The 72,089-nt window shown below is 40.6% G+C and overlaps 1 pseudogene; it reads right to left on the reverse strand.

Annotated features, from left to right (window-relative positions):
• Positions 1–33,726: 33,726 nt before the first annotated feature.
• On the reverse strand, positions 33,727–33,826 carry LOC122101030 (annotated as a pseudogene).
• Between the last annotated feature and the right edge of the window lie 38,263 nt (positions 33,827–72,089).

The raw sequence follows: 72,089 nt of genomic DNA on the forward strand, positions 1-72,089 counted from the left end.
GCCAGCATAGAAAAAGAAAATAACTTTGTTTTAAAGTATTCTACTTCAAAGAAACAAAGACATGAGGTTTTAAAATGTCTTATGCATGGATATTTAACTCCTGAGATGATTCTCTTGTTGCAAAAGTCAGTTATCCATTCCTTTAATCTGGTCCTGAGTTCACCATAGCAATGAGGATTCCAAAAAGCAGGTTCCAGTGAATATGATAAGCAAAAGGAGCCTCTTCTCAAACCAGTGCTATAAGGATGGTCCCAAAGAAATATGTGGGTTTTCTGTTTGCTTCTTCATTTGTTTAGTTTTTTTTTTCTTTTTTTTAATTTAATTTTATTTGTGAACATACTGTACAGAGGGGTTACAATTACATGGGCAGGATAATGCGTACATTTCTTACCAAGCATTGCAGCCTCCTCCTTTGGTTTACCCTTCACATCCCTTCCCAGCCTCCCCCGTCCCCCCCAATCCCAATCCTTCCCCTTCCCCCCCCCCCCCCCGCACCGACGTTGTAATGCTCGTTTTGGACATGTCAACTTGTACTTCTCATTGTTGCAACAGGTCCACCTGTATCCTTAAACAACTGGTTTTTCCCCATCTCCTCCACAAGTTATACTGACATCAAATATAGTGAAAGCAGGGGTTATACTGTGGGGGAGGGCCATACAAAGCAATAAAGAGATAATCTTATAAATGCATTAGAAACACATGCATGAAAGAAAAAAACATTAAAATACATATCTAAGGGTTCATTTTCCTGACATCACATTATCTGACCTTTTCCGCTTGACTCATACATATACTAGATATTGCAAATAAGGGAAACCATGGGACCTATGTTTCTTTGGGCCTGGCTTACTTCACTTAATATAATTTTTTCCAAGTTTTTCCATTTCCTAACAAATGGGGCAATGTCATTCGTTCTGATGGAGGCATAGAATTCCATTGTGTATATATACCACATTTTCTTGATCCATTCATCTACTGAGGGGAATCTGGGTAGGTTCCATATCTTAGCTATGGTAAATAATAGAGACCCGGAAACACAACAAATCAAAGAAAGGTTGGACAAATGGGATTGCATAAAGTTGCAGAGCTTCTGCAGGGCAAATGACATAGCTAGCAAGATCAATAGAAAGCCCACGGATTGGGAGAAGATCTTTACTAGCCATACAACGGACAAGGGTCTCATATCTAAAATATACTTGGAACTCAAAAAATTAACCCCCCCAAAAACAAATCCTCAAAGAAACAACTGCCCAATAAATAAGTGGGCGAAAGACTTAAAGAGAAACTTCTCTGAAGAAGAAAGAAGGATGGCCAATAGACACATGAAGAAATGTTCAACATCCCTAGCCATAAAAGAAATGCAAATCAAAACAACATTGAGATATCACTTCACCCCAGTTAGAACGGCAAAAATCAAGAACTCTAACATTTGTTTAGTTTTTCCTTGATGTGGGGCTGGAACTCAGAGGCTGGACCCTGTCCCTGAACAGTTGTCTTTCTTGTTACCTGCCCTCAAATCTAGTACACTATTGCTTGAGCTAAAACCCCACGTCTGGCTTTTTTGGTGTTTAATTAGAGATAACAATGTGACAGACTCCCCTGCCTGAGTTGACTTTGAACTGAGAAAACCAAGTGACATCAACTGTATGAACTTCTCTTTTGAAACAAGAAATATTAGAAGAAGTTTATTTATAAAGCTAATATTTGGTAATTTTTAAAATAAGAGAATATATCCATCAAAGAAGCCATAACCTAAATAACTCAACTAAAGTAGGTGCACTGAATCATTTCAGAATTATTTTTTATGCATAGGAAGATTAATATTGACTTCGTAGTTCCTTTTGGGGAAACTGAAAGTCATATTTGCACTTGTTTTGTTTGTCGTGGGGCTTGAACTCTGCGCCTGGGCACTGTCCCTCAGCTCTTCATCTCAAGTTGAGCACTCTACCACTGTAGCTACAGAACCACTTCCGGGTTTCTGGTGGTTAATTGAAGGTAAAAGTCTCATGGACTTTCCTGACCAGTCTGGCTTTGAACCACAATCCTCTGGTCTCAACCTCCAGAGTAGCTAGGATTACTGGCGTGAGCCACCAGCACCTGGCTCATGTTTGAATTTACTGCATTTAATGACACTATGTATACAAAGAATGGAAATTTGAATCAAATGATGACATTGCAGCTTTTCAGAAAAATTGAGGTAGGAATAACTATGTCCTCATTTTTCCATGTTGTTATACTAATGACTCATGAACAATGGGACTCTTATATTAGCATCCTCTGCCATCTGTGTAGGTGTTATTTAATATTAGGAAATATTCATAGAGAAATAGAGAAAGACTGAGATTTTTAGAAAGCAAAGGATATCAGGAATGAAAGAACAACATAAAAGGAGATACAACTTATCACACAGAGATTAAGAACTAGCCTAAGTGATTTAGAATGCTAAAGGCAATGTGGAATGAACCTAGTTGATAACTAGTTCTTCAATAACCCAAAATAGTTCCCTAGAACAGTTTCTGGTATAATTTAGTTATTATTATCATTTATTTCTTCGAGCTGGGGTTATTCCTTCACTTCTGTTAAAACTATTAATTAGCCTCTGCCTTTTTGGTGCCATAACTGACCAAAAAAGATTTTCAAATCTCACTTAGACTACCCTTCTCATTGTGATTAGAAGTGACCACTCAAAAGCATGGAATCTTTGAATTTCCAGGATTAATCTTCACCTGATATCTAAGCACATTCCTGGCACTAATTGCTGTGATCTGTTAACAAAAGGGTTTTTTTTAAAACACAGTATCCTAATATAGGTTAAAAAAAAAAAACATGAATTAAGGACTACTGTTAGGTAATAGTTGGAAGGAGCAATTATATATTCCAAGTATGGATTCTCTATTTGGCATTTACTAGCTAAGTGACATTTTTGCCAGTCCTGGGGCTTGAACTCAGGGCCAAGGAAATGTTCCTGAGCTTTTGGGTTTGTTTTTTTTTGCTCAAGGCTAGCACTCTACCACTTGAGGCACAGCACCACTTCCAGTGTTTCTTTTTCTGTTCATGTGGTACTGAGGAATTGAGCCTAGGGTTTCATGCATGCTAAGCAATCACTGTATCATGAAGCCAAATTCTCAGAACCCTAAATGACTTTCTTAAGATGGCATTACTTTTTCTTTCCATTACTTTGTATTATAATTTGGGCCAGGTGGTAGAAAAGGAAGTGGAAAACAATACTAAGTCCAGTAAGGTTTACATTCCTATCACATCACTAAGGAAGTAGAGTGTTGACCTGCAGGACTCATAAGGCTGTTGCATGTGACATTATTATTGAAAACACTATTAACAGCTCAGACATCCAAAATATTCTGCTTCCACTTTCAAGGTCAAGAGCCATATCTAAGCCTTTTTGTTGATTGGGTGTGTTTCCTAGGAAGGAAGAAGAAGGATGTGGAATATGATGGTTGAAAAATATGTATATTTGTTCCCTGTCCAAATTTTTTGCAATTTAAAAAAATGCTACTGATGAACTCCCACCTACATCTAATTGGCTATGCTGTCTGCACTGGCCCTAAGCCATGTTGGCTTAGGTTGAAGACACCGTATGTGTATATTCCCTGCATAGGATATCTTTCTCTCACCATTACCTATAGATAGGTATTCTAGTCAAGGCCCGTGTGTGTGTGTGTGTGTGTGTGTGTGTGTGTGTGTGTGTGTGTGTGTGTGTGTACACCAGAGCCCAGACTCTGGTTCCACAGGCCTGTATAATCCGGTATGTCTTTCTCCCACTTGGCAGGCACTCTTCTGCTCGAGACCTGCGGCTCCGAGTCCAGCTCCCTCCCGAGTCCCTGGTCTCTGCAAGGGGGTCTGAACTTGGATCTTCACATACTGACCCTGATTCTATGCAAAGCCTCAGAGCCACCTTCTACCTTGGAGCCTACAGAGACCAATGGAAAATGGAAGTCTGGGTGACTTCTTAGAAGGTATCTGACTCAACCTCCTTCCCCCCTCTTTCTCCCCCGATCTGTGTACTGGAAGTGTCCCTCTGGATGAGACCCCCATCCCTGGGCTGTATGGGGCCAGAGCTGCCGATTAACTGAGCAGGTGGAGCCACATCTCCTTAATTTCGACCACATGCAGCCCCTCTTCACCCCAGCATTCTCCTGTCAAATCCTCCACACCCTTTCCAATTTTACATATTTTTCATGGCCTAATGTCTTTATTTTTGCTTCTTAAATCTTCCTGCTCTTAGAAATCCCTCCCACCCACCCTCCCAGTAGAAATAGCTTTTAGAAGCCCTGCCCACCACATGTGCCAAAGTTCCCCCCCCCCACACAAACAGATCAGATCTGCACCCGAATGCCCCCGGAAACCCAAGTTGCTGAATAGGTCCTGCACCACCCCAAAGGGGGCCATCTTTCCTCCTCATTCCTCCTACCTTGTTCTATCCCTGGCCACTCATGACCACCAAGGTCTCTCCAGGTTTCTTCACTTCCTGCTTGCGAGTCTTTCCATCTGTTGGGAATAGATTTTAGGAGAACCCCCCCCCCCCACATACACAGAGTACCAGATGCCGCATCTGAACCGACCACCCACTCTCCCCCTCCCCCCTGACAGCCCTTCACTGATCCACCCACTGCTGAGCCAGAGGGTGCTCCCTGTACACCGTGCATCCTCCATTGCTCCTTCCTGGACTTGATTCTGCACTGTGCTTTCCCTCTCCACCTTCCTCGTGCAGGAAGGACCTCTCCATGTCTGGATAAGGTTTGTGGGACATGCCCCTGCCCCCTGTCCCACCTAGGGAGCCAAAGGCGCAATACCACCCCACCCCCACTCCAGGGAGACAACTCATTGGGAGAGATGGGCTCCCTGGTGGGGCAGGGGTAGGCCCAAGCACCTGGCTCATGTTTCCCCCTCTTCCTTCCTGGACTGTTTCTGCTGTGGGCTCTGCAGGTGCACACGGCCTCCCCCAACCCCTTTCCTCTGGAGATGCCTTTTCTCACCCCACCTGGAGAAGTCACCAGCTGATTCCCCACCCCCTCACCCCACTCCTATCCCCATCTCCTTCTTGGGTCACTCTTGGCTGTCCAGCCCTATGCAACCAAGTCTGATCTGTATGGGAAATCCAGAAGCTGGCCTGCATTCCTGTGGGAGGCTCTCTCCTCCACTGCTCCCGGATGTGTCTTGAGTTCCCTCCCCCATGCTCACCCATTTCCCTGGGAAATGACCTCTCAATGCCACAGCCACACACAGAGCCAAGGCTCTCTGTTGGCTCCTGGGCCATGTCAGCCACAGTGGGTCTGAATTAGAGAGGCCTCAGGAGCCAGAGGGGACCCACAGGTTGAGGGCAGCCTTTCCTATCTCCTACATTCCCTCATCCCAGGATATTAGTCTGGGAGGAGGTGCTGGTGCCCCGTGGCCCCACTGGATGGTCAGATGTGTTGTAGCAAAGCCCAAGGGAGGCCTAGTCCCCCTCCCTTCCGCAGGCAGATGGCAGCAGCCCCGAATTCTCCCTTCCTACTTTCTCCCTTCCCTGAAGGCCAACTTCAAGATTTCCCAGATGGAGGCCTACCCCTTCTCCCCTACTGGTCTCTGAGGGCTCCGCCTACTAAGTCCACCCACACTGCTGGGTTGGCCTGCTCCCCATTTGCTGCCCCTCCCTGGCAGCCCGGGTTGGTTCTCATTGAGGAAGCCCAGAAATCCTGCCTTCCTCTTCCCCGCTTGGCCAGCCCTTTCCCACTGACTGCTCCTGCCTCTCCTGCCCCGCCAGTCCCTCTCCTGCTTCTACTAACCATAGGGGCCTAGGGGCCCAGCAGGTACAACACTGAGAACCCATCCCCATCTGCTCCATCCTTGCTCCTCCATTTCCCCCATCAGCCCTACCTCCTCCATTCCTGGCCTGCCCCTGTCCTAAGTTTCATGCCCCTTCCACTTATCCCACCCCTCCTGGGCAGCCCGGCCCTCTCAGAATGGCAAAGGCTCCATTGGCCATTAAGAGTCAGTTCCCAGTCTTGGAGCTTGCTCCAACCTCATCCCTTCCAGGCCAGGGCCATTCTCTGCTTTCCAGGAAATAACTTCTGGAGCTGTCCTGCTCCCATGGGCTGATGCGGGGTGGAGGAAGAGTTGCTGGGGCCTCAGCCTGAGAGTCTTGCCTGGGGTACCAGGGCTGCAAAAGGCCTACTGGGAACAAAGCACTGGTTTGTGGATCTTGCCTGGGATCTGAGCAGCAGCAGGAAAAATGGAGCGGGACCAGGCTCAGGAAACAGATGCCAGCAATCCTGAAAGGGCAGGGCCTTGTCTCAAGTCTGTCCCTGTGATGCAGGTGGGAGCAGAAGGAAGTGGGTGGGCCCAGTCAGGCCCCTGCATCTGTTCTGTCCTGAATCCAGGGGATGGAGGGAAACCTAAAGGGCGAGTCCTGCTCAAGGTGCAGATATTGATGGGCAAACTGATGGGATGGGGCCCTAGTTCGGGTGCCGCCCAAGGCGCTCCTGCTAGAGAGCCCCATGGCAGAAACCGCCCCAAGCACCCCACTGGCAGGCGAGCTATGGGGCAGAGCCCTGGGGCTGGTCTTGCCAAAGAATGTGGATGCCAACTATATTTTAGATATGAGACCCTTGTCCGCTGTATGGCTAGTGAAGATTTTCTCCCAATCTGTGGGCTTTCTATTGATCTTGCTAGCTATGTCCTATGCCATGCAGAAGCTCTGCAACTTCATGCAATCCCATTTGTCCAACCTTTCTTTGATTTGTTGTGTTTCTGGGTCTCTATTAAGAAAATTTCGGCCTGAGCCAAGGAGGCCTAGGTTTTCTCCTATTCCATCCTGTAATGTTTTCAGAGTGTCTGCTTTGAGTTCAAGGTCTTTGATCCATTTGGAGTTGATTCTGGTGCAGGGTGATATATAAGGATCTAGTTTTAGTTTTCTACAAGTAGTTAACCTATTTTTCCAGCACCATTTACTGAAGAGGCTGTCTTTCTTCCATTCTATTATTTTCGCTCCCTTATCGAAGATTAGTTGGCTATAGGTCTATAGGTTTATTTCTGGGTTTTCAATTCTATTCCATTGGTCCTGAAGTTTGTTCTTATGCCAGTACCAAGCTGTTTTGATTACTATGGCTTTATAGTAGAGTTTGAAATTTGGTATTGATATTCCACCAGCAGTGTTCTTTACACACACACACACACACACACACACACACACACACACACACACACACGCACACACACACACAAAGAGGAAGGTAGTAATGATGAGCTGAGCTAGAACTGGGGGCAATCCTGAGTCATAGACGTAGTAAACTCTCAAGGCGGATCAAGTACTTTCTCCCTAAATCCTTCTTGGGCTGAGGGTTCTGGGCCATGGCAGTTAGTACCATGGAACCTGCCCCTTCATCCGTGCATGGGGCCACAGGACCTAGGGAAGGACACTATGGATGCTCCTTTGTAGTTGGCCCACGATTGCAGACCTTCATATACCCCCACGCACTGGTGAGGAAAGCAGAGCCCTGAGCCCTGGAACTCCAGAGACAGTGACTGCTACAAGCAGCAGCCAGCCGGCTTTAGATTCTTGAGCCTACAATTCTATCATGAGCCCAACTCAACATCTGCTCAAGGTGTGCCTGATGATTAACACTGTTGTGATACTTGTATGAGTGGGTGTTACCTGCTGTGCCATTTTGCAGTCCTTGCCCCTCCTGGCCCAGAACTATGATCTGAGGCGTCGATTGCCTGGTCAGATGCACACTGCACCCATGACAGATGCCATTCTGATGACCCGACCAATGACCTCTGTACCCCAGGGCTGGATTCTTCTCTGATACTGTGGCCTGCTCTATAGGGAAAGGCCTCAAAAGAGGCTGCGCTCAAGACTTGTAGAACACCAAGACATTGGGAGATCCTCAGGGGCCCACTGAAACGTACTCTGCCTAGAGTCACAGAGTGAGGTCCAAGAAGGCCAGGTGTTGGTCATGGGGCTTGAAATCTGGGCCTGGATGCTGTCCCCCAGCTCTTCAGCTTGCCACTTGAGTCAAAGGGCCAATTCCAGTATTCAGGAGGTTCCTTTTAGATCAGAGTCTCCCGGAATTCCTGCCTGGGGTTGGTTTTGAACCATAATCCTCATATCTCAGCTTCCTGAGGAGCTAGGAAGAGAGGTGTGAGTCACTGGCACCTGGCTGATCTGACCTTTCAGTAGCTCCTGAAAGCTTTTCTTTATTTTTTTAGGTGCCAATGCTGGGGCTTGAACTCAGGGTCTGGCCTCTGGTCTCTTAACTTTTTCCCTCAAGGCTGGCACTCTGCCACTTGAGCCACAGCTCCATTTCTGGCTTTTGTAGTTAATCTGCAAGAACAGTCTCACTAACTTTTCTCACCTGAGCTGGCTTGACTCATGATCTCTGATCTCAGTCTTCTGAGTAGCTAGGATTTACAGGGATTGAGCCACTTCTGGCATTGTGCTAGAAGCTTTTCTTAAGCAAGCATTCTTCCCTGTGTTTGCCTTGAATCCTCCATGCAAAGAAGGCCTGTGGGACAGGAGGTGTGAAAAATAGGCTTCCAGCCACAGGAAATGGCTGGAGTCCATGGTGAAAAGCCAAGCTAATCTTCCCCCTGGGCCCTATTCTGGGAACCCACCATTTGCCCTACCTGTGTCTCAACAAACCTTGACCCAGCCTTGAATGTTCTGCCAGAATGTCTGAAGCCACAGAACTTTCATTCCACCTACACCACTTGCTCCATACGACACATAAGGACCTTTGCCCATGATGGACCTTCTGCCTGAGGCTCTCTGTCCGGTTTCATGCCTTAGAACTCCTGTGGAATCTTGGCACTGGTTATATCACCTCCTGGAGCAAAACTTTCCTTCCCTTCTCCTTTTTTTTATTATTGAGTTGATATAGACGGAACTTTGTGCAGAATGACTGGCAAATGCTCTATCTTGGTGTGTTGTGTGTGCATGTGCGTGTGTGCACACACACGAGCATGCGTGTGTGTGTGTGTGTGTGTGTGTGTGTGTGTGTGTGTGTGTGTGTGCCAGTCCTGATGTTTGAATTTATGGTCTGGACGTTGTCCTAACCCTGAGCTTTTGTGCTCAAGGCTAGCACTCTACTACTAGAACCACTGCTCTACTTCTCGCTTTTTGGGTGTTTAATTGAAGAAAAATGTCTCATATAGACTTTTTGTTAGTAATTGTGATCCTCAGATCTCAGCCTCCTGAGTAACTAAGATTACAGGGGTGAGCCAGCAGCATCTGCCTTCTACTCTACCTCTTACCTATAACCTTGGCCCTCCTCTGTGTCCCAGAAGAATATGTCTCACCAGACTCACTTTTTTTTTCTTTTTGCCAGTCTTGGGGCTTGAATTCAGGGTCTGGGTATGTTCCTGAGCTTCTTTTGCTCAAGGCTAGCACTCTCTCACTTAAGCCACAGTGCCACTTTTGGCTTTTTCTGTTTCTGTGGTACTGAAGAATGAAACTCAGGGCTTCGTTTGTGCTATGTAAGCACTCTACCACTAAGCCACATTCGCAGCCCACTTCTAATGGGAATTATGAGAGTGGGATTTATTGAATTACCAATTTTGGCGTAGAAATAGCTGATTATTTCATGTCTATGCCAAGATTTGGGACTAGCTTTGACTTGGCAATGAGGAATGATAGATGAGTGATAGCGACTAGGCCCCAGAGGTCTAGGCTCACATCCTACACAGGGATAGAGACTATGCAGAGAGAACCTTGGACAACTCCTCCAACCTAGGGACTGTGGACTCTCTGGAAGCAGTGGCTGGCTGCAAAGTGTCCCAATGGGATGCCTCAGACAGAACATTATGCACCGTTGCACACACTAGCCCAGGCAAAGCTTTCAGGTCTCCAGTTATTAAATGGCAGAGGGTGCTTTGTTCAAGCTGCTGGCTCACACTTAGTACTCTATGAGGGCTTGTCCCAGTTTGACCAGGTTGGGGTGGCTGGGGATGGGCAACCTGCTCAATGCCCAACATCCATACAGAGATCCATGTAGTTATTGCCTCCTTTTTGGGGGAGGGCGGGTATTCTATTGTACTATGATCCTAGGCCCTGCTCTTGAGCTCCTTTTGCTCAAGGGTAGCGCTCTGCCATTGAGTCACAGCCCCATTCATGTTTATTTTTCTGGTGATCTCTTAGAAAGAAGAGTGTCCTAGACTTTCCCATCCCATCTGAATTTAAATAGACATTTTCTACATCACAGCCTCCTGAGGAGCTAGGGTTATAAGCAGGAACCAATGGCACCTTACTTTATTTTCTTCTTGTTGTTATTTTTTTCAATTGTAACAGTCTGAAAATTTCACCGTGTCATTCCAATGGTTTGCATTTGAAGTAAACTACCAAGGTCTGGAGTTCAAATGCTAGGACTACCACCCACAAATGGAGCGAGATCCTGAAAAACTAATTTCTGTTCATATGAATGCTAACGGAATGTAATAAAAGTGATAAATGTGCCTTTGATTCATGATTCTATTTTAGAATGCCACTCAAAAAATATTGGATTTATGTCTTCCATTCTAGCACCATGGTATGATTAAGGGTATTGAATGATTTTTAATTAATACTTTTATAAGTATTCAACAGTAATATTTCATTAAATGGAAGCATAATTTAATAACTAATAATTGGTAATAATATATGTAATTTAATTACCTCACAGTCCCTCTCTTTGTGTATATATATATATATATATATATATATATATGTATATCAATCTACACATGTCTCTATCTATATCTATCTATCTATTTATCTGTCTATGTATCTAAATATCAAGCACTCCTGTGGCTTGATCACAGGTCCTCAGAACTTCATGGCAGCTCAGTTTGCCAGAGGCTGGTCTGCTAAGACTGTGACCCCATTTATGGATTGGGCATTCTAGGCTGTGAGCTGAAATCCCAGCATGGCCAAAAATTATTCATGGAATAAGAAGCCAATATTAGCACATTGTTTTCCTTTTCTGTGAAAGTCCATGGTCTCAGTATGATGTATAATCTATATCTACATATATCCTGTGTGATATGATGTAATAAAAGAAATGTTATATGTGTAATAATACTAAATAAATAAGGGTAATAAATGTCATATTTCTGCAAAATTTTGGTCAATCAACTTCAACAATTCATCCAAAAAATCATATACCACGATCAAACAAGATTCATTTCAGAGATACACAGCTGGTTCAATATATGCAAATCAATTAATATAATTCATCACATCAACAGGAGCAATGATAAGAACCACATGGTTATCTCAATAGATGCACAAAAAGCAATTGTCAAGATCTAACACCCTTTTATGATGAAGGTGTTGGAAAAATTAGGAATCCATGGAACATTCCTCAATACAATAAAGGCAATATATGACAAACCTACAGCCAGCATTATTGTTAATGGAGAAAAACTAATGCCATTTCCTCTTAACTCAGGAACGAGACAAAGAGGTCCACTCTCTCCACTTCTTTTGAATCTAGTATTAGAATACCTAGCTACAGGAATAAGACAAGATGTAAACATAAATAAGATCCAAATAGGGAAAGAAGAAGTAAAACTCTCCCTCTTTGCACATGACATGATCTTGTATTTAAAGAATCCCACAGACTCCACTCCCAAATTACTCAAGCTGATTCAAAACTTTGGCAAAGTAACAAGATATAAAATTAACCCTCAAAAATCATTGACTTTTCTGTATGTCAACAATGAGAAAAGTGTGGCTGAAATTAGGAAATCAACTCCATTCGTAATAGCCCCACAAAAAAGTAAAATATCTAGGAATTAACCAAAAAAGTGAAGGAGCTCTATGATGAAAACTTTAAAAAGTTGAAAAAGGAAATCAAAACAGAATTTAGAAAGTGGCAAAAACTCCCATGCTCCTGGATTGGAAAGATCAACATCATGAAAATGGCAATACTTCCCAAGGCTGTCTATCAATGAGATACCTATCAATATTCCAACCTCAGTCTTCAAGGAAATAGAAGACACACTCCAAAAATTTATATGGAACAACAAACGATCCCAAATAGCAAAAATGATCCTCAACAGAAAGAACAGTGCTGGAGGAATATAAATACCAAATTTCAAACTCTACTACAAAACCACAGTAATCAAAACAGCTTGATACTGGCACAAGAACAGACCTCAGGACCAATGCAATAGAATTGAAAACGCAGAAATGAACTTACAGACCAATAGCCATCTAATCTTTGATGAGGGAGCTAAAAAAATAGAATGGAAAAAAGCTTCTGCAATAAATGATGGTGGCAAAACTGGTTAACTACTTTTAGAAAAATAAGCTAGATCCTTATATATCACCGTGCACCAGAATCAACTCCAAAAAGATCAAAAACCTCAGAGTCAAAGCAGACACTCTGAAAACATTATAGGGTGTAATAGGAGAAACCCTAGGTCTCCTTGGCACAGGCCGAAATTTTCTTAATAAAGAGCCGGAAAAGCAACAAATCAAAGAAAGGTTGGACAAATGGGATGGCATGAAATTGCAGAGCTTCTGCATGGCAAAGGACATAGCTAGTAAGATCAATCAAAACCCACGGATTGGGAGAAAATCTTCACTAGTCATACAATGGACAAGCATCTCATATCTAAAGTATACCTAGAACTCAAAAAATTAAATCCTCCAAAAACAAATCTTCAAAGAAACAACTGCCCAATAAATAAGTGGGCTAAAGATTTTAAGAGAAACTTCTCTGAAGAGGAAAGAAGGATGGCCAATAGACACCTGAAGAAATGTTCAACCTCCTAGCCATTAAAGAAATGCAAATCAAAACAACATTAGATACCACCTCACCGCAGTTAGAAAGGCTATAATCAAGAACTATAATAACAACAGGTGCTGGAGCGGATGTGGACAGAAAGGAACCTTACTGCATTGTTGGTGGGAGTGTATACTTCTTCAACGACTTTGGAAAGGAGTATGCAGGTTCCTCGAAAGATTCCACATAGAGCTCCCCTATGACCCAGCAATTTCACTTTTGGGCATTTAACAAAATGTTCACAAACAAGACCACACTAAAGCTACCAGCACAACTATGTTTATTGCAGCATTATTTACCATACCTAAGATATGGTACCAGCTCAGATGCCCCTCAGTAGATGAATGGATCAAGAAAATGTGGTATATATACACAATGGAATTCTATGCTTCCATCAGAAAGAATGACATTGCCCCATTTGTTAGGAAATGGAAAGACTTGGAAAAATTATATTAAGTGAAGTAATCCATGCCCAAAGAAACATAGGTCCCATGGTTTCCCTCATTTGCAATATCTTGTATATGTCTGAGTCAAGCAGAAAAGGTCAAATAAATTGATTTCCGGGAAATGAACCCTAAGATATGTATTCAAATGTGTTTTTTCTTTCATGTGATTGTTTCTAACACATTTATAAGATTATTTCTTTGTTGCTTTCTATGTACCTCCCCACCTTATAACCCCTGCTTTCATTGTATTTGATGTCGGTATAATTTGTGGAGGGGAAGGGAAAAAACAAATCGTTTAAATAGGGATACAGGTGGACCCATTGCAACAATGAAATGTACAAGTCGTTATGTCAAAATATGATCTTTACAACTGTGGGGGGGGGTGCTTGGAACGATGATTGTGTGTGGGGGTGAGGGGCGGGGAGAGAATGGGAAAAGATAGGAAGGGGAAACAAAAAGGAAGAGGCTACGATGCTTGATAAGAAATTTACTCATTATCTTGCCCATGTAATTGTAACCCCTCTGTATAGTATTTTCACAATGTAAAATAAAAGAAAAAAAAGTACCAATTAAATTAATAGTTAGTGTATTATTATATAAAACTACATTGACTAATTTTCAATTAATACTTTATTATTTATTCAATCATGTTACTTAAAAAAGGAAGGAATAATTTAAATGCCAATAATTTGTAATAATATTTTATATGCAATTTCCTAGTATACATATATCTCTCTCTTGCTATATATATATATATATATATATATATATATATATATATATATATATATATATATGCATCTATTTATCTATCTATCAATCTACATATTTATGTGTTCATACACTTGTCAGTCATCGGGCTCATTTGTAGATTGCTTGCCTACTACGTACAAAGCCCTGAGTTCGATTCCTCACTCCCTTGTGCACAGAAAAATCTAGAAGTTGTGCTGTCGCTTAAGCAGTGGAGCACTCGCTTTCAGCATAAAAGCTTCGGGACTGTGTCTAGACCCTTTCTCAAGACCCAGGACTGGCACCAAAAAAATAAAATAAAATAGAATGTTCTGACTGCAACAATATAAGGATAGTACTGCAAATATACCTCATCACAGAACAAGCATGGAGTCTGGTGCTTTCAGCTGCCATCTTACCTGACTTAGCCAGAGGTAAACCACTGCAACCCAGCTCCACGGAACCAGAAGAAGTTGCTGGTTCACTCACCACTGTCATCCAAGATACTCAGGGGCTGATCTGTGAAAATCTGAGCTGTGGTTCACAGTAGTAGAGCTCTAGCCTTGAGCAAAAGACCTTAGAACAGTACCCCCAAATTTTCAGTGCATTCCCCATGGCTCTTTGCAACAGAGAATTATGATCTAGGTGTCTGTAGCTGAGGTCTGTCACCCTGCCTACTCAAGAAACTGAGATGTGAGGATCTGGGTTCTAAACTATCCTAGACACAAAAGTTCCCATGAGACTATTATCTCCTATTCACCACTTAGAAACTTGAAATGGAAGCTGGGCACCAGTGACTAACGCCTGTCATCCTAACTACTCAGGAGCCTGAGAGCTGAGGATCATGGTCCAAAGCCAGCCTGGGCAGGAAATTCCTTGAGATGGACAATTCTCTCTAGTGACCCACCAAAAACCTGAAGGGGTGCTGTAGCTCCAGTGGTAGAGCGCATGGTTTTAGCTGAAAAGCTCTAGGATAGACAGCACCCAGGCCTAGACTTCAACTCTTCCAACTTACAAGAAAAGAAAAGAAACAAACAAACCAAAAGAGGAGTGGTTACAGTGCTTTGCATGTATTAATCCCTGGAATTGAATCCTCAGTACCACATCACTAGAAAAAAGCCTGAAGTGGCCCTGTGGCTCAAGTGGTAGAGTGCTACCCTTGTACAGGAGAAACTCAGGAACCATGCTCAGGTCCTGAGGTCAAGTTCCAGGACAAGTGTATGCACACACACACACACACACACAAACACACACACACACACAGACAGATACCAGAAGTGAAGCTGTGACACCAAATGGTGGTAAAGCACTGAGCTTCTGTTCTGAGCTCATGGTCAGCACACAGGTCCTGTGTTCAACCCCAAAAGCTAGCCATCCAGGGCTCAACTAGGATATGTCAAAGGTTTCAAAATCTGATGCACTTCACCAGCCCTAGATGATAGGAAACTTTGGGATTTTGCACAAGTGCTTAGATTTAGCAAGCCTCTGGAATCCTAAGGAGGCACCATTGCTAATTAGGAATCTTTTCATTAGGTTCAGCTCCCTTATTGTCTGCCAGAAGGACCCATGAATTAATTGGAGCAGGTTATTTCAATACTGGAACATAATCTAACAAAGACAGGATAAGTGCAGGGAACTTGGCCTGCCACAGGAGGTGGCACAAATGAAAGAAAGCTTCCTGGGGAGAGAGATAGCTTAGAGTACAAAGAAGCCTTTTTCTCTTGGCCTTCAAATTTTGCCTACACTCATCCTCACTAATTGGCTCAGATGGAGTTGTTTCTTACACAGCTGTACAGGAGGGGGGCCTTTTTGTCTGTCTGTCCAGACCATGAGGCAGACTTCCTCCAGCAGCCTGGAGTGCACAGAAACCCTCAGGCTACACTGTGAACAGTGAGGGGAGCCCCGGAACATGCACTGTTTTGAAAGCACTCTCTGTGCTATGAAATCATTCTATTCAAAGCAAATTTCCTAGCTGAGTGCCTTTCAACATAGCTACTCTGGATCTTTACCAATAGAAATACATGCATACATACATGGGGAGACATGGATTTACTACTTTTTCTTTTTTGGCAGGTCCGGGCTTGTACTATGAGCCTAGTCACTCTCCCAGAGCTCCTTTTGTTCAAGGGTGGTGCTCTGCCCTTGAGTTTCAGTCCCACTCATGGGTGTTTATATTCCTGTGATCCCTTAGAAATAAGAGTGTCCTGAACTTTCCTGTCCCGAATGAATTCAAGCTGCCATTCTCTACCTCTCAGCCTCCTGAAGAGCTAGGATTACAAGCATGAGCCTCTGAGACCTGGCTTTCTTTTATTCTTCTTGTTCTTTGTTTTATCATGACAATCTGAAATCTTCACAGTGTCATACTAATGGTTTGCATTTCGAAGTGAACTACCCAGGCCTGGAGTTCAAATGCCAGGACTGATACCTACAAATGGAGGGAGATCTTCAGAAAATCATTCCTATTCATGGGAATGCTTAATGGACTGTCATAAAAGTAACAATTAAATTCACAGTTGTTCATGATTCTCCTAAAGAATGCCACACAAAAAGTATTGGATTATGTCTTTCATTCTAGCACCATGGTATGATTCTCCTAATTAAAGAATACTGACTACTTTTACATTAATGCTTTAATAAGTATTAAACCATGATACTTCATTAAATGGAGGCTTAATTTAATAACTAATAATTCACAATATATATTATTCAATATCCTCATATTGTCTCTCTCTCATATATATATATAGAGAGAGAGAGAGCAAACTACACATCTATCTATCTATCTATCTATCTATCTATCTATCTATCTATCTATCTATCTATCTATCTATCTATCTATCTAAATCTAGGCCACTACTATGGCTTGATCACACGTCCTCAGAACTGGCTGGAAGCTCAATTTGCCAAAGGCTTTGTCTACAACTGACACTTTCATGAATTGGGCATTGTGGGTTGTGAGTTCATATCCCAGCATGGCCAAAAGTTTATAGGTGGAGTAATAAGTGAATTTTGACATATTTTTTTTTCCTTCTCTGTAAAAGTCCTGGGTCTCAGTATGATGTAAAATCCATGTGCAAATATATCCATGTGATAAGATATAATAAATGAAATAAATATTATTTATGTAATAATAATAAAATAAAGAATAAATAGATAATGATAATAAATGTCATATGGGGTAAACCCATGTATGTAAAAAGATTTCATACATGAATATTATTTTTTCCAGTCTGTGGCTTGAATTTGGTCCTGGAAATTGGTCTGAATTTCTTGTTTTCAATGACGGTGAGCTTCCTGTCCCCCAAAGTGCCACAGAGATACCCAGACCCTGAGTTCAAATCCCAGGCCTGCAAAAAAATGGTGCAAATTCCAAACCAGTGCCTTATTTTTTTTGGCCAGGCCCGGGGCTTGAACTCAGCTAGTAGCAACTCTGCCTCAGTTTTGATCATCCTAGGCTGGGGTGCAACCTCTGGACCCACAGCCCATCTTGAGATCCCAGGACCCAAGTTTAAATCTCGGGACTGGCAAAAAAAAAAAAAGTGAAGGGCTGGGAAGGTGGCTCAATAGTAGAGTGCTTGCCTTGCATGCAGAAGGCCTTGGGTTGGATTCCTCACCACCATATAAGCAGAAAAAAGCCGGAAGTGGTGTTATGGCTCAAGTGGTAGAACGATAGCCTTGAGCTGAAGATTTGAGGTACAGCACCCAGACCCAGACTTCTGGCCCCACAACAGACCAAAAACAAAAAAAAGGACGGGGGAAAAAAGGAGAAGTATAAAACTGGGAAGTTCCGGAAGGCGGTTTTACATTGTTTTTTTCCTTTGCATTGTGACCATCCTGGGTCTAAATGACAGGACCCGAAAAGTGTACATGACCTTGCACTGTTGAAGTTTGGTGGGCTATCAGGGAAGCCACAGCCTAAACCAGCAACCTAGGTCCGGGGTTCGGATCCCGGGACTGGTACCTACAAATGGCAGGAGATCCTAAGAAACACATTCCAATAGACATCCATATGAATGGAATGTTGTAAAAGTAACAATTACATTAGTATTTAGTGTATGATTATATTAAAATTATACACAATAATCATAGTACATTGACTAATTTTCAATAAATATTTCATTATGTATTTAACCATGATACTTAAATAAAGGAAGAAATAATTTATCGATAATTGATAGTAATATAGTATATATAATTTAATAATATGCAGACATCTCCCTCTTGTTTTATGTATATATATGTATATATAAAACAATCTACATATCTAAGTCTACACTTGTTACTCCTGGGGTTCAGTGGTAGAGTGCTCGCCTAGTATGTATGAAGCTCTGGGTTCGTTTCCACACTATCACATGCACAGAAAAGCCAGAAGTGATGCTGTCACTCCAGCACCTAAAAATCAAGTTAGAACGTTCTGACTGTAACTATAGAAGGCTAGGACTTCAAATACCTCATAACAGAGCAAGCCCAGGGTCTGAAGCTCATGGCTGCCATCTAACCTGACAGCCAAAGGTCAATCGCTGCAAACCAACTCTATTTAGCCAGACGTTGCTGGCTCACCCCTAGCTGCTTGGGGGATGAGATCTGACACTGGTGAGTTGAAAACTCAGCCCTGGCAGGAAGTCTGTGAGACTCTGAGCTGTGGCTCAAAGTGGTAGAGCTCTCGCCTTGAGGAAAAGGTCTTAGGACAGTACCCCCAACCTATGAGTGACATCCCCAAAGCTGACGACCCTCCCCCCCATTAACCACCCATCTATATTGTTAGATGTGAACTTGTGTGGTTTGTGACGTGTTTCTGAAAGAATGGTGATACTGATGAAAGCACCCGAATTCTAATGACAGCTTGTGGGATACAGCTATGTGATGAGCCCTTCCTGGGATGCTGGGTTCTGAGTCCTTCATGGGTTGCTGTATGCCGAGTCCTTCACAGGGTGCTATGCTATGAGCCCTTCACAGGGTGTATTCTTTCATCTGGTCCTTGTTAGAGCTCCACAAGTAAGATGATTGTGCTGATGAGAAAGTTGAAGCTCAGATATGTCCCCAAGGCAGGGCCAAATTTATGTATGTACTGAACTCTACTGACTTGTCTCCTGCAGACAATTGTTTTGGTTTAGTTTTCTCCATCATGAACATTCAACTTAGAGCCTAGGCACTGACTTTCCTCTTGGGCTCATGGCTGGTGCTCTACCTGTGAGCTAAGGACCCCTTTGCAGCAAAGTGTGTCTTTAGCTGAAGTCTGTCATCCTGCCTTCTCAGGAAGCTGAGGTTCTGGGTTCCAAACAACCCCAGACACAAAAGGTCCCACGAGAATATTATCTCCTATTCACCACTTAGAAACTTGAAGTGGAAGCTGGGCATTGGTGACTCATGCCTGTCATCCTAGCTACTCAGGATCCTGAGAGCTGAGAATCACAGTCCAAAGCCAGCCTGGGCAGGAGATTCCTTGAGATGCTTATCTCCAGTGAACCACCAGAAAGCCTGAAGGGGCACTGTATCTCAAGTGGTAGAGTGTTAGACTTGAGCACCCAGTCCCAGACTTCAACTCCTCCAACTACAAGGAGAGAAAGAAAGAAACCTGAAGTGGAGTGCTGGGAATGTGTCTTAGGGGTAGAGTGCTTTGCATGTATGAAACCCTGGGTTTGAATCCTCAGTACTACATCCCTAGAAAAAAAAAAACCTGAAGTGGTTCTGCGGCTCAAGTGGTAATGCACTATCCTTATACAGGAGAAACTCAGGTACAGAGCTGAGGTACTGAGTTCAAGCTCCAGGACTGGTGTTTGCACACACACGCGCACACACACACACACACACACACACACACACACACACACAAAGATACCGTAAGTGAAGCTGTGACACTAAATGGTAAAGAAAAGAGCTTCTGCTCTGAGCTATGGTCAGCACTCTGGCCCTGTGTTCAACCCCAAAATATAAACACCCAGAGCCCAACTAAGAGAGGGCAAAGGTTTCAAAACCTGATTAGTTTCACCAGCACTAGATGACAGGAAGCATTGTGATTTTGCATAAGTGCGTAGATTTAGCAAGCATCCGGAAAACTAGGGAGGCACCTATGCCAATTAGGAATCTTTTCATTAGGTTCAGCTCACTTGTTTTCTGCCAGAAGGACCCTTGAATTAATTGTAGCAGTTTGTTTCAACACTGGAACATAGTCTAACAAAGACAGGATGAGTGCAGGGAACTTGGACTGCCCCGAGAGGCAGCACAAATGAAGGATTCCTGTCAAAACAAAGCACTAGGGAGAGAGATAGCTTGGGGTACAAATAGGCCTTTTCCTCCTGGCCTTCAGAGTCTGCCCTCATCCTCATTCATTGCTCATCCTCAGTAATTGCTCCGGATGAATTGTTTGTTACACAGCTGTTCAAGAGTGAGGCCTTTTGTCTGCCTGTTTCAACAATGAGTCAGACTTCCTCCAGCAGCCTGGGGTGCACAGAAGCCCTCAGGCTACACTGGGAATAGTGAGGGGAGCCCCAGAACATGTCTTGAAAGCACTCTCTGTGCTGTGAAATCATTCCATTCAAACCTTTCTTCACAGCAACTCTAGATGGTCACTGATAGAAATACATGCATACATACACAGACACATAGAGTTACTGGCTTTATTTTTGTGGCAGGTCCTGAGGCTTGAACTGTGACCCCAGGCACTGTCCCTGAGTTCTTTTTTCTCAAGGAAGCACCGTATTGTGTCTTAACCCATGATTACCCTAGGCTGGTTTGCAGCATTTACAGATGATCCAGTCATCCTAGGACCCCAATTAAACTCCCAGCACTGGCAAAAATACATCAAACCAACAAGTATGGATGAGGAAAAAACCAGCAAGTATTACACAACCGTTTTACCTTTGTTTCCTTTGCACTGTGACAACCATGGGTCTCAATGACTCAGCTTGAAAATTGTATGTGACCTTGCATGGCCAAAGGCTCAGAGATTGTTGGTAAAACCTAAGCCCCACCCAGATACCTATGCCGTGAGTTCTATCCTCGGACTGCCACCTACACACAGCTGAAGATCCTAGGAAACTCATTCCTATCTATAGGAACATTAATAGAATATTTGACATGTACAAATTGAATTACTATTTATCTAGTCTTTCTAGTATAATATTGTACGCATAAATATATATCATAGATTAATTCAATTAATAACTTCTACCGTGATTAATTAATGGAGGCATAATTTTAGACCAAATAATTGGTAGTAATAGAATATATAATTGGTAGTAATAGGATATATAAAAATAAGATGCAGACATCACTTTATATAGAGTTATACACTAGATTCTACATAAATGTCTGTCTCTCTCTGTATACATTTATTTATAGATGCATATTCATATGTAAATACACACACACTGCAATCTACATATCTATCTTTTTATATATTGGCCACTCCTAGGGCTTCATCTCAGGTCCTGAAATTTGCCTGAAAACTTCATTTGCATCAGACCGGTGTGCTAACATTGACCCATTCATGAAGTTGACCTGCTAGGTTCTGAGTTCAAATCACAGAACTGCCAAAAACTTAATCCTAGTGGAAGAAGCCAATTGTCCCACTTGTTTTCCTTATGGGTGTCAAAATTCCTGGGTCTCAGGAATGATGTATAATACATAGGCAAATTTATGTCCTATGTAATAGGATGTAAAAAATGTTATATGTGTAATCATACTCACTAAAATACATAAGAAATACATAAAATAAAATGAATAACTACACTAACTGCAATATAAGTAAACATGTGTATGCAAATATAAATCATGTATTTAAAATGTATATGAATATTATTTTTTTTGAGAGCTAAGACTTGAATTCAGGCCCTGGGAACAGGCCTGACTTTCTTGTCTTCCAGCATGGTGAGCTTCCCCTTCCCCGACAATGCTGCAGATTTTCCCAGAGTCTGAATTCAAATCCCAGGCCTGGCAGAAAAAATGGCATGAATTCCAAGCCAAGGAGCCTCATAATTTTATAAATATTTTTAATGAATTTATTTATTTATTTTTATTTTGTCAAGCACAGAGCTTGAACTCAGGTTGAGGCAACTCTGCCTCAGCTTTGATCGCTCTAGGCTGGGGTGCAACCACTGGACCCACAGCTGAACCTGGGTTCCTGGGCCCCAAAGATTTACAGGAAAAAGATAAATAAAATGACACAGATAAAAATCTGGCAACTTGCAAATGGCTGTTTTACATTTGTTTTTTTTTGCAAGGTGACCATCTTAGGTCTGAATGACATTGATGAAAAGTTCTGTAACCTGACATTGCTGAAGGATGGTGGGCTACCAGGCAAGCCATAGGTCAACACGGCAACATAGGCCCTGTGGTCGAGGCCCGGTCCTGACCCCTACCAACGGTGGGAGATCCTAAGAGTCTCATTCCTATTCATAGGAATACTGATGGAAGATTATGAATGTCAAGATTAAATTAGTTGTTCCTGAGTGATACTACTATAAAAGTAGTGATTTTAGGAGGCTGATTGATTTTAATGAATATTTTGAAACATTGAAAGAATACTATTAATTACATGGATGCAATAGTTTTGTGACAGTGGTTGATTAAATTAATAATTCATTAAGAATGAACACAATAATACTAATTACATGGGGGCATAATAAATACCCAAGAATTGTTAAAAATGTAGTCTATATAACTGAAGAATATATAAACATCTCTGGTACTCTATAAAGATCTATATTTATTTGTGTACTACCATCCGCATGTCAAGCTATCTTATTTTGTCAACCCCTGGGGCTGGATCTCAGGTGCTGGTAACTGCTTGTCAGCTCCATATGGCCCAGGTTGCTAGCACTCACAAAAATTGAATCGTGGAGTAAGAAGCACTGGTGACACATGTTTTCCTTTTCTGTGAGCATCTGGGTGTCAGATATGAAGTTTCATACATAGGCAAATCTATATCCCATGTAATAAATGTAACAAATATTCCATGTGTAATACCAGTCAATAAAATAAATGGTAAATAAATGAGTAAAACAACAAATAAAATGCATAACTTCACTAAGCACAATATGGGGTTAACATATGGGGCTCAGTCTCATCGGCTGGGAACTGCCTAGCAGCTGAATTGGCTAGAGGCTGCTGTGCTGACAGTCACTCATTCATGAGCTGAGCCTTCTAGGCCCTGAGTTTAGATCCCAGACCTGCCAAAAATGCAATCTTGGAGTAAGAAGTCAAGAGTGAAACATATTTTCCTTTTCTATGAAATTGCTCCGTGTCAGGTAGGATGTATAATTCGTATGCAAATCTATATACTATATAATAGGATGTCATAAAGGTAAAAATGTCATAGGTGGAAAAATGGTCACTACAATAAATGAAAAACAGATTGAATTAATAGCGAATCATTCTGGGATAATATTAGACAAAATAATTATAGGACGTGGATTAAGTTTAATTAATATATTATTAAGCATTAACAGAATGAAAAGTAAATGGAGACATAGTTAAATACCTAATAATTGGTAGTAACACATGATGCATAAATTAATTATAAATAGAGGTCTCATTCTATAAAATATGTAATTATATGTATGGATGTATGTACATATATGATAAACAATAACAGTAAATTGAGTAATAATTAATGTTTTATTAATTGTTCAACTGGGATATATAATTAAATGGAGACATCATTTAATACCTAACATTGGTAGTACTATTAACTATAATTTAATAATATGCATAAATCTCTCTCTATTTTTTTTGGGTCCAGTCGTGGGCCTGAAGTCTGGGCCTGGGCTCTGTTCCTCAGCTCTTCAGCTCAAGGCTAGCACTCTACCACTTGAGCCACAGCACCACTTCTGGCTTTTTTTTTCTGCTTATGTGGTGCTGAGGAATTGAACTCAGGTCCTCATGCTTGCAAGGGAAGCGCTCTATCACTGAGCCACCTTCCCAGCCCACATCTTTCTTTTTGTATATATAATATTTATATACAGCAATCTCTATTTATACCTCATGCACTCTTGGGACTCCGTGGTTGAGTGCTCGCCTAGTAAGCAGGAAGCCCTGGCTTCCATTCCTCAGTACCATATAATAAGAAAAACCAGAAGTTCTGCTTTCTTTCAATCAATTGTGTACTAGCCTGGAGCACAAACGCTTGGGGAGAGTGGCTAAGCCCTTACTAAAGGCCCAGGACTGCCACCAAAAAAGGTAGACTGTTCTAACTGCAACTATAGAAGGTCAAGACTTCAAATACTTCATCACAGAGCAAGCTAGGAGTCTGACAGCTGCCACCTAACCTAACTTATCCAGATGTAAATCACTGCAACCCAGCTCCAACGAACCAGATGCTGCTGGCTTACCTCAGTCATTCTAGCAGCTCACAGGCTTTAAAACCCAGCCCTAGCAGGAAGTCTGTGAGACTCTTCCAAGTGGTAGAGCTGTAGCCTTGAGCAAATGTTATTAGAACAGTATCCCTACATTTCAGTTCAAGCCCCATGGGTAACCTCCCCTGAAAAAAAAAACTCCACTAAACCATTAGATGTGAACTTGTGTGGTTTGTGAAATGTTCCTCAAAGAATGGTGATACTGAAGAAAACACGTTGATTCTAATGACAGCTTGTGGAATACAGCTATGTGCTGAGTCCTTCACAGGTTGCAGTGTGCTGAGTCCTGAATTGGGTTCTGGGTGCTGTGTCTTTCACATGATGCTGTGTATTGAGTCCTTCAAACAGTGTCATGTGCTATGTCCTTCACAGGGTGCATTCTTTCATCTGGTCCTTGTAAGAGCTCCACAACTGAGATACTTACACAGATAAGAATATTGAGGCTCAGATATATCTCCATGGAAGGAACAAAATTAAATATAACTGAAGACTAGTGAGTTGTCTCCTGCAGACCATTGTTTTGTTTGTTTGTTTTTTCAGTCATGAACCTTGATCTCAGGACCTAGATTTTGACCCTTACCTCTTGGGCTCAAGGCTAGCACTCCACCAGGTGGAGCCAAGGATCCCCTTGCAGCAGACTACCATGGCCTAGGGGTCGATAGATGAGGTTTGTCATCCTGCCTTCTCAGCAAGCTGAGATCTGAGGATCTGAGTTCTAAATTATCCCAGACACAAAAAGTCCCATGAGACTATTATCTCCAATTCACCACTAAGAAACATTAAGTGGAAGCTTGATGCTTGCAGCTCATGACTATCATCCTAGGTTCTCAGGAGGATGAGAACTAAGGATCATTGTTCAAAGCTAGCCTGGGCAGGAATGTCTTTGAGACACTTAGCTCCAATGGACCACCAGAAAACCTGAAGTGGTGCTGCGGCTCAAGTGATAGAGCACAAGACTTGAGCTGAAAAGCTCAGGGACAGCTCCCAGTCCCAGACTTCAACTCCTACAACCAACAACATCAAAAATAAAAACCCCAAACCAGAAACAATCTAACAAACCTGAAGTACAGGGCTGGGAATGTGCCTTAGGGGTAGAGTGCTTTGCATATATGAAACCCTGGGCTTGATTACTCAGGACAACATCACTAGAAAAAGCATGAAGTGGTTCTGTGGCTCAAGTGAGAGAAGGCTATCCTTGTACAAGAGAAATTAGGTACAGTGCTGAGTTCAAGCTCCACGACTGTATGCACGCACACACATGGACATACACACACAGACACACAGACGCACACAGACACACACACACACATAGACCAGAAGTGAAGCTGTGACACAAAATGGTAAAGCACTGGACTTCTCCACTGAACTTATGGTCAGCACCAAGGCCCTGTTTTCAACCCCCAAACCTAGCCATCCAAGGCCCAATTAAGAGAGGTCAAAGGTTTCAGAACCTGATGATCTTCACCATCCCTAGATGACAGGAAGCTTTGTGATATCTAACATGTGCTTGGATTTCTCAAGCTTCCAGAAAACCAAGGAGAGGTATCATAGGCCCATTATCGCTGGCAATGAAACATTTCATTAAGTTCAGTGCCCTAGTTGTCTGTAAGAAGGACTTCTGAATTATATTGAGCACTGTATCTGAGCACTGGAATATAGTCTCACAAAGGCAAGATAAGTGCAGGGAACTTGGCCTGCCATGGGAGGTGGCACAAATGAAGGCTTCTTGTCAAAACAGAGCACTGGGAAGAGAGATAGCTTGGAGTACAAAGAGGCCTTTTTCTCCTGGCCTTCAGAGCACACACACACGCATCCTCACTAATTGGCCCAGATGTGGAGTTGTTGTTACAAAGCTGTACAGGACTGAGGCCTTTTGTCTGCCTGTCCAGACAATGAGAGAGACTTCAGTCCAGCCCACATCTGGGCTTTTCTGTGATCTCTTTTTTTTTTATTTTAATTTTTATTTTTTGTGACCATACTGTACAGAGGGGTTACAATTACATGGGCAATATAATGAGTACATTTCTTATCAAGCATTGCAGCCTCCTCCTTTGTTTACCCTTCACATCCCTTCCCAGCCTCCCTCCTCCCAATTCTCTCCCCCCCCCATGCACCAAACTTGTAAAGTTCATTTTCGACATGACAACTTGTACTTCTCATTGTTGCAACGGGTCCACCTGTATCCTTAAACAACTTAGAAATAACAGTGTCATGGACTTTCCAATACTGGCTGGATTCAAACTAAGATTCTCTACATCTCAGCCTCCTCAGAGCTGAGATTACAGTCAGCAGCCACTGTCACTTCCCTTTCTTTCCTTCTTCATTTTTTACTCTGGACAAGCTGACTTCTTAACAGGGTCATTCCATTGGTTTGAATTTATAAGTAAACTACCCAATGTTCTTTATAGCTGCTTTCTCTGAGAATGATTTTCTCTCCTCATCTTCTCCTCTTGTCACAGGTTTGCAGCCAAAAGTGAGAAATGAGTGTTCCAGGATTTGGGAGCCAATGTCCACTGGACATGCCAGTCACTTAGCATTGAGCTGCAGTAAATTTACTGTCTCAGGATGAGTGGATCGAAAGCTGGAATGATCTTCATGCAGTCTGCAGTGCTCCTTTTGCCTGTAAAATGAACTAATAATTATGAGTGTTTCCAACCTTAAGTATCTAGAACACACTAGAAGCATATTCTAGTTTCTGTTTTTCTCTAGTACCTCTCGAGATTTAGACTAAAGGTTTGTGTGGAGCGGTTCCTTGGTGAATCCCTGAGGAAAGTTGCTTGAATCCTCCTCAGGAGATAGCTGTCCAAAGTCAGCCTGAGCAGGAGGTCTGTGAGCCTCTTTTCTCCAATAAACCACCAGAAAACCAGAAGTGAAGCAGTGGCCCAGAGGGTAGAGCTCCAGCTTTGAGAGAGAAAGCCAAGCAGGAGATACTGGCCAGAGCAGGCAGTAAGGCCTGGGAGGCGATTATGTCCAATTTTTATCGACCAGATGGCTGCAAGTGGAGCTGTGGTGGTGGTAGAGCTTCAGCCTTGAGTAACACAACTCAGAATTGCATAGGGTCCTGAGTTTAAGCCCTGGGATGACCACAAAAAAAATTCAAAGAGAGAAGGCCAAGTTATGTATCAGTGCCTTACCTACTTATGTGTGTATTACCTCCTTGATTACACACATATGCAATGCTTCTGCTTTTATTTACTGATTTATTTTTCAGAGATGCCTGTTTCACATACTGCATCATAATCTTCATTTCAGGCCCATCACTTTTCTCTTCCAGGGTTCCAGGCCTGTGTCCTTATATGATACACACTTAGGCTCTCAGCAGGGTTTATTTACATTTTATTATTATGAGGCCAACACAGGAACAATCACAAATCGAGCAGGGAAAGACAAGATCAGGTTTCTTAGAAGTAACCGGTATTCAGAAAAATTAACTTGGGGACAAAAAAATGGCAGCCTACTTATGTAAAAATTACCATTAAGAAAAAGATGAGGGGGTTGGGAATGTGGATTAGAGAGAGAGTGATTGCCTAGCATGCAAGAAGCCCTGGGTTCAATTCCTCAGTAGCACATACACAGAAAAAGCCAGAATTGGTGCCGTGGCTCAAGTAGTAGACTGCTAGAGACAGTGCCCAGGCCTTGAGTTCAACCAAGAACTGGCAAAGAGATAGATAGGTAGGTAGGTAGTTGGGTGGGTAGATAGATGGATAGATAGATAGATAGATAGATAGATAGATAGATAGATAGATAGATAGATAGATAGATAGATAGATAGATAGATAGATAGATAGATAGATAGATAGATAGATAGATAGATAGATAGATAGATAGATAGATAGATAGATACAAAAATGCTAGATGAATCTGGTCGTGGATGTCAGGAGGGAAGAAGGGAACAATTAGCAGTCATGAGGCCTTCTGCAGTGTGCCAGGATACCAGCATCGTATTCATATAACCACAGAGCAGGAAGACTGTCTCTCTCCCACTTTTCAGGCAGCTGAGGGTCCCAGAGCCAAGAGGGAAGACCCAGGTTCTAACTTAAGTGCTTGGAGAGCGAAGAGAAATGGCCTTGCCTCTCCTTGGACTGGGGATTAGCATTAATGATGTGCAGAATGAAGGAAGGAGAATGGACTCACCGAGGTAGAAGGGCCTTCAAATCTGGCAGATGAAGAGTGAAAAACCCACTCCTTAAAACCAGAGATCAGGGTTTTCAACTCTGTTCCTCCCCTTCCCCCCCCCCACACTCACACACTAAACTGGCTCTCTATTGGTAACCAAAAGATAGCTTGAGGCTCCCTTCACCTGAGGGAGGAAGGTTAATCAGTCATTGTGTGAAGAGGCTGAGAAAAGCCTGACCCTGGTGTAACTCTAACAAATGTTTGAAGTTCTCCCCGCCCCACCCACCCCCTTTGCTGGTTGTGTCCGGAATGAATGGTTTTGCAGCTCACTTTCCTGTTGAGTGTGTACATTCTGCTTCCTAATCCTGCAGGCCTTGGTCTCTCACCTAGCCTGGCTTTTGCAACTATTTTCTGTCCTTCAAATACAGTGTTACAATGGAGTTCTTCCTGCTAACAGGGCTAGGGCTTGGATCCTGAGAACATTTGAACCCAGGATGGGTCAATAATGTTTCTTTCCTGCTTCTATAGCTTGAGAACTCTAAGAACAATTAGAGTGCAAGTAACTTCTCATCACCAAGGGAAACCCAGGAAGCTCTTGAATATCTGACCTTTCAGAAGTGGAAGTCAGAGTGTCATAGACTTTCCTACTCTGGCTGGCTTCACCCTGTGATCTTGAGACCTAAGCTAGGGAGATGGGCGTTAGCTACTAATTCTCTGCTAGGTTCAGAACTGTAATGACATTGTAAGTACAAGTCACAAAGGGCTTGGGAAGCATATTAACCCTTTCAACATTGGACCTTTCAGAACCTTGTAGGACACAAAGTTATAATGCTAGAATCTCAGAGGCTGGGCATATGGATCTACTAAACTTGAACCTTGAGCTCTGACTCCAATTCTCGTATACATTAGCATTCATTTTCCAGAGAATATTCTCTTAATTAGCAAATAGGAAAAGTACTTTAATTAACCCTCACTTTTTTCCAGTTGTGTGTCTTGAACTCAAGCCTGGGCACTGTCCCTGAGCTCTTCAGTTCAAAGCAAACAGTACCACTTAAGCCACAGTGTCTTTTGGTGATTCATTGAAGATGAATCTAACAGGCTTTCCTTGCTTAGCCTTTCTTTGAATTGTGGTCTTCAGCGCTCAGTCTCCTGAGAAGCTAGTTTTCCAGGTGTGAGCCACCAGCATCTGACCTATTATTTTTGAAAGTCCTGGGGCTTGATCTTAGGGCCTGGGCACTCTCTCTGAGCTTCTTTTTCTCAAGACTAGAGCTCTACCACTTGAGCCACTCCACAGCTTCTGGGTTTTTCTGAGTATGTAGCACCGAGGATTCAAACCATGGCATTCATGCATGCTGAGCGAGCTCCTTACCACTAAGTCACATTTCTTGCCCCACCCTTACAATTTTATCCCTCAACTTGCCTATCCTCAAGAAAAGGCCTCTGATCATAAATCATCTAAAGAAATCCCTATAGGAAGGTGTCCAAAGATAAAGAAGACAAAGCTCATCTGTGGGAGAGACTCTACAACATGTGAAGACTGTGACAAATGCTTCCATTTAATTATGTATCATGTTCCAACACTTAATAAAGTATAAATGAAAATGAGTCAATGTCCTAAATTATTGTGAATCATTTTATAATAGATGTAAAACATGTACTAAATATTATGTGTATAATAATACTAAATACAATAAACAATAAATAAAGGAATAAAATAAAAAATAAAATACAAAATCAATAATAAAAATAATAATATGTAATAAACATGCATATGTAAGTATATATCATATATTACACATGTATAGAAATATTTTTTTCCATTGCAGGTCGTTCATTTGGGCCCTCAGAACTCTAGCCTGAATTTGTTTTCCTCGAAGACAGTAAGATTCACCTTCACCCATGGTGCAAAAGAGTTACCTGGAAGGTGAGATCAAATCACAGCAATTACAGAAATACTGGCCCCAGTTCCAAGACAGTGGCTTAATTTTTTAAATGAAAGCAGTTTTGTTCATTCAGTTCTATACAGAACATTTAAAAAAAGCAGTGTAGAATTTTGTACAGCTTTTGACATCCTTACCTTATCCCCAAAGTGCTTCTCTGAGCACTACATTGTTTCTTTTTTGTACATTTTTATTGCAAAAATGTTGTACAGAGGGATCACAGTTACATGAGCAAGGTAATGAGTTCATTTCCTATTGAGCATTGTTGCCTCCTCTTTTGTTTTCTCCCTACCATCCCTTCCCTCCCATCTCTACAACTACTCCCCCTGCTGAGCTCAGTCACTTTTTTTTTATTTTTGGCTTGGCACAGGGTTTGAACTCAAGTAGTGGCAACTCTGCACCTTCCCTCACATTGCTACAGATTTACCAAGACCCTGAGTTCAAATCCCAGGCTAAGGAAGGAAACTGGCAGAAATTCCAAACCAGAGAGCTTTATTTCTTTTTAATTTAGTTAAATAATTAATTAATTTTTTTTTATTCTTTCTTTTGCCAACCACACGTCTTGAACTCATGTTCGTGGCAACTCTGACTCAGCTTCCATCACCCTAGGCTCTGGTGCAGTCTCTGGACCCATAGCCGATCCTGGGATCCTAGGCCCTGAGGGTTTGCAGGAAGAATAAAAAGTAGGATACCACAAAAAGTGGCAAGCTTCAGAGGGCTGGGGTACTATGTCTTTTTCTTTGCACAGTGGGTCTGAATGACAAGGCTGCAAAGTGGACATGACCTGCCATTGCTCATACATGCAAGGCAAGCACTCCACCACTGAGCCACTTTCTATTTTCTCATTCCTAGAAGAAGCTGCACATAAAAACAACACTGATCTTCATTTTCAGTCTGTACCTTTGAATACGGAGGAACATCTTTCCTCTGCTCTCCATCAATTACCTACTTTCCAGTTAGAATGACTTGGAATAATAAAAATGGAAAAAGAGAAAATAAATCATCATGAAAATAAACAGATGCAGAAAATTCACTGTATTTTTCTCACAAGTTCAACCATTATAAACTATTGGGGAAATACAGGGACACCTTATTCTCACTGGCACTGAAAGTCTCTAGTTAGGCAATTCTGATGAAGATAAGGAACAAAATGAAAAAGTGAGGAATCGTATCAATTGCAAGAAAAAAAAATGGAGTAGGATCCAAGCAAATTTCTTCTTTGGGCTGCTGAAAATAATCGGCTTACTAGAGTGTGGTGACTACTTTCCATAAAGGCCACTCATGTGAATACTAGGGATGACAATGAATATACCCCTCTTCATCGGGAAGCCTACAGTGGACACTTAGATATTGTCCATGAGTTGGTGCCTCAAGCAGCAGATATTCATGCAATAATTGTTAATGGCTAGACACCCCTGCGCAGTGGTTACTCGTGAAATAATACCAGTGTGGCGTCTTTCTTACTTCATCATGATGCAGATACCAATGCCCAAACTAAATGCCTCTTGACTCCCTTGCATCTTGCTGCTGGGAATATAGATAGCAAAGATACACTGGATCGCCTTCTGTTGAACCATTATATCAAACCAGGTCTGAAGAACAACTTGGAAGAAACTGCCTTTGATATTACCAAAAGGATAAGTATGTATCACTACCTCTTTGAAGTTGTGGAAGGCTGTACAAATTGTTCTATTCAGTTGTAATGGTTTGGTTGTTTCTTTTCTCTTTTTTTTTCTTTTTTTTTTTTTTGTTGAGTTTTATTATTTTATTGTGAAAACACCATACAGAGGGGTTAAAATTACATGGGCAAGGTAATGAATACATTTCTTATCAAGCATTGTTGCCTCCTCCTTTATTTCCCCTTCCCATACCTTTTCATCTCCCCCCACTCCCCTCCCCCCTCATTACTCCTCCTCCCCGGCCAAAGTCGTAAAGTTCGTTTTTCTACATGACGTCTTGTACATCTCATTGTTGCAATGGGTCAACCTGTATCCCTATTTAAACAATTTGTTTTTTCCCTTCCCCTCCACAAATCATACCAACATCAAATACAATGAAAGCAGGGATTATACGGTGGGAGAGGGACATACAAAGCAACAAAGAAATCATCTTATAAATATGTTAGAAACAATCACAAGAAAGAAAAAAATACATTTGAATCCTTATCTTGGGGTTCATTTCACCTAACATCAACTTATCTGACCATTTCTGCTTGTCTCAGACATATACTAGTTACAAATAAGGGAAACTATGGGATCTATGTTTCTTGGGGCCTGGCTTACTTCAATATAATTTTTTCCAAGTCTTTCCATTTCCTAACAAATGGGGCACTGACATTCTTTCTGAGGGAGGAATAAAATTCCATTCCATAGAATTCTATTTTCTTAATCCATTCATCTACTTAGGGGCATCAAACAAGACCATACAAAAGCTACCAAAACAACTATGTTTATTGCAGCATTATTTAGCATAGCTAAGATATCAGTTACGTTTCTTAAACATCAAAATGCCAGTCCACTCTTTGTGTCCATACAAAATATTTTCAGAATTCAAATAACAGCAATATCTTACTGTAAAAATTCTGTGGAATTTTTCCAAGTGAATTGCCTGACTTTGATGTCAAATGTATTTGAGTTGTTTGTGTACATCTACAATGATTTCTGCAGTTTGTGATTTTTTAATCAGAAATAATTTGATCTTATCTGTTGAAATGAGTAGTACAGAAACTAAAGATATTTCTGCTTCTTGTCTGAAAAAAGTATATTTTAAAATATTCTATATTCTGTGTTTGCATAATATCCATAATCTATTTCATTCTTTCCTAGATATACTTTACATTCAACATTGTTTTATAATATATATATTCATTAATAAATGTGTCCTTTCAGATTGTATTTCATATAGAAAATTTAAGATTATTTTTTTTCTAGGTTCTTTTTTTTTTTTTTTTTTGGTCCAGTCGTGGGCCTGAACTCTGGGCCTGGACGCTGTCCCTCAGCTCTTCAGATCAAGGCTAGCGCTCTACAACTTGAGCCACAGCACCACTTCCATTTTTTTTTTCTTTTTGCTTATGTGGTGCTGAGGAATCGAACCTAGGGCCTCAAGCATGCAAGGCAAGCGGTCTACCACTGAGCCACCTTCCCAGCCCCTTTTTCTAGGTTCTTATAGTAGTATATTTTTTTTGGATAAAATGACAATGTTAACTAATTTCAAAAGTTTTGTAAAGGTTATTCCATGTAAAGGCCTTTCTAAGGTGAAGATTTAATACACTGATGTCAAACTAATGTTTAATTCTAACACTTGCATATATTGTTACACTTGTAATTTTGTAATCAACTTTTAAATAACTGTTTTTCATTTCTGCAACTGAAGAATGAAAAATATGGAATACTTCACGAATTTTCATATTATCCTTGTGCAAGTGTCATGTTAATCTCTGTATTGTTGTAATTTGGGTATACGTGCTGCTGAAGCATGTAGTATCCTCTAAATTTAAGTAGTTAATGATGCAATCTTTATATAGGCTTATATCCTTGGGTGCCTATTTGTAGCAAGGAAACGTTATTGTTCCTAACAATACTATTGATCTTATTTCCCTAAAATAATGTGTATAGTGGGAAAAAAATTATATTGTTCGGTCGATTGCTCACATTTGCATTTTTTGTCAATGACAATTTTAAGTCTTTTTCATTTTAGATTTGATCATACTTTGAAGCACTTATAGCTAGGTCCTAAGGTGATGACTTTTTCAAGTACTTATTTACGTGAATGAGTTAGCTTTGTGGAGCTAATAGATTCAAAGTAAGCCTTGCTTAAGAGCTACTTCTAAACTTCTGCAGCTGAAATTTTCCCAAATGAGGTCTTACTGGCACAAATGTCTACCCTTTATCCTTCTTCCACGTAGGAACATACCAACCAGAATATCCTACCCTGACAGCATAGTTTGTCTTACTAGAACAAAACTAATCTTAGTTACAAGGGATCATAGAGAGATGAACAGTTCAGACAGAACTGTTCAGACTAGAAGGTATTTTATCAAAATTTAAGTGTTTATTATACCTACCATTTCAAAAGTAGCTAACGCCAAGGTGAAAAAATTCTTCATATGCGTGATTTCCTGATGTCTGGCCTGTGTACCTTCCAACCAGGCAGGAACTTACACTACTTCCTTTCTATCACCAAATATTTCCATAGCTCCAGGAGAAGTCCATGTTTCTCCTCATTATTAGGCCTTAAATTGGTAATGTTTTAATCACAGTGTTTCCTCTTGCCTCCAGGCTTTAAATCTACAAATGGTAAAGCTTTAGGTCTAACTCTACCTAACACTGAGGTACAGATAATGCAATAATACTTTAAAACAGAGTTGTCTTTGATACCCTAACCACAACAGAACAATGCAAAACATGTGCCCTTTTTATTATATTACATATAGTTATATATTTTATATTTATATGTGCTGATTTCATATTTCACACAGTGAAACTTAGTAGAATTAATTGATAATTTGACAAATAAATTGATAATTATTTATTCCAATAAAGAGAATTGGAATATAAATAATTAGGTTTAGAATACATACTAGAATGTAAAAAGTATCAATGTAATGTCTTCACTATAAACCTGTGATACCTTCTAAGTGTTCTTGTTCTTCTGAATTCACATGGAAAAAAATGTTGTTTTCCTCTAATCTATAAGGGATTTTACTCTGCTGCTCTGTTTATTGTTTTAACTCACTGGTTCCAAAATGTTTTTCTCCATATTTCTGAAGCATTCCTATTGATTATACCCAAATTTTTCTGATATGATGTATAAAAGATATTATTCTTCTGCAAGATGTATGGGTCCTAGGATCCTATGTCCCAGTTACCTGCATCATCAGATAACAGGGTCAAGACTTCTCAACTAGGCCCAGGCAACATGCCAACAGAAAGTAATTGAAGAGTCATGTCAATTTCTCATTTCCTATAATATTTCAGGGCCCCAATTCCTTGAGAAACAGGAATTAGCAGTAAGCAATAGTGAAATTCAAGTCAACTTAAAATGAAGGATGAGATCACAAAATCTAAGAGAAAGTACTGCAATTCAAACTTTCAATTTACAGATGACCAGCCCATATGAGATAACAAAATCACAAAGTGTCACAAGATTATTTTTAATACCCCTCCCCTAATGATTAATGAAAGATTTCAGTCCAGCATAAGTGGGCCAGCAAAATAGCTCCTGGAAGGATAGATCCACAATTGGTCTATTAAGGCCAGGAAAACTTGACTTAGAAGTCAAATGTAATTCAGAAAAAAACATGAATTGAGAAGATCCTTAGTGCTTAATAACACCGTGAGATGTACAAGTTGTCATGTCGAAAACAAACTTTACAACTTTGGTGCTGGGGGCGGGGGGGGGGGGGGGGGGGGGAAGGGGGGGAGGATCGGGTCGGGGGGCAGGGGGAGGATGCCAAGGGATGGGAAGGGGAAACAAAGGAGGAGGCAACAATGCTTGATAAGAAATGTACTCATTACCTTGCCCATGTAATTTTAACCCCTCTGAACAGTATTTTCACAATTAAAAAAAACACTGGTACTTCAGTAAAACTTGATTCTGTGGTATAAAAATGTTGTCATTCTCAAAATATTTAATCTCCTGAAAGTGTATTCTTTCTCTTTTTTTTTTTTTACATTTCTTTTTTTTTTTTTGGGGGGGGGGGGATCTGGTTGTGAGGCCTGAACTCTGGGCCTGGGCGCTGTCCCTCAGCTCTTCAGCTCAAGGCTAGAGCTCTACCACTTGAGCCACAGCACCACTTCCGGCTTTTTTTCATTTTGCTTATGTGGTGCTGAGGAATTGAACCCAGGGCCTCAGGCATGCAAGGCAAGCGCTCTAACACTGAGCCATCTTCCCAGCCCCCACTGTATTCTTTTTCAAATAATCTTTGAAAAATCAAATTCGCAAACCAGGCGCTAGTGGCTCACGCATGTAATCCTAAATACTCACGAGGCTGAGATCTGAGGATCACGGTTCAAAGCCAGCCCGGGCAGGAAAGTCCGTTAGACTCTTATCTCCAATAAACCACTCGAATATCAGAAGTGGCACTGTGGCTCAAGTGGTAGAGTGTTCGCCTTGAGCTCAAGAGTGCAGGGACAGTGCCCAAGCCCAGAGTTCAAGCCCCACGACCTTCTAAAAAAAATTCACATTCACCAAAATAACATTTGACAAATAGATGATACTTAGTGGCAATAGAGTTACAATAGAGTTGATTTGTTTACCCAGCACTAATGCCAATCAGGTTCAACCATTCATTAAACTGTAGAAATAGTGCCACCCACCATTTGTGTTGGTCATTAGATGCCTTCCAAAATTTGTTAAATATATCAGCCTCCCATATTTCAAACCCAAACGTTAGCTAATAAAGTAAATTTCATCATTTAATAAGGTACATTTTAAAAAGTCACAAATAGTTGCCTTATAATATGTTATTTTATGTTTTCCTTATCTAACATAGTAAGTCTTGAATATGGGTACTCATCAGAGATATGACAAACATAAAATCTGTCTTCTATTTCTATCATATTCCTCTATTATAGTACATTTTAATTTTCTTTTTTCAAAACTTAAATGTAGTAGAAAATATTATCCCATGTAAAATTAAATGATCACACACCATTGTACAAAGCCATTTATAAAAATTGGTAGTTTAGAATACATTCTAAACCATTTTTAAACTTTCTTGTTGACTAAAGATTAATCTTCCAAATGGATGAGAATTAAATCATGTCTAGGTGCTTCACACCTCCAGTCTTGCAAATTATTATTGCAGATGAATGAATTATGGAAATATAAGCTGACATAAGTTCAAGTATATGCAGGATTGAAACTCCATGGAATGTATATAAACCTTTCAAACTTTTAACAGACAGTTTAACAGAATGACTATCAGGAAGTTGAAACCAGAATGGAATAATAGTAAATACATAGAATGAATGAAAAATAGAACAAGGGGCAAGTTCAGCTAGAATATCAATGTACACATGTGATAAAGAAAGTGGTTAATCTGAAATAAATCTTGGAGAAGGAGTTGGTTGACAATGATGGAAGGAGTGAATCTGATCCAGGAGCATTGGACAATTAGATGGACATATTTAATTGTAACACACTTGCACAACCTTTTGAAATTCAGTGAAAAAACACACAAAAATTACAACCAAACAGCAATCTCTAGAAATTATGAATATGACCTCTCAAAATTTTAAGCAGTTAATGAAGGGCAGTCTTGGGAAAAGCAAACAAAACTATTAAAAGAGGGCATTTGAGGTAGGGGAGAAATTTGAACAGATTTATATAGATTGTTTCAGGTTATAAATCAACTATATCTGCTTCAAATGTTATCTTCCTTCTGTGAGTTCTCTCTGACTGAACTGGATACTCCAGTCCTGAGACACACTTGATATCTTGTGAAGATAGAATGGAAGAGAAAAATATCAAGAACCCATTACTCTGCTGGAGAGAAAACAATCCTCTAAGTTTTCTTTCATCTCTCTTCACTACTCTTTCTTCATACTTTTAAGTCAATTGATTTTGAGTAATATATTTCCTTCTTTGTTCTGGAAAAGTAATTGGTGAAAGTAATTCACTAAATATTATTTGCCATTTTTTATCATGCTGTTTACTTGTTCAAGGGAGACCATTAAACTTCACACCTGCATTTGGTTGCCATAAAAACCCAACATTGATGTTAATCAGGACAAACTCTAATGTAAAACTTTGTCTCCAAAAAAACCAGTCCAAGAAACTGTGATCACAAATATTTGGATATCCATTTTTCTTTTTTCTTTTACCTTGAAAGTCTTCTTGTGTCGGGCTGGGAAGGTGGCTCAGTGGTGGAGCGCTTGCCTTGCATGCCTGAGGCCCTGAGTTTGATTCCTCAGCACCACATAAGCAAAAAGAAAAAAGCTGAAAGTGGCGCTGTGGCTCAAGTGGTAGAGCACTAGCCTTGAGCTGAAGAGCTGAGGGACAGCGCCCAAGCCCAGAGTTCAGGTCCCACGAACAGACCCCCCCCGAAAAGAAAAAAGAAAAAAAAGAAAGTCTTCTTGTGTCTAAAGTGCTAACAAACATAAGTACTCCACCACTTTTTGGTTCAATCACTTCTAACCTCAAAGATATATTTTGCTAACAAGATGCTTAGAGGAAACTGCAGAATACTCCACTTTTATCTTCTCTTAAGACTCTCCTTAGATACCATATCAGGAACAGTGAAGTTATTCTTTGCAAAATTATTTCAATAGATTATTTTTCCCTTAGTCTTGCATTTGCTCAACAAGATGTATGGAAGAGAATAAAGTTAAATCACCCATACCTTGGATAACAGTGTCTGTTACAAAGGACAATGCTTCTATGTTCTCCTTCTATGTCCTCCTCTTAGCTCTTGCCTGATTTCCAATTAATCACAGCTTCTTGACTTCAAGTCTAGAGAAGCTGAAGGACTATAAGGCCTCCCCCACTGCTACATCTCCATGGTTTCTCCTTTAAAACTCTTTGAAGTTGCCTCCTTTGGATGTGGGATTTATTTTCATGTTTTCATTCAATCAGTTCTGCATTGTAGTGAGCCAAATAAGCTCTGTAAAATCACTTTAGGTAGCAAAAATATTACAATCTATGTCAAAAGTTTTGGCCTCCCTCCACTGCTGAAGCCAATTTGCTTAGCTAGGGCTTCTAAGAACACTGATTTCTGACCTTTTCCATGTGCTCAATTTTTTTCTGAACCCAAAACTTTTTGAGATAGCTTATGCAATAAGCTATCTCATGTTAATAAGGATATTATATTTGTGAGCCATTTAGAAATGTGAAATCACTGGTTTGAAGTATCCAATCAGATTTTTTTTCTGTGTTTCAGTGCTTCACATGCAAAGACATTGTGGAAAGTATTACAAACAGAAAAGTGTAAACCCAATACCTTTTTTCATTGTGGAGGACACTTTCTCCCTAAATATTTTGACCCAAATTATCTTTTTCAGAGAATTACTGTTTGGTAATTAAAGGTCAATTCACAAATTTTGATGTCTTTTTTTAAAGAAATTTGAATTAAATTGCACTATAACCTTGTTTCATACAGTGAATATATTTCCTGGGTAAGGACAATTTTCAAGGGAAGCTACAGGATTTACAGCAAGGTTTCTGAGGTTTGTTTGTTTAGTGTGAAAATGAGCCATCTTCACTCACATTGCTCCCTCTCCACTAAGTCTCCATGGATTTCTTTGCATGAAAGCCTATTTTCTCAGGCAATTTTAAATGTTCTTAATAGGCTACGTTGTTAAAAAGTTTGAACAATTAAAATATACGTGTCATAATTTTAAAACTCTTTTGAAATTCCTTTATCAGAATCGCGAATTCATCAATCCTAATTCCACCTTTACCATCAAAAACTGTTAACATGTTGTTTTCACGATGTAGTGTCCATGCAACTATTATTTTCCAGTGGCTTCGTTATGCAAATATATGACCACATAAGCTGATACTGAACAAAATGAACTCCAAGATATGGAATCAGAGATTTTTATTTGTGGTTGTTGTTTTTTATGTATTATGTGATTTCCATTTTCTTTGGTTTTCCCCGGTTGGTTTATCCCTTGCTGTATTTGATTTTGGTACATTGTGTATTTTGTATACATTTACCTTAACTAGGGAAGGGAAAAGGAACATCACAATGGTGACACAAATGACAAAGGGCAAAACAATGCATTAGCAATACTCACAAGACAATATGTTGGGAATATACATTACAACTTGTGAGGGGTACTGAGGTGAAGGAAAACTGTGAGAAAAGTGAAGGAGGGGGGTAACAAGTTTGAAAAGTTATGTATTCACTACCTAACAATTACTGTAACCCGACTGTACATCATTTTGACAATAAAATTAAATTTAAAAAATAAGCTGCATAAAATAAAATTTCACTGTATTGGTATAGTTAATATTATTTTTTATGTAGTAAAATTTTAAAAATCAATACTATTTTGCGTCTAATTTGACTTAATTACCCTTTCTTTATCAAAAGGTCGTCAACTTGAGTGTTATCCAACTAGACAATATTTTCACAATATACTTGCATATTTTGGAAAAAATAAATTTAGCACTTTCACACACATAAAATCGAAAACAGTTTAATTCTATGGAAACCCATAACTTTTAAAATTAAATAAGTTGTTGGGACAGAATATATGTGTTCTTCAAAATTCCTATGACTAATAACTACTCATTTTCAAATTCTAAACATTCCATACCTGAGAGATTCAAAACAGTACTTGTTTTCATGTTATATAATTCTGCAATAGATGCAGTTTCCAATGGGGTGTTACAGATTGAGAAGTCAACAGAAAAATAGCCACATTCTGCTACAGGATAAAACTATGAAGCATCTGTAATAAGTCTTCAAGAGTAAGCAATCCCAAGCTTTATGCCATAAAGTCATCCTAGCCCAACAGTTTCCAACTTGAAAGGTGCACCTTAAAATTCCCTTAATTCACATCATGAATAGCATATCTCTACTGTGAAAAAATACTACACCTCTGGTATTGTGATGCCCTCCTAATTCTGCAAAGAACACCACAATAAACTCAGTTGCATCACTTTTCCCCCAGTGGTATTCTTGAGATCAGAACACTTGCAAATATTATTTATATTTATACTTTTTTAACTATCATAGATATTCAGGATACTAAGATCAGAAGATTATGGTTCAAAACCCATCCAGGCAGGAAGGTCCCTTAGAACCTTATCTCCAATAAACTTCTCAGAAAAAGCCAGACACAAGTGGCACTGAGGTTGAAATGGTAGGGAAGGAGCCTTGAGCTCAGAGACAGTGTCCAGGCCCAGAGTTCAACCCCTAGGTCAAACCAATAAAGCAAAAACAAAAATTGGGCTGAGAAGGTGGCTCAGTGGTAGAGAGCTTGCCTTGCATGAATGAGGGCCTGGGTTCGATTCCTCAGCACCACATTAGCAAAAAGAAAAATAGCCGGAAGTGGCGCTGTGGCTCAAGTGGTAGGGCACTACCCTTGAGCTGGAGAGCTGAGGGACAGTACCCAGGACCAGAGTTCAGGCCTCACGACCAGACCCCCCCACAAAAATAAAATAAAAGTGAACCCAAACCTAGCATTTGTCTCATTGTATACAGAGGCACATAATTAAGGAAATTGCTTCCTGTGTAACATATAGGTAGAAGAAAGAAGATGTCACACAATTATTCTCTTCATACCATGTTATACCAAACCCTCAAAAAATGCTTTTTCTAAATTTATAAATTAATATCATCCATTTGTTGGCAACTCTGTCTAGATTATTCACATTATCATTTTATACATGAACTGTTGGGATTATCTAAGTTCTAATTATAACTCTCTTGAAAGAATTTCTAGGCAAATAGAATGCCAGAATCATTTGTGAATTTGTCAGTTAAAACCTCTACTTAAAAAGAATTTTGTAGTATCCTATAGAATATGGAATTACAAAAAAAAACAAACTATTTATTTTGAATCTAAATTCTAATTTTGCAAGGTCCACAAAGACCTACATTAGACAAACTGTGCTATTTCTCCAGGCTTAAGTTTTGTAAACCTTCATCATTTCTTTGGCATCCAACAGAATGAAACTTACTTACTTTTTCAAATTTTGGATGGGAATCATGAGCTATTTTGCATCTAAGAAGGTTCTGTAATTAAGAGAGCATTTAAAACACAACTGAGGATTATATATCAGTTGCATTTCAATACGAAACTTGACTTCTCAAAACATAATGACAAAATTAGCCCAAACTTCGAACTTTGTATTCCTTTCTTGTAACTTGGTTTGTTTTATTGAGACAAAATTATACTACCTGGTCCAGGGAAGGTATCACTATGTAATTCCACTCTCTAATCTCCTGTCTTAGTCTGAGTGTTAGAATTCCAGGCTTGTATCACATTGCCCTGCCATAGTTTGTTGGTTTATTTAATCTAGAAACACACTAGCAATTCTGAACTTCTCTGATGATCTTATCCATTGACTGCTCAGACTGTTTATGTACAATTTTGAAAGATGTTCTAACATTTGACACAGGATATGAACATTTTCAGATGCACATGCAGGGGTCTCTGATTCATTCCTTCATGGATCCGATCCCTTTAATAATGATTACTTGACTTTCTTATTATCTCTGATCCCTACCTATCTAATAGTCTCAAATTTTTTGAAGAAAGTTCACTTGAGGACTTTTTAATATTAAAATTTATCACTTGATTCTAGTTTTACTCAGGACATATTTTCTATTGCTTTCTAACTTTTCTACATATTCTGAGAGTTGTTTCATTTGTGTATTCATGTGTGCATATATAAGTACCTCTGTGTGTATGCGTATGCTTGTATGTGTGTATGCAAAAGCCTCAAACTCTTATTCAACAATTTGCTCATGAGTGGTATTCCATCACTTGAACTGCTCTTCCAATGCAGCTTTGGCTGGTTAATTATAGATAGTGTCTCAAAGACTGTTCTGCCCAGGCTGGATGCAAACTGAACTTCCCAGACTCCTTTACATTCTTAAGTTTTGTTTTTCCAGGAGTATCAACTTTTTAAACTACAAACATTTTTGTGAGTGTGAAGTCTAACCTGTAGCCCAGATTTTTAACTCAAAATTCATATAAAGATAGATGAACATACACATTACATATGCTGAATGTACACTGTTAGAAATGTGATCTTAAGCTGGGTGGTGGTGAGATCTGAGGATTGAAGTTCAAAGCCAGCCCAGGTAGGAAAGTCCCGGAGACTCTTTTCTCTAATTAACTACAAGAAAACTGGAAGTGGCACTATGGCTCAAGGGGTAGAGCACTAGCCTTGAGCTGAATAGCAGAGGGACAGCACCCAGGGTTCAAGTGCCACGACCAACAGCAAAAAAAAAAAAAAAAAAAAAAAATATATATATATATATATATATATATATATATAGGAAATCTTATATAAATATATATATTTATATACATATTATATTTACATATAAATATATATATAGGAAATAAGAAGAAATATGATCTTTGCCTCCATGTTCATTGCTAGTATAATCCCTGCTCTTTCAAGATGGACTTTTCTCCAGTTAAGTCCATTCTCTTATATCTGACTTGCATGGAACCAGAATCATTCTTCTATTCTACTTTTTACAAATTTGCACGATGGAAGTGTGATTTAGAAAGGGAGTGGCCTCATACTTCATGTTCCACTTAGGAGAAATGCTTTCTCTATATCACTTCTGTAAATCTACGTACTGAACTTGGCTTCATTGTTTCAATGTTGTCTTATTTGTAGAGTCTTCTATATTGTATTGAACCCTTAAACACAGAACTTCCCTTTCTCCTATTATTGCTATTGTTTCTCTTACTGTTAACTCTTGTACATTTGGAAAATAATGCACAGCACATACACTCACAAAAAAATGATCTGAGAACCTTCTTCCCATTTAAAATTCACCTTAATTTACAGAGCACTTATGATGTTTGAACTCAATGTACTCATGGATAATGTATTTATAAGCAATTTAAATTCCATATTTTCTCTTTACCAAGTTGTCTCTGAAAAATTGCTACATGATGTCCAAAGGTGTCCTTGTGCTATTTCAGTGAAGCCAGCAAACATTCCTTATACCTAAGCAGCACCATAAATTGTTACGGGAATTGTAACTATTACTGAAGGTGGAACCTGATCCCAGGAGAGGAATTGAACGTAGAGGTATGACAAAGTTCAAATTAATTTGTGCTTTCCTTTTTACTGTACAAGAAAAGGATCCAAGGATTGAGGGAAACTCTATCCCTGACTTTTCAAGTGTGTATTTTACTCATATAAAGCTTGTTTGTAAACTTCTGGTCGAGAGTATTACAAAAGGAAATAATGTGCCATTTGAGGGCCAGCGTAGAACAAAATGAAATAACATTGTTTTAAAAGTGTTCTACTGCAAAGAAAAAAAGACATGGAGATTTTAAAGTGCTCTATGGATGGATATTTCACTCCTGAGATGATTCTCTTGTTGCAGGATTTAGTTATCCATTCCTTTAGTGTGGTCCTGAGTTCTCCATAGCAATAAGGATTCCACAAAAGCAGGATCCAGTGAGTATAATCAGCAAAAGCAGTCTCTTCTCAGACCAGTTCTCCTTTAAGGAGGGTCCCAAAGAAATACCTGTTTGTTTGTTTGTTTGTTTCTTGGTTTGGTTGTTAGTTCAGTTTGTGCTGGTTCTGGGGCTTGATCCCAGAGGCTGGACCATGTCCCTGAATAGATGTCTTTCCTGTCCACTTGCCCCCAAAGCTAGTACTTTACTGCTTGAGCCAAACCCCCACTTCTGGACTTTTTGGTGGTTAATTAGAGATGAGAGCTTGACAGACTCTGGGTTTACTTTGAACTGAGATAGTAAGAAAGCCAAGTGACGGGCTGAAAAGGTCGCTCAGGAGTAGAGTGCTTGCCTTGAATGCATGAGGCCCTGGGTTCGATTCCTCAGCACCACAAGAGCAGAAAAACCTGGATGTGGTGCTGTGTCTCAAGTGGTAGAGCACTAGCCTTGAGCTGAAGAGCTTAGGGACAGTGCCCAGGCCCAGAATTCAGGCACCATGACTGGCAAAAAAAAAAAAAAGCCAAGTGTCATCAACTGTATCAAGTCTTCTGTTTCCAACCAAGAAATACTAAATGAAGTTTATTATAAAGCTAATATTTGACAATTTTTAAAAGAAGAGAATATGTCCAGCCAAGAATCCATAACTTAAATAACTCAGCAAAAGTAAGTGCACTGCATTATTTTTTTATTTTTTTTTTCTGCTTTGGAAGATTACTATTGACCTTGTCCTTCCTTTTGAGGAAACTTAAAGTCATATTTGCACTTTTTGTTGGTCGTGGGGCTTGAACTCTGATCCTGGGTGCTGTCCCTCAGCTATTCAGCTCAAGCTCAGTGCTCTACCACTTTAGCTGTGTCACCACTTCTGGGGTTCTGGTTGTTAATTGAAGATAAGAGTCTCATGGACTTTGCAGAGCAGGCTGGCTTTGAACCACAATCCTGTGGTCTCAACCTCCTGATTAGCTAGGATTATAGGCTTAAGCCACCAGGATCCAGCTCATATTTCCATTTAGTGCACTTAATGACACTATGTAGACAAAGAATGGAAATTTGAATCAAATGATGACATGGCAGCTTTCAGAAAAATTGAGGTAGCAATAAATAAGTCCTCCTATTCCAGTTTGTTACATTAATGATTCATGAGCTATGGGACCCTTACATTAGCAACCTCTTGCCATCTGTGTAGGTGTATTTAGTATCAGGGAAGACTGTGATTTTTAGAAAGCAAAAGAGATCAGGTATGGAACAACAGCATAGGAGGAGATACATTTTTCACACAGAGATTAAGAACTAGCCTAAGAGATTTAGAATGCTAAAGGCAATGAAAAATAAGCCTGGTTGATAACTAGTTCTTCAATAACCAAAAATGGTTCCCTAGAATGGTTTCTGGTATGCATTAGTTACTATCATTTGTTCCTTCCATCTAGAGTTATTCCTTCTCTTGTCCCAACTGATAATTTGCCTCTGCCTTTTTGGTGCCATGACTGACCAAAAAGATTTCCAAATCTCACTTAGACTATCCTTCTCATTGTGATTAGCAGTGACCACTCAAAAGCCTGGAATCTTTGAATTTCCAGAATTAATCTTCACCTGACATCTAAGCACATTCCTAGCATTAATTGCTGTGACCTAATGAACAAAACTTTTTTTTCAACACAGTATCCTAATATAGGTAAAGTACATGAATTAAGGAATATTGTCAGGTATTAGTATGGAAGGAGCAATATATATTCCAAGTATGGATTATTTATTTTGCATTTACTAACTAAATTTTTTAATGTTTTTGGGGTTTTTTTGCCAGTACTATAGTCCTGGGGCTTAAACTCAGGGCTAGGGAATTATTCCTGGGCTTTTTCTTTCTCTCATGGCTAGCACTCTACCACTTGAGACACAGCACCACTTCCAGTGTTTCTTTTTCTGTTTATGTGGTACTGAAGAATTGAACTCAGGTTTTCATGCATGGCAGGCAATCACTGTACCATGAAGCCACATTCCCAGAGCTCTAAATGACTTTCTTAAGATGGTATTATATTTTCATTCCATAATTATGTATCATAATTTTGGCCAGTTGCTAGAAAAGGACATAGAAAACAATACTAAGTCCAATAAGGCTGGATGGACAATAAGGCTGGACGGTCTAGCTAGGGCACAGAGGGGCTTACCTCATGGGGCTGGTTCAACAGGCTGAGTGAGACAGTTCCTGACCCACAGCCCACCTCCAGAATGAGAGGGTCACCTTGGGTTCCAGCCACATGGGGACACTGGGCCACCTCTTCAGCACCCATTCAACCAGCTCCTGTGAGAGAAAGAGAGAGAGAGAAAGAAAGCCATAATTACAATTAAGCTGGGTGCTGGTGGCTCAGGACTATAATCCTAACTAAGAGGCTGAGATATAATGAACATGGTTCATAGCCAGCCCAGGCGGGAAGATCCATGAGACTCTTATCTCCAAAGAACCACCAGAAAACTGGAAGTGGCACTGTGGCTCAAGTGGTAGAGTGCTAGTCTTGAGCTGAGGAGCTCGAAGACAGCACCCAGGCCCAGAGTTCAAGCCCCACGACTGACAAGAAGTGGACTTCCCACCACAAGAAGTGTACTGCATACCACTCATTCTCTTAGGGACCATGGCAGAGAAGTCAGTCTGAGCTTTCTGTCAACTGGAGGTCATGAGTTGGTCACCTGTCTTCGCCGTGCTTCATTTTCCCCAGCTACAAAACTGAACACAGTGAAGGATCTCCTTCCTCATGGGAATAGGATAAGGATGAAAGAGAATCATGTTTTGTTTCATAATCTCGTACATGTAACACGACTAGTAACAGGCCCCATCTGAGCCCTTTCCCAGTTATCTTCCTGTCGTATGCTCCCAGAATTGCCAAGAACCATATCTGACAGCCGGTCTCTCTGTGCCAGGCCCTGCTCCTGAGATCCCCCTGTATTGAGCCCTTGTTTCCTCACAACTGTCCCAGGAGGAGACTGAGGTACAATGGTGGAGGCCCAACCCAGAACTTTATGGCTGCTGTAAACTAAGTTTGGGACAATCATCTAAACCGATGACTGAGCATGGTGCTATATGTCTACCATACCAACTAAGGAGGACCAGGCCTCATGGCGCACGCCTGTCACAGATAGGAGGACCATGATCCAGCCCAGCCTGAGCACATATTGAGTGAGTCTCTGTCTTGGAAATGCCCAAGACAGAAAGGCTTGGCTACCGTGGTAGAAGACCTGACTGGCAAGCCTAAGGCATTGAGTTCAAACCCTAATACACCAAAAAGAACTAGAGTCCCGGTGCCAGAGGCTCATGGGTATAATCCTAGCTACTCAGGAGGGTGAGATATGAAGATCACAGCAAAAGATTTAAAATAGGTTTGTCCTCACCGATCAGAAGTCAAGATGAGAAAACCCGGAGTCTGACATATACTGGTGCACTCCATACCAGTAGGGCTCACCTCCTTACTAAGTGCTGGCCATGCTCTCTGTCCCCCTGGGAAGCCAACCCCTGTGGGTCCCATACCCAGGTCCTCGCAAGCTCCAGCTGCCACTAACCAGGCCCAAAGGAGTAGACAGCTCGAAGGCACAGAGGTCCCTTGGTCTTATAATTTAATGTTGCTGAGTCCGCTTCCAGGCCCCCAGACCTCAGCCACAGAGCCCATGCATCCCCCAAATGTATAAGGCACAAGTTATCAAAGGACCCAGCCTCCTTATTACAACCCACTTCTACACACACACACACACACACACACACACACACACACACACACACACACAAATCCAGACCAGTGACAGAAGACTCGTCCATGCAGCACCTGCAATTTTCCAAATGATCACTCACCTGAGCACAGTCAGGTTATACAAGGAGGAAGATGATATCTCTCTCTCTCCCTCTCTCTCTCATGCACACACACAGACACAGACACACACACACACACACACACACACACACACACACAGACACACACACACAGAGTCTCAGAGCAGTGCCTCTCCAGGGTTTGTTGGTTCCTCATCTGGTACAATGTACAAGCTAGAGCATGGGGGTTCCCTTGGAGGAATCAGGAGCTCCCAACCAAGGAGAGCACCACTCTAATGATGCAGCACCACCCTGCCTATCCCTTTCTCCAAGGCCAGAGCCTTGACTCCCCATTCACCAAAACCCTAGGCCAGGACACTGGGTGAAGGAGTCCCGAGACAAGTGGCTCCTCAGAGCCAGGAGAGGAAACAAGCAGGGGGTCATGGTGACCTCAGAAGGGTGTCTGACCCGAGGTGGGGGCAGTGTTGGGGAAAAGGATGGGGTCCTAAAGGCTACATACATGGACTTACTCCCTACTTCCAGCCTACATGCTTCTGGGCCTATGGGAGATTCTTGGGAAGGACAAGGAGACCAGATGGACTGAGAGCACCAGCAGAAGCTGGCAGAGCTGGGAAATGTGATCACTCTGTGAGAACTGTTGACAGTTGGGGGGAGGGGACAGGCTAGGTGTATGTGTATGTGTGTTTGGAGGGGGTGCTCCTCCCAGATATTCACATTCTGCTCTGACCCCCAGCACTCTCACTTCCCTACTGGGCTCTTCTGGGACCTCTCTTCAGGTGAAAGGGTGACGGAGCACAGAGGACAAGGGCTCACACAGAGAGTATTATTTGCGATTGTTGTTTTTAATGTACTATGTGATTTCCATTTTCTTTTGGGGTTTTCCTTTATGCTTATTTCCCTGCTGTATTTGATTTTGGTAGCCTGTGTATTGTGTATATATTTACCTTAATTAGGGAGGGGAAGAGGAACAACAAAATGGTGAGACAGAGGACAAAGGCAAACCAATGCAATAGCAATACTCACAAGACAATATGTTGGAAATGTACATTACAACTTGAGAGGGGTACTGGGGTGAAGGAAAACTGTGAAGAAAATGAGGGAGGGGGTAACAAGTTTGAAAAGTTATGTATTCACTACCTTAAAATTACTGTAACCCCACTGTACATCACTTTGAAAATAAAATTAAATTTAAAAAATAAGCTACATGAAATAAAATTTCACTGTATTGGTAAAGTACATATTATTCTTTATGTAGTAACTTTTTAAAAATCCATACTGTTTGGTGTCTAATTTGAATTAATTACCCCTTTTTAATCAGAGGACCATCAACTTGAATGCTATCCGACTAGACAATATTTTCACAATATACTTACCAATATTTTGAAAAAAGAATAAATATAGTACTTTCTCATACTAAAAGCGAAAACAGTTTAATTCTATGGAAACAAATAACTTGTAAAAGTAAATAAGTTGTTAAGAAGACAGAATATATGTGTTCGTCAACATTCCAATGACTAGTAATTACTCATTTTCAAATTCTGAAGATTCCATACCTAAGAGATTCAAAACAATACCAGCTTGCATGTTATGTAATTCTGCAATAGATGCACTTTCCAATGGGGTGTTACAGATTGAGAGACAACAGAAAAATAACCATGTTCTGGTAGAGGATAAAACTATGTAGCATCGGTAATAATTAATTCTTCAAGAGTAAGCAATGTTTTATCACAATAAGCTATTATTTTTATGACCACCAATACCAATATTTATGATATAGAGTCATCCTAGCCCAAAATTCTCCAACTTTTAGGGTGCATCTCAAACTTCCCTTAATTCATATGATGAATAGCTTATCTCTATTGTGAAAAAATACAATGCTGCTAATGTGATGCCATTCATGTTCTGGTAAGCCTTGAGCATAAACAGGCTCAGAGACAGTGTCCAGGCCCAGAGTAAAAGTGCTAGGACAAACCAATAAAACAAAAACAAAAATAAAATCAAACCCCAAATGTAACATTTTTCTCAGTGTATACAGTAGCAAATAATTAAGGAAATTGCTTCCTGTGTTACATACAGGTAGAAGAAAGAAGTTGTCACACAATTATTCTCTTCATACCATGTTATACCAAAGACTCCAAAAATTGCTCTTATTCTAAATTTATAAATTAATATCATCAATTTGTTGGCAACTCTGTCTACAACATTCACATTATCATTTCATACATGAACTGTTGGAATTATCTATTAACCAAGGTCTTGAAAGAATATTATAGGCACATAGAATGCAAAATCATTTGTGAATGCCAATTAAACCCTCTACTTAAAAACAATTTTGTAGAATCCTATAGAATATAAAATTACAAACAAAACCAAAATATTTTAAATCTAAATTCTAATTTAGCAAGATCTTCAAAATCCTTCATTAGACGAACTTTGCTATTTTTCCAAGCTTAAGCTTGTGTAATTCTTCATCATTTCTTTGGGTTACAACAGAATGAAGATAACTTATTTTTTCAAATTTTGGATGGGAATCATGAGTCATTTTGCATCTAAGAATGTTCTGTAATGAAGAGAGAATTTAAAACACAAGTGAGGATTAAGTATGAATTGCATTTCAACAGGAAATTTGACTTCTCAAAACATAATGACAAAATTAGCCCAAATGTCCAACTATGTATTCCTTTCTTGTTTGTTTTGTTTTATTAAGACAAAATTACCTGGTCCAGGGAATATATCACTATGTAATTCCATTCTCTAATCTTTATATGTTTATATGTATATATGCAAAAGCCTCAAGCTCTTATTCAGCAATCTTGCTCATGACTGGTATTCCATCAATTGAGCCATTTTTCCAATCCAGATTTTGACTGCTTAATTTTATATACTGTTGCAAAGAGTGTTCTGCCCAGGCTGGATGCCAATTGAACTTCCCAGACTCCTTTACATTCTTAGGTTTTATTTCTCCAGGAGTATCAACTTTTAAATGACAAACATTTTTGTGAGGGTAATGTCTAAGCTGTAGCCCAGATTTTTAACTCAAGAATTCTTTTTTTTTTTGTTTTGGTGGGGTGTCTGGTCATGGTGCCTGAACTCTGGGCCTGGGCTCTGTCCCTCAGCTCTTCAGGTCAAGGCTAGCACTCTACCACTTGAGTCACAGCGCCAATTTCGGCTTTTTTCTTTATTGCTTAAGTGGTGCTGAGGAATCGAACCAAGGGCCTCATGCATGCAAGGCAAGCGCTGTACCTCTGAAACACCTCCTCAGCCTTAACTAAAGAATTCTTTTAAAGATAGATGAACAGACACATTACATATCTTGAGTGTACACTGTTAGGAATGTGATCGTAAGCTGGGTCATGGTGAGATATGAGGATTGAGGTTTAAAGCCAGCCCCGGTAGGAAAGTCCCAGAGACTCTTTTCTCAAATTAACTAAAAGAAAATTGGAATTGGCACTGTGGATCAAGTTGTAGAGCATTAGCTTGAGCTGAATAGCAGAGAGACAGCTCGCAGGCCCAGAGTTCAAGTGCCAAGACCACCGCCAACAAATATATATGTGTGTGTGTGTGTGTGTGTGTGTGTGTGTGTGTGTGTGTGTGTGTGTGTGTGTGTCTGTGTGTCTGTGTGTCTGTGTGTCTGTGTGTCTGTGTGTGTGTGTGTGTGTAAAGAAAAAAAAAAGAAATGAGATCTTAGCCAACAGTTTATTGCTAGCATAATTCCTGCTCTCACAAGATGGACATTTTTCCAGTTAAATCCATGCTTTTATATTTGACTTGCATTGAAAACAGAATTATTCTTCCATTCTACTTTCTACAAAGTTGCATGATTAGCAAGCATGATTTAGAATGGGAGTGGCCTCATACTTCATGTTCCACATAGGAGTCTTGCTTTCTGTATATCACTCTCATAAATCTGCATACTGGACTTGGCTTTATTGTTTCAATGTTGCTTATTTGTAGTCTTCTATATTGTATGGAACCCTTATACTTAAAATCAGAACTTCCCTTTCTCCTATTATTGCTATTGTTTCCTTACTGTTAGCCCATGTACACTTGGGAAATAATGAACAGCACATACACTCACAAAAAGAATGTTCTGAAAACCATCTTCCCATTTAAAATTCGCCTTAACTTACAGAGAACTTACAAAGTTTGAACTCAATGTACTCATGTATAATATATTTAAAGCAATATAAATTTCATATTTTCTCTTTACTAAATTGTCTCTGAAACACGTTTTACCTCAGGTCCATAGGTGTTCTCGTCTTATTGCAGTGAAGCCAGAAAACATTCATTATACCTCAAGCAGCACCATCGATTGTTACTGGAAGTAACTGTTACTGGATATGGAAACTGACCACAGGAGAGGAATGGAACATAGAGGAAAAATAACGTTCAAGTTACCTTGTGCTTTCCTTTTTACTGTACAAGAAAAGTATCCCAAGGCTTGAAGGAAACTCTGTCCCTGGCTTTTTGAGTGTGTTCTTTACTCATATAAATTTTTTATGTAAACTTCTAGTTCATAGTGTTACAAAAAGAAATAATGTACCATTTGAAGGCCAGTATAGAACAAAAGGAAATAACGTTGTTTTAAAAGTGTTCTCCTGCAAAGAAACAAAGACATAGGGGTTTTAAAGTGTCTTATAGATGGATATTTCACCCCTGAGATGATTCTCGATGCAGGAGTCAGTTATCACTTCCTTTGGTCTGGTCCTGAGTTCTCCAGAGTAATAAGGATTCCAAAAAAGCAAGATCCAGTCAATATGATCAGCAAAAGAAGCCTCTTTTCTGACCAGTACACCTTTAAGGAGGGCCCTAAAGAAAAATCTGGGCTTTTTGTTTGCTTGTTTGTTTAGTTTGTGCTGGTTCTTGGGCTTGAACCCAGAGGCTGGATCCTGTCCCTGAACAGTTGTCTTTCCAGTGCACCTGCCCCCAAAGCTAGTAATCTACTGTTTGAGCCAAAACTCCACTTCTGGTATTTTGGTGTTCAATTTGCGGTAAGAGTTTGACAGACTCTCCTGCCTGGTTTGGCTTTGAATTAAGATAGTAAGAAAGCTAAGTGACATCAACTGTATAGACTTCTCTTTTGAAACAAAAAATATTAGATGAAGTTTATTGTAAAGTTAGTATTTGACAATTTATAAAGGAAGAGAATATGTCTAGCAAAGAAGCCATAACTTAAATAACTCGGCAAAAGTAGGTGCACTGAATCATTTTGAAATTATTTATTCTGTTTGGGAATATTATTGATCTTGTCCTTCCTTTTGTGGAAACTTAAGGTAATATTTGCACTTTTTGTTGGTTGTGGGGCTTGAACTCTGATCCTGGGCGCACTCCCTCAGCTCTTCAGCTAAAATTGAGTGCTCTACCACTTAAGCTACAGCACCACTTCTGGGTTTCGGGTGGTTAATTGAAGGTAAGTGTCTCATGGACATTCCTGACCATTCTGTATTTGAACCACAATCCTCTGGTTTCCTGAATAGCTAGGATTCCAGGCGTGATCCACCAGCACCCAGCTCATATTTGCATTTATGTGCAATGAATGACACTATGTAGACAAATAATGGAAATTTGAATCAAATGATGGCATTGCACCTTTTCAGAAAATTTGAGGTAACAATAAATATGTCCTCCTTTTCTATGTTGTTTCATTAATGACTCATGAGCTATGGGACGCTTAATTAGCATTCTCTGCTGTCTGAGTAGGTGTATTTAGTATCAGGAAATGTTCATAGAGAAATATAGAAAGACAGATTTTTAGAAAGCAAAGAAGTTAAGGTAAGAAAAAACAGCACAGAAGGAGATACATGTATTACACAGAGATTAAGAAGTAGCCTAAGAGATTTAGAATGCTAAAGGTAATGAGGAATAAGACTAGTTGATAACTATTTGTTCAATAACCAAAAATCGTTCTCTATAAACGTTTCTGGCATACATTAGTAACTATCATTTATTCATTAACTCTGGAGTTATTCCTTCTCTTCTGTCACAACTGTTAATTTGCCTCTGCCGTTGTGGTGCCATGAATAACCAAAAAGATTTCCAAATCTCACTTAGACTACCCTTCTCATTGTGATTAGCAGAGACCATTCAAAAACTTGGAATCTTTGAATTTGCAGAATTAATCTTCACCTGACATCTACGCACATTCAAGGCATTAAGTGCTGGGACCTAATGAACAAAACTTTTTTTCAACACAATATCCTAATATTAGAAAAAGTACATGAATTATGGACTATTGTCAGGTGTCAGTATGGCAGGAGCAATTATATATTCCAAGTATCGGTTCTTTGTTTTGCATTTACTAATTAAATGTTTTTTGGTTTGGGTTTTTTTTTTTTTTTGCTTTTTTGCTCAAGGCAATCACTGTACCACTTGAGGCACAACACCATTTCCAGTGTTTTTCTGTTTATGTGGTACTGAGGAATAGAATTCAGGGTTTCATGCATGCTAGGCATTTATCATATCATGAAGCCACATTCCCAGATCCCTAAATGACTTTCTTAAGTTGACATTACATTTTCATTCAGTAACTATGTACCATAATATTGGCCAGGTGCTAGAAAATAATGTAGAAAAGAATACAATATAATAAATACAGTAAGGCTAGATGGTAAATGAATAACCCTGACAGTCTTGCCAGGGCTCAGAGGGCTTATCTCATGGAGATGTATCAACACGCTGAAAGAGACAGCTCCCGACCAACAGCCCACCTCCAGAATGAGTGGGCCATCTTGGGTTCCAGCTACCTGGGGACGTTGGCCCACCTCCTACAGCACCAATTCTACCCATTCCTGAGAGAGACAGTGAGAGACAGAGAGAGAGAGAGAGAGAGAAAGAGAGAGAGAGAGAGAGAGAGAGAGGGAGAGAGATAGAAAATCAGAATTACACTTAAATCGGGTGCCAGTGGCATAAAACTCTAATCCTAACTACACTGGAGGCTGAGATATGAGGATCATGGTTCATAGACAGCCCAGGCAGGAACGTCTGTGAGAATCTTATCTCCAAAGAACCACCAGAAAACTGGAAGTGGCACTGTGGGATCAAGTGATAAAGCGCTAGCCTTGAGCTGAGGAGCTCGGGAATAGTGCCCAATCCTAGAGTTCAAGAACCACGACTGAAAGAAGTGGACTTCCCACCACAAGAAGTGGACTGAATAGCACCCATTGTCCTAGGGAGCATGGTAGAGAAGTCAGGCCGAGCTTCCTGTGAACTTGAGGTCATAAGTAGGTCACCTGGCTTCTGTGTGCCTCGGTTTCCCCAGCTGCAAAACTGAACAAAGTGAAGGATCCCCTTCCTCATTGGGATAGGGTAATAATGAAAGAGAGCCATGTTTCGGTTCATAATCCCACACCTGTTGCATGATTAATAACAGGCCCTACCTGAGCCCTTTCTGGTATCTTCCTGTCATATGCTCACAGAATTGCCAAAACCTTATCTGAAGGCCATTCCCTCTCTTTTCCAGAGATCGCTCTGTATAAATCCCTTGTTTCCTCACAACTGTCCTGTGAGGAGACTGAGGTCCAATGGTTGAGGCCCTACCAAGAGCTTCATGTGTGGTCAAGAATCCGCTGCTATGGACTGAGTTTAGGATAATCCATCTACACCGATGACTGAGCATGACACCACATGTCTACCATCCCAATTACAGAGGACCAGGCCTGTTGGAGCATACCTTTCACAGGAGGACCGTGATCCAGCCCAGCCTGAGCATATTTTTATTTTCTATCTCAGAAATCCTCAAGACAGAAAGGTGGCTCATCAGCGTCGTGGAGAGGAAACAAGCAGGGGGTCATGGTGCCCCCAGAGGGGTGTTTGACCCAGGGTAGGTTGTTGTTGGGACAGAAACTCACCTGTGCTGCTGGGAGAAGCTGTTGGCAGCTGCTTCAATTGGGGCAGCAGCGATGGCACCAGCATTGTGGACACATGGGCCCAGAGCAGAAGACTAGGGGCAGGGACCAGGTCGGGGATTTAGGCCGGCTGGCAGCTAGACATTGACTGAGGTTTGAAACCTGGCACTGTGTGAAGGGAGGGGAGGAGTCAGGTGGGGGTAGGAGCATCAATTTTCTACTATACTCCAAAGTCACCTTGAGTCTCTTTCTCACCACTCAGCCCCTTCTACCTTCCTGAACTGCTGGTAGTGGTGTAAACTAACAGAGGGAATCCCAGTGCTACCTGGCAGCATGGAATGTGGGCATGGCCACCATTCTTGTATCCCATTGGTCACAAAGAAGCATGAAAGAATGGGGGTGTGGCCAGAATCCTGTGAAGCAAGCAGCATGGGCCGAGTCAAGATGACAGTGGTTCTCCCAGCCTTTTTCCCAGGAAATTCTGTCCAATTCAGTTGGAGAGAAGAGGGTGACCTGCTTTAACTGGATGGCTACACAGATTGTTGTGTAGTTCTGTTTGTTGCCAGTCCCAGACTTTGAACTTAGGATCTGGGCACAGTTCATGAGCTCCTTTTGCTCAAGGCTGGTCCTCTACACTAGAGCCACAAGGTTTCTGGCTTTGTTGGCAATGAAGTTGGACAGGGGTCTCAAGGATTTTACTCCTTAGGATGACTGTGACCATGATCCTCCTATCACAGCCTTGTAAGTATCAAGGAGGACTGCTGAGAGCCACTGGTGCCTGCCTAATCATTGGTCTTGTTGATGTTCATGGACAGACTGGTGAGTTCCCGATCCTCGGGTTGAAGTGGTGGGAGCTGGAGACCACAATTCAAATCCTGGTCGTGCCACCTCCAAATGGTAGGATATCCTAAGAAACTTGTTCCTATCCATATGATTACCAATGTAATGTGATGTAAGTCATGATTGAATGAACAGTTCTTGAATGATTCTAGGATAAAATTATACACAATTATATTACACGACACTGATTGATTTTAGTTAATATTTTATTAAGCATTTAAGCAATCACATTCATCAAATGGAGGCATAATGAAATACCTAAGAATTGGGCCTCAAATACTATAAAGGTGACATTTTTCTACCAGGACTGGGATTGGAACTCATAGTCTGGGTAACTCTGTTGCACTGTGTGGGAAGAGGAAGCTTCCTTCCTTAAAGTCAAGAAATTCAAGTCTGTTCCTTAGGCTTGAAATCGATCACCAGCACTAGAAAACACCTTATTCCTGTACAATTTACATATATGTTTTATATTTTTATACATATGTTGACTCCGTATTGCATTCAGTGTAGTTATTTTATTTTTTGTTTTATTCATGTATTGACCATTTATTGTATTGACTATTATATCACATAAAACATTGTCTACATAGGATATAGGTCTATATATGTATTCCACCTCATACCTGACACACAGAAGATTCACAGTAAAGGAAACCATGTGTCACCATCATCATCTTACTCCACAATTCATTGTTTGGGACCACTGACATCTGAACTCATGGTCTACAAGGCCAAATTCATGAATGGGTGAGTGCAAACATGCCATCCTGGGGGAAATTAAGGTGCTGGTTGTTCCCAGGACCTTAGAACCCCAGAGGTTAACCAAAGAAGAACAGATTGACATGTGGATGGCAGTATGCTAATATATGTGTGTGTGTGTGTTTATAGAGTGCCAGAGATGTTTATACATTATTCAGTTATATAGACTATATTCCTACCAATTCCTGGGTATTTATTATGCGTCCATGTAATTAATGATATTGTTTTCATCCTTAAAATATTAATGAATGGACTCAGTGTCCTGAAATTATTGTGTTCCTGTAAGTAATAATATTCTTTTAATGCTTCATAAATATTAAATAAAATCAATCAGCCTTCTGAAATGATGCTGTTTAATTTGATAGGATCATCATTCACGATCAACTCATTCAACTGTGACATTGACAAAATTCCAGTGTTATTCCTTTGGGTGGGAACCAGTTTCTTAGTACCTCCTGCCATTGGTTGGTGTCAGTATGGGGATTCAAAATGAGGACCTATGTTGCCACGTGGGCCTATGTCTTTCTCGATTGTCTGCCAGCCTTCAGAAATGCAAGGTGAAGTACCCTTTGCAACAGTGTCATTCAGACCCAGAAGGGTCACTGTGCAAAGGAAGAAAACATAAAAGGCCACATTTTTTCTGTGCATTGTTTTCCCTGCAACACGTCGGGGTGTAGAATCCCAGAAGCACCTGTGTGTCCAGTGGCTGCACCCCATCCTAGTGTGATCAAAGCTGAGGCAGAGTTGCCACGACCTGAGTTCAAGCCCCATGCTGAGAAAAAAATTAATTCCCTAGCTTGCAATTCACACAGTTTATTCTTACAGGCTTTGGATTTTAACTCAGGCTCTGGGTAAATCTGCAGAAATGTGCATAAAGGGGAATATCACCTTTCATGAAGATAAAAATGTCAGGTCTGTTCACTAGTCCTGAATTCAAGACCCAGACTTGGAAAACATAGTATTTCTATATATTGTAAAGATAAAATTTATACTTACCTATAGATGTTCAGTCCATACATGTTTGGTGGGGTTTTCCTTGTATCTTCTGTTTTATTCATTTATGTACTCAATGTGTTTATTACATTGATGACAACCTATCACAGAACATCTAGATTTGTAGAAATGTTCTCTCTCATGCCTTACCCCCAGGATTCTCAGAGAAAAGGAAAAAAAGTTTCACACTCTCCTTCTTACTCCACGATCCACTTGTTGATAGTGCTGGTATCTGAACTCAGGGCAGAGCAAAACAAATTGGCCAATCAGTCAAGGTGATCATATGAACCTGTGATCAACTAAGGAGTGTGGCCAATCCCAGAATCTGACATTGATCCCCAGGGTGGTCCACTATAGTCAGAAATTCATAATTTAAACAAAGGATCTATATTGACATATATGTTTGGTTAGCATCTTGGGTTCAGTGCATTTATTCTCATTATTTTGTCTCTAATTCATGGAGGTATTGTGTATTTTAATAAGTATGGTGACTGCTATGACAGTGCTGACATGGATGAGAACCTGTTACCAAGGTTACAGTGTTGTCCATGCATTCTCCATCATATTTGTGACCCAGGACTTTCACAGGAGAGGATAAAAGGCACAACGACTGGCTTCTGACATCAGTATGTATCTTTTGTGAGTGCTGGGATTTTTAGTTTCTGACATCAGTATGAATCTTTTGTCAGTGGTGGGATTTTTAGCTCAGGTCTGGGTAACTCTGTTGCACTGTGGGAGAAGGGGAAGCTCACCATCTTTGAAGAGTAGAATGTCAGGCCTGGTGCAGGGCCTGATTTGAAGCCCAGCACTGGACAAAATAACAAGCCCACCTTTTTAAAACATAGGATTTTTCATTTATAGGTGTGGTATGCATCTTGCATTCAGTGTAGTTATTCTTTCTATTTTGTGTCTTATTCATTGATGTATTGTGTATTTCTTTGAGTATAGGATGACAAACATAACTGTGGTTAACTGGATGACAACCTATTCCCATGACTATAGAGTTGCATATACATTCTCCTTCCTAGCTGAGCCCCAGAACTTGCACAGTACAGGAAACCAGGTGCAACGACTGGCTTCTTACATCAGGGTGAATTTTTGGCAGTGCTGGGATTCAAATTTTGGGCCTAGGAGGCCCAACTGCCCAATGGGTCCACGTGATCACACCAGACTGTGAGCCACTATGGAGCTGGGCAGTTCCCAGGATCTGAGATCGAGCCCCAGGGAGGCCAAAATAGTCTTCAATGATCATTGAAACATGGGATGTATATTCACATCTGTGTGTGGACTGCATCGTGCATTGAGTGTAGTTATTCTCTTTATTTTGTATGCTATTCATGGGTGTATTGTGTATTTTCTTGAGTGTATGATGACAGGAATAACTGGGCTGAAATGGATAATAACTTATTCCCATGGCCACAGGGTGGCTAAAGCATTGTCCATCCTAGCTGAGATCCAGGACTTGCACAGAAAGAAAACAGGTGCAATGATTGACTTCTGACATCAAGATAAATATTTTCACAGGTCGGGTAATCTGAACTCGGTGCCTAGCAGGACCAAGTGGTGAATTTGTCCACATGAGCAAACCAGCCTTTGGAACCTGCAATTGAGCCCCCCTCCCAGGGGAGAGCGGGAAGCACAACAGTCATCCATTCATAAGCTGAAGGTAGTATGCAAATAAGTACACATTTGTATAGAGTAGGAGAGATGGTAACCTGTGGTGGAATCCAGTCTGCGTGAATACAGATTCTTGGATCTTTACTGATGCCTCCATTTCATGACTGTGATGATTATTGTCATGCTTCATCAACTTCTTTACAAATAATCGATACTCCATGAGTCTTTCCTATCATTTACTACTTGCATCATGCACAAACTACTCATTCAAGGATGAGATCAATCACATTCCATGACTGTTCCCAGGCCAGAAACTAGTACCTCAAGATCTCCGGCCATTCCCTCCGCATAGGGGGACTGAATTCAAGCCTCAGGCGTAGAAAAGATTCTCCTTATATAATTTTTTGGGGGGCCACTTGTGGGCCTAAACTCTGGGCCTGGGCGCTGTCCCTCAGCTCATCATCTCAAGGTTAGTGCTCTACCACTTGAGCCACAGCGCCACTGCCGGCTTTTTTTTCTGCTTATGTGGTGCTGAGGAATTGTTCCCAGGGCCTCATGCATGCAAGGCAGGAGCTCTACCACTGAGCCACCTTCCCAGCCCTCCTTATATATATTTTAAAGATAGTATTTATACTTCCTTACAGATGTTCATTCTATATTGTGTTTGGTGTGGTTATTTATTTTATTTCTTGTGTCATTCATTTATTTAGAATTTATTTTATTGACTCTGATGACACCTATACCATTTATTACATTGTTTACATCCTGTCACATAACATCTAGATGTTAGATGTGTTCTCCATTATGCCTGGCAGTGCTAGGATCTGAACATAGTGCCTAGCAGGCCCAATTCAAGATTGGGTGAGTTTGAGCATGGCAGCCTCTAGCCAATGAAGATGTCAATTGGTTCCCAGGATCTGAGATCGACCCCTATGTTTGACCAAAACAGGAATACATGGATAGGCAGACAGAGGTATACAAATATATATATATATATTTGTAAAGAGTTCCATAGCCGTCTATGTATGATAGAATGACACCCACTATGTTCCTACCAACTCTTAGGTATTTATTAAACTGCCATTGAAGGAATATTGCTCTTTTCATGCTTAATAAACCATTAATTAAGCTCAATCAGCATTCTAGGATTACTGCATCCAACTTTAGAGTAGACCGATGAATAAACTACTCTTTCAATCAGTATTCCTATTCATAAGAATGAGTCTCTTGTGATCTCCTGTGATTGATGTCAGAACTACGATTTCACCCAGGGACTATGTTGACAGGTTGGCCTATGGCTTCACTGATAGCCCACCAGCTAATAGCAATGGCAGCTCAAGTCCATATTGCAGCATTGTCATTCAGACACAGGATGGTCACTGTCCAAAGAAAAAAATCGTAAAACCCCAGCTCTCTGCAGGTCACCACTTTTTGTGCTTTCCAATGATTTTTTCTTCCTGAAAGCCCTCTGGGCCCAGGAACCCAGGATCGGCTATGGGTCCAGAGACTGTACCCCAGCTAAGGCATATCCAAGCTGAAGTAGAATTTCCACGACCTGTGTTCAAGCCCCATGCTTGGCCAAAATCAATATATATATATATATATATATATATATATATATATATATATATATATATATACATATGTATGTATAATTATTTAACTAAATTAAAAAAATAAAGCTCCCTAGTTTGGAATTTCTGCAAGTTTTCGTTTCTAGCCTGGGATTTGAACTCAGGGTCTTGGTAAATCTGTAGCAATGTGAGCGAAGAGTTGCCATTACTTGAGTTCAAACCTTGTGCCAACCAAAAATGAAAAACTAAGTCACTGACCTCAGCAGGGGGATGTAGTTGTGGAGATGGGAGGGAAGGGATGATAGGGGAAAAACACAGGAGGAGTAAACAATGCTCAATAGGAAATGTACTCATTACCTTGCTCCTGGAACTGTAACCCCTCTGTAGAACATTTTTACAATAAAAAACATACAAAAAAAGAGAAACAATGTAGTTCTCAGAGAAGCACTTTGGAAGTAAGGACAGGATGTTTGAATAGCTGTACAAAACTCTACACTATTTTTTTAATGCTCAGTATGGAACTGAATAATCATAACTGCTTCCATTAAAAAAATTAAGTCAGTCTTGGAACTGGGGCCAGTATTTCTGCCATTGCTAGTTTTTGAGCTCACCATCCAGGTAACTCTTTTGTACCATTGGTGAATGTGAAGGTCATTGTCCTTGAGGAAAAGAAATTCAGGATAGAGTTCCCAGGGCCTGAATGATGGCCCTGCAATGGAAGAAATATTTCTATACATGTGTAATACATGATATATACTTATATATGTATGTTAATTTCATATTATAATTTTATTATTGATTTTGTATTGTATTTTTCTTTGATTCATTTATTGATTATTGTATTTAGTATTATTATACACATAATATTATATTTTGCACATCTATTATAAAATTATACACAAAAATTTAGGACATTGACTCATTTTTCATTAACATTATATTAAGTGTTGAAACATGATACATAATTAAATGGAAACATTTGTCACAGTCTTCACATGTTTAGAGTCTCTCCCAAGTATGAGCGTGGAGTTCACGCACCAAGACTGGGCAAAAAAAAATTGAGCCTGCTGAGACATATTCTTCTCGGACTCAGAGGAGGGCCGAGGTTATAGGTAAGAGGTAGGGTAGAGGGCAGTGCTGGTGGCTCACCCCTGTAAGTACTCAGGAGGAAGGATCCTAATTGCAAGCAGAAAAGTCAATTTAAGAAACTTTTCTCCAATTAAACACCCAAAAAGCCAGAAGAAGACCTGTTGTTCAAGTAGTACAGTGCTAGCCTGGAGCACAAAACCTCAGGGATATGTTAGCATCCAGGCCCTGAATTCAAACCCCAGGATTGGCACACACACACACACACACACACACACACACACACACGCACGCACACACGCACACACACACACACACACACACACACACACACACACACACACACATACACCAATATAGAGCATTTGCCAGTCAGCCTGCACAAATTCCATCTCTAGCAACTCAATATTAAAAAAAAAAAAAGGTGGAGAAGGGAAGGAAAGACTTTCTCCAGGATGTGATACACCCAGTGCCAAAATTTCACAGTAGTTCTAATATGTGGGTACAGGACAGAGAGCCTCAGGCAGAAAGTATAGCGTGGGCAAAGGTCCTGAGGTGTGTTGTAGCGCAGGTGGTGTGAATGGTATGAAGGTTTTATGGCTTCAGAAAAGTCTGGCAGGATATTCAAGTCTGGGTCAACGTTGACTTGAGTCACAGGGCAGAGGGTGGGGTCCCTGAATAGCGCCCAGGGGGACGATTAGCTTTTCTTTTCTCCAAGGACCCAAAGCCATTTCCTGTGGCTGGAAACCTGTTTTCACAACTCCTGACCCTCAGGCCTCCTTCGAATGGAGGAGTCAGGGCAAACGCAGGGAAAAACTGCTTTAGAAAAGCTTCTAGCCCAATGCCACCAGTTTCAACCCCTGTAAATCCTAGCTACTCAGGAGACTGAGATATAGATCGAGGGTCAAGCGAGCTCAGGAGAGGAAGTTAATGAGACTCTTCTTGCCAATTAACTACCAAAATCCAGAAATGGAGCTGTGGCACAAATAGTAAAGTGGTAACCTTGAAGGAAAAAGTTTAGAGACCAGAGCCAAGACCCTGAGTTCAAGCCCCAAAACTAGCACAGGAAAATTAAAGAAAAGATTTCAGGGCCTCCTAGTCCACTGTGGTGTAAGGCCAGATCATCCAGGCACAGGTGGCTCACACCTGTCCTCCTAGCTCCTCAGGAGGCTGAGATGTGAGGATCACGTTTCAAAGCCAGCCCAGGCAGGAAAGTCTGGGAGATTCCACTATGCTCAGATAGAATACAGAGTATTATGTCAATCCTTTTGTATTTGCTTAAATTCCATGTATGAACTAAGAAATTATCTGTTTTAGAAAAAGTTAGGGGGGTTGCAAGAGGAAGACCCTACTGGTGTGAATACCTTTAATTCTAGCTACTCAGGAGGCTCAGATCTGTGTATTCAGGTTCAAAGCCAGCCCAAGGAGTCTTTTCTAAGGTTGCTCAGCACCACACCCTGCTTCAGGTCTAGGGTTGTTCACCACGTTTGCCACCATGGGCTGCTTATGCAAACCAGTATGGAGAGGTGCCACACCCACTACGGGTCCAGAGTTGTTTGTTGCCACTGTTGATGCCACTGCTGCTGCCACAGCTGTTGCCACTACCCCAGCTGCTGCCACTGCCCCAGGATCAGTTGGGCCACTTATGCAAGCCAGGCACCCCACCACAAGTCAGGTGTTAACCACTGCTGCTGTCTCAGGTTAGGCTGGGCCACTTATGCAGGCCAGTATGGAGAGGCACAAACCACCACGGGTCTGGACTTGTTCACTGTAGCTGTCCCCACCTCAACCACCGCTGCCACCCCAGGCTGGTCTGGGCAAGTGCCAAGAGGCATTGTGCCCCAATTCTGGGTGGTTTGCCAGCACTGACAGCTGCTGCTGCTGTTCCAGGTTAGGCTAGGCTATTTACACCAGCAGGACAGAGGTGCCACCCTGAGAGACTAGGGTCGTTTGCCACTGTTGACAGCTGCTACTGCTCCTGACTGGGCTGGGCTACTTGTGCCAGGCAGGCAGAGGCGCTGTACCAGAGAGGGTGAGGGGAGTCTTTGTTCCAGCTCTGCCTTCTGAGATTTCTGTTTGTATATTCTGGGTTGGCCCAGCTCTTGGGAGTCTCCTGGGAGACTTGGGATGCTTGTGGGTGTGTGGTCCTCAGAGGGTCCAGACCCGGGGCACTTAAGCAGCTTGGCACAAAACCCGGTCACTTAAGCTGCGCAACATGGAGCACCATCACCAACAAAGGGTGGGGGAAGGGTCTTCCCACTTTACTGTCTCTGTAGGTTTTTCCCTTTTCTTTTTGCACTTCCTTTATCTCTCTTAGTAATTGCCTTTTTTTGTGGGTCACTTGGAGAAACAGAGCATTGAAATCCAAACTCAGTATTTGGTTGGAGAGAGTTGTGGTGTTTCCCTGCTGTTCCATCACTTTCTTGGTCCCTCCCCTTCAGTTGGACTTTTTCTTATCCGGCCGTTGGGCCTTGGTTACCAAAGGATAGGTACATAAAAGAATACGTTGTAAAACCTGCATATTGTAGTTAGACATTTCTGTTAATATAGCCTTCCTAATTTTAGGAACCCAAGGGGGTGTTCTACACTAAAGTATTTCAAGGGATTGAATCCATTAACATAAGGGCTACATCTTGCTCAAAGTAGAGTGAAGTGGAGGAGGCTTACCTAGCCATTGCCAGTTTCTGTATTTAATTTAGTTAAAGTTTCCTTTAAGGTCATATTCATTCTTTCTAGTGCTTGAACTCTGAGGCTTATAAATGGATTGTAACTTCCAATTTATTCCTAGGGCATTAGTTAATAATTGAGAACTTGGGCCTGATATTTTCCTTTTCACTTTTCTTGGCCTCATCTTCTATGACACAGCACTTCCCCATCTTCTCTGCTAACTACCCTTTCCTTCTTTCTCTTTTGCTTTGAATTTCTGGTCACACACTTCAAAGCTTATAATTGACATGTACTTCAGCCTAATACATTCTTATATGAGGTCCAGCTCCTTTTTCATGGCAATGATTTCTTAATGCAACATCAGGATCTCTTCTTGGCCTCACTTGTGGTTAGCAAGGATGGCAAAATTGCTGTCCTGTGCTTCTGTTTGCCTCTGACCTGTGGTCCCCTAATTTGCCTCATGCTCACCCAGGCTAATGTACTTGAATTTCATTTGATTTTGAGTGTTTTCTAGGTTCCTTTTGAGGATTTTCTTCTCATTTTTGACTTTCACAGGTTCCTAATTTATATCTTCAAATCTTTTCTTCATGTCAAATAATTCTCTCTGTTTTCTCCAATGTGCTTTTCTATGTGTTTTTAATCTCTTGGTGGGTTTTGACTGGCACATATTGGAGACACAGTCTTTTATAAGACTATGTTTTGAGATAGAAGGGTGGAATTTTTTCTTTGCCACATTTCTGAAGTACAGAGGGCTGCTTTTTAAATTGAACATAGTTGGAATTCAGAGGCCCAAGCTCCTTTGCATGTTTCTCCAGAAATATGAACACATTTTCCAGGTGGTTAATGTGATTAATTAACCTGTAATTTTCTATCTTTCTCCTCCTTGGACATTTGTTTTCCCAATGTCCATTTTGTTTGCAATAAGCACAGTGATGTATTCTTAGAGGTTCCCTATTGCCATTTGGAAATGAATTGTACTGTCTTTGCCAAGAGTTTCTTGATCCCTATTCTGATGCTCCTACCAAAACTCAAACCCTCTTCTTAGACTCTTTTTCCCGCGTATCTCTGTTAACAAACACACTCTGGGCAACTACTTCCAAATTAGAATAAACTTTTTCCCTCAAAACCTTCTGACTTTTGAAGCTTTCTTCTAATATTTGGGGCTGCCTGGGTAACAAAGGCCATATTTAGGGCTCTTTCATTCTCCAGGACTTAAAGATCTATAGACCTATATGTCATATAGGCTTCTGGGAGAAGTTTCAGAAAAGCATTAGGGTACTCACTGGGGAACTGTACCATCTCACCCACCTTAGATTGATGATTTGGATTTTTAGACACTGCGGTATCCCTGCTAACAGAACCTGGTAATAATAGGTAAGCACCTCCATACCTCAATTGCTGTTAGTCTCAGCTTGGGTAAGTCTATGGAAAGACTTTCTGGATCAATAGTGGGGCTACTCTCTGGTCGAAGGACCACCTTCAAGTCACCAAGCAGGATTCACTCCCTTTTCTACCAGGTGAAAAGTGACTGTAAAATTTGCTGACACTCATCCCAGATGTGCTTGTGTGTGAAAATTACTGTCTCTAATGAAGTAATGAGCCCCTTTTTTTCTGAAAAGGATGGATTTTGCTGTTTCCAGTTATACAGGTCACTAGTTGTAAAGGGAACATATACTAGAAATAGGGCTTGCCCACCATCTCCTCCATGTTCCTCTCTCAAAGGTAATAAGGGTAACATACCACATTATACCACCTCAGACTAGTACAAGTAACCACTTTTGGTAGGGGAAGACTTAATATTAGAGGTGCTGATGGCAAAGAATAGGAGAGAGAGTACATCAGTGCATCTTCCTCTGAGGAATTCTGTAAACCTGGGGGAGAATATTTTTGGGATATGACAACCTAAGGCCTTGTTCTCCCATCCTGAGAAAAGGAGTAAACAGGTGTATGCAGGACACAGATAGAACTATCAGCATACATACAAAGACCAAGAGCCACAGACACTTAACCCACATGTGTCATACCTCTCAATGTTGACCTCTACAAGAGGTCCCAGATGACAGAGAGAATGTCCCAGATTGTGTCTTGAGGAGGCCACAGATGACCTCTGTATGATGTCACATATGTCCTCCCTAGGAGGCCCTAGATGACCTCTCATGGAGGTTCCAAATTGATTCCCAAGGAAGTGTGAGATAATCTCCAAAGGAGTTTCCAGATGTCTTTTCAATGAGGCTGACATTACCTCTCAAGTAGCTCCCAGATGGCCACTCAAGGAGGCCACATATGAACTGCAGAGGAAGTTCCAAATAACCCTCTTGAGAAAGCAACAGATGACCTCCAGAGAAGGTCCTATATAGCTTCTCAAGGAAGTCCCAGATGATGTCCAAAGATGGTCATAGATTTCTCATCATGGTAGCCTGAGATGACCTCCCAAAGAAGCTCCAGATGACCTCAGGAGGTGGTCCTAGATTGCCTCTTAAGAAAGACCCAATGACTACTTTTGAAGAGGTCTCAGGTGGCCTCCTGAGGAAGCCCCAGATGACTTCTGGAGAAAGTCCATGATGGCCTCTGGAGAAGGCCCCAGATGACCTCCAGCGTAGGTCTCAGATGGCTTCTCAAGGAAGTTGCAGATGTACTCTTGATGAGGTTCCAGATGGCTTCCCATGGAAGCCCTACATTATCTCTCAAGTAGGTTTCAAATGGCGTCCCAAGAAAGCCACAAATTGCTTCCAGAGGGGTCCTAAACAAGCTGGCAAGCTTGCCAAGATGCACCTCTAGAGGTACATAAATGACTTTTGTCCATGTTGGACCTCCGGAGACAAACACTCGAGGTAGAATCTCAACCCTGAAGGCTGACACTCACACCTATGGGGATTTTTCCCTGGGGCCAAGGCCTGATGCAATCCAAATGGATTATCTCGACGGAGTCTTCAAAAATTAAGACCTCTATAGTTCAAGAAAATCCATCGAGATACGTTTTATATAATAAATGTTCTCCAAACCAGCAACCCCCAAAATTATGATATCCAAAGTACCAAACATCAAAGGGACAGCCTCTTTTCCTCTTCTCTTTATCTCTCCTTCGCTACAGACCTATACTTCTTTCGAGGTCTTTTCCTTTTTCCCTTCTACCAGTTCCTTCTTCTCTTTAGGGCTCTCCACTCTCCACAGACCTGAACTGCTTTGCAGGGCTCTTCAGTTGCCATCCTTCACCTTCTGCCCTCTTTCAACTTCCTCTCCACCCAGGTCTTTCCCCTTATGCTATCACACCAGTTCTTTCCTTCCAGGACTTTTTCCTTTTTCTCTCACCTATTGCTCTGAACAAGCAGCATATATAATGTCTGTACCCCTTCTCCACTCCAACTGCCTGTTTTCGACTATCACATCCCAAACTGCCCACAACCCAATCACTTCTTAACAGCTCAACACATGGTGATTAATGCATCAGTCCCTCCCACAGGATGCCTCACCTTCTTTGGTGGCATTCTTTGTCCTCCCCAGCTGGCCAGAAGATGGGTCCATGCTGATTATCAGACCCTATAGATTATCGGGCACTGCTAATTATTACAGTATCCTCCTTGTGAACTAGTAGCAATTGAAATTGGAAATTTGATTGTGGTATTACAAACTCGTTGTGATATCACAAACCCATTTTGACATCATCACCGCCACGACATCACAAAGCCATTGTGACAACATTGTCATTGTTACATGATGATTCCATTGTTACATCTCAAATCTATTACGACCTCTTAGCTCCTTTGAAAATCACATGCCCTTTTCAACATCACTGTCCCTTTGTGTATCCATATCCTTGTTGTTAAGTAATGACAATTGAGATCAGAAATGCCATTATAACATCAAAAATTGTTTGTGACATCCTCAACAGTGTGACATCACATTTTCATTATGAGAGCATCAGCTCATTGTGACATCACCAAACTCAATGACAGAATCTCATTATGACAACAATTCTCATTGTGACATCATAGACACATTGTGAATGCCTATTCTGTGATTTCATTGTATTTCAAATGTGGCATGAGAGCATGAGACTTGATATCAGAAACGCAATTTTGTGACTACAAACCATTTTGACATCATAATCACTTTGTGACATCACAGTACCATTGTGATATCACTAACACAATGTGACATCACAAAGCTCTCCTGTCCTCATAACTTTTGTGACATGCTGACATTGTGATATCTTAGGCCTTTTTGCCCTCATAATTTGTTATCAACCTCATATTTCATGTATGACTTGAGATAACAGAAATCAACTGTGACATCATGACCATTGTGACATCACACTGACAGATGTCATGATCATCGTGTCACATTGTGACATTACAAAAGGTTTTGATGTCACAATTAATTGGTGATGCCATACGGTAAGGGGTCTATGTTGTCACAATTGATTAGTGATATCCAAATGGCATAATGGATCTCATTTGTCATGAAATCACAGAGAATATGAGTTCAAAACAGACTGTGGTATCTCCAAAGTCATGTGTTTTCACAAACGTTATGAAGTCGGAGGAGGATTGTGATGTCACAGTGTGACACAATGTTTATGATGTCTGTCAGTGTGATGTCATAATGGTCATGATGTCACAGTGGATTTCTGATATCATATATCATAACTGCAATATTATAAGGTTGAAAACAGATTACGAGCTCATAAAGGGCCTAAGACATCACAATTGCTGCACATCACAAGACTTATGAGGACAGGGCAGGCTTGTGATATCAGAGTGTGTTAGTGATATCACCATGGCACTGTGATGTCACAAAGTGATTGTGATGCCATATATTTATAAGATCAAAATACATTTCTGACATCAACCCACATGCCACATTTGAAATAGAATGAAATAAGAGAATAGGTATTTACAATGTGACTATGACATCACAATGACAATAAATGTCATAATGCTATGAGGTTATTGTAAATTGGTGATGTTGCAAGGAGGTAATTGTGTAATAATGAATATGTGTTGTCCCACTGGTGATGGGGTCACAAAGGGTTTGTGATGTTACAATGGCATATATGAATTCAATTGTCATGAATTCAAAATGAGGATATGGGTACACAAAGGGACTATGATGTCACATATGCCATGTGTGTTTTCAAAGGTACATAGGGGTCATGATAGCTTTATGATACACAGTAGTGATGAGGTCACAATGGGCTTTTGACGTCATAATGATTTGTAATATCTAAACACAAATCCATTTTCAATTGTTACTATTTCACAATGTGCATACAAGTTCACAGAATGAGTTGGAAGTACTAATGGACATGAATTTTTAAAAATGTTAGGAGGTCATTTTAGGTTTGTGAATGAACAATGGGAGAGTGATATCACCATGACAATGTCAACTCATTACATCATGTCAAAATATTGTTTTGGTGTCACTATTAGTTGATGATTCCACATTGGTTGTGAGGTCACAAAATATTGGTGATGTGTTGGGCATGTCACAATGACATTATGATTCTCAATTGTCCTAACTTACAATGAGTATATGAGTTCCCAAAGGGACTGTGGTTTCTCTAAAAGTATGTGTTGTCACACATATATTGAAATTCTAAAAGTTTTGTGATGTCAGAATTTGACACAATGGATATGACATCTGGCAGTATGATGCCAACATGGTCATGATATCGCTGGGAATTTGTGATATCAAATGTCATATATGAAATCTAATGAGATCAACAACAGATTATGAGGACAATAAGGCCTAAGGTATCAGAATTGCAGCATGTCACAAAAGTTATCATGAGAGGATAGGTTTGTGATATCACGGTGGTTTAGTAATATCACAATGGCAACATGATATACAAAGGGATTGTGATCTCACAATGATTATGAGTTCCTGATTTTTTATGATGTCTACCTACATGCCACATTTGAAATAGAATGAAATCACAGAAAAGGCATTCATAATGTGTCTATGATATCACCATGACAATGTGAAGTTATAATTCTATCATTATAGTTTTGTTATTTCACAATGAGTAGATGGTATAAAAATGATAATGTGATGTCACAATTATGATGATCTCACAAACTGTTTTGGATGTCAAAATGTCATGTCTGATTCTCAATTGTCAATATTTCACAGTGGGGCTTTGGGTACACAAAGAGACTCTGATATCACAAAGCTATGTAACTTTCAAATGTTACAAGAGGTTATAATAGATTTGAAATGTCACAATGTGATCTTGGTATCAAAAACAACAATGTGAAGTCACAATGGGTTTGTGATGTCACAGTGGTGATGAGGTCACAATGGGTTAGTTATGTCACGAGTTTGTAATATCACAATTATTGTCCAATTTCAATTGCTACTAGTTGACCATGAGGACACTGTAATAACCAGCAGTGCCCCTATAATCCACAGGAACAGATAATCATCATGGCCTCCTAATCTGG

Source organism: Dipodomys spectabilis, unplaced genomic scaffold, assembly GCF_019054845.1.
Source record: "Dipodomys spectabilis isolate Male_0828 unplaced genomic scaffold, ASM1905484v1 ptg000617l, whole genome shotgun sequence".
NCBI classification, from domain to species: domain Eukaryota; kingdom Metazoa; phylum Chordata; class Mammalia; order Rodentia; family Heteromyidae; genus Dipodomys; species Dipodomys spectabilis.